The following is a 68846-nucleotide window of genomic DNA, read 5'->3' as shown; positions in this document are numbered from 1 at the left end:
TGATTCTGACAATTTTTGCTGGGTTCTTTACTGCTCTTATGTAGGAGTGAATTTTCATAGGTCCTTTCTCTGTCATTTTTCTGACATCACCAAAATAAGCATTTAATTAATATTAACATTCAAACTACTACAGACCCACCAAATTCCTGGACTCATGACCACGTTCCTTTATATGATCTGCAAGGATGTCCTGAAAGACTGTGCTTCTTCCTTGAAATCAAGGTAGAAAGTAAATAAAATCCTAAGGGTTCCCCTGTCTCATCGTGGGGTAACCCTATCGTTAACACTATGAAAAAGGGAAATGAGGTTTATTTAACATTAGTTCTCACTGTCCCCACTACTTAGTGCTCACAGATAGCGCTCACAAATTATCTGAAGAATATAGAATCTAGAACCTTGTCAGGGAGACTAATACCAAAGTCATTGGTGAATAGTTTTAAAAATCACTTTTTAAAACTTGAAAGTAAGAATGGTGTTTGCCTATCTCCGGTACTTTTCCTATTTTCTAAAATTTCTCAGAGTTTGTCTACCATGGCTCCCAAACCATATCTCCAGTTTCCTTCAGCATCCTGTGGATGGACTGCATGCAAATCTGGGGTCTTGAACATTTTAATTGAGTTAGTGTTCTCATATCATTATTCTTCACTTTTGGGGCTTCAATTTCCTCTGAACCACAACCTTAAACCATTTTAAAATCTTGAGCATCATTTTCTTTATAGAAGACAAACCAAATGAAAGTTGAGAGGTTCTGCTTTCTCTTGGTCATCTGTTAATATTACACCATCTACCCTAAGCAATGGGCCCATTTCTTCCTTTTTCTTCTTCTTGCTCCAAATATAGCTTTAAAAGCCCTTTTTGTTGTCTATAGCATGTTTCACAGTCTCAGCCATCCTGATAATATTCTTATAGGTTTATACCAGTCTTGTGCATTTAACCCTGAGTAGGTAGGTCTTCCATCTTCTCTTGTAGAATTTCCTGTGCAGTCAATTTAGTTCCTTTAAATGTTCTCCCATTGCATCATCATCAGGATCTAAAAGGGATGAAGGAATGACTTTTTTTTCTTTGTTTATTTTTGGTTGGATGTTCTTGAAGTGACAATTAAAATTACACATATTAGTTTAGTATTGGAAAATAAAGAGAAAATTATTTAGTACATGCAATGAAATAATTGTTCATTAATTTAGGACCCAAGCACCCAATGATTAATTTATGCATCAATTTAGCACCCAATGATTAATTCAGCATTGTAATGGTTGTAGACATTGTCTTCTTCATGCTGAGTACATTAATACATAATTACTTGCCGCTATTGCCCTTAGCTTTTGTTTCATTTATTACTCTGTAACACACCATTCCAATATTTAGTGGTATAAAACATTTTTTTTAAATGCTCACTGGCTCTGTGGGTCAGTAATTTGGAAAAGGCATATACTATACTCAGTTTCATGATGTCTGAGACTCAGCTTGGATGACCTGAACAGCTGGGAGTGACTCTGACGGCTGGGGTTGGAACAGCTGGGACTGGGGGATCCACTTCCAAGATGGTTTCTTCACTCACATGACTGTGGCCTGGGCTGGGATGGCTGAAGGACAGGCTCAACCATAGTGCCTATGGGTGTCCTTACCAGCATGACTGTGGCAGGGTAACTGGACTTCTTACCTGGGAGTTCCAGACTCCAGCAACAAGTGTTCCAGTGAGCAAGGTGAAAACTGCATGACCCATCCTTGGAAGTCACCCAGCATCATTTCCACCACACTTTTTTATTGAAGCAGTCAGAGACAGGCTTAATTAAGGGAAGGGGACATAGATCCCACCTCTTTTTTTTTGGCCGCGCCGCACAACCTGCGGGATCTCAGATCCCTGACCAGGTATTGAACCCGGGCCACGGCAGTGAAAGCCTGGAATTCTAACCACTAGGCCACCAGGGAACTCCCCCAGACCCCACCTTTTGATGGGAGGAGTGTCAAAGAGTTTATGGCTCAGGAGGACTGTTCAACCACAACTACTGAGCCTGCCCTCTAGAACCGGCGAGCCACAACTACTGAGCCCGCATGCCATAACTACTGAAGCCCATGTGCCTAGAGCCCATGCTCTACAACAAGAGAAGCCATCCAATGAGAAGCCCGCGCACCGCAACTGAAGAGTAGCCCCCACTCACCGCAACTAGAGAAAAGCCCACGTGCAGCAACAAAGACCCAACGCAGCCAAAAGTAAAAAAAAATAGGATCCCGCATGCCACAACAAAGATCCCATGTGCCACAACTAAGACCTGACGCAGCCAAATAAATAGATAAATAATATTTTTAAAAATCACCTTTAAAAATATGTATATATGTATAACTGAATCACTTTGCTGTACACCAGAAACTAACACAACATTGTAAATCAACTATATTTCAAAAAAAAAACAATAAAATTTGTGTTTCTATGGTCTTCTCTCATTCTCATTGTTCTTGTGATTTTGTGGCATTAGAAAAATCTTCTTACTGTCATTTTATTATAGTTCTGGCAGGAAGAGGGGTAAATACATGTGTTTAATCTACCATCTTTAACCTGAAGTGCTCCAATTTTTTTTTTTTTTTTTTGGCTGTGTTGGGTCTTTGTTGCCATGCATGGGCTTTCTCTAGTTGTGGCGAGTGGGGGCTACTCTTTGTTGCGATGCATGGGCTTCTCACTGTGGGGGCTTCTCGTTGCAGAGCACGGGCTCTAGGCATGCGGGTTTCAGTAGTTGTGGCGTGTGGGCTCAGTAGTTGTGGTGTGTGGGCTCAGTAGCTGTGGTGCGTGGGCTCAGTAGTTGTGGTGCATGGGCTTGGTTGCTCCACAGCATGTGGGATCTTCCTGGACCAGGGCTCGAACATGTGTCCCCTGCATTGGCAGATGGATTCTCAACCACTGTGCCACCAGGGAAGCCCCGAAGTGCTCCAATTTTTTTTTTAATTAATTAATTTATTTATTGGCTGTGTTGGGTCTTCGTTTCTGTGCGAGGGCTTCCTCTAGTTGCGGCAAGCGGGGGCCACTCTTCATTGCGGTGCACGGGCCTCTTCACTATCGTGGCCTCTCTTGTTGCAGAGCACAGGCTCCAGACGTGCAGGCTCAGTAGTTGTGGCTCACGGGCCTAGTTGCTCCGTGGCGTGTGGGATCTTCCCAGGCCAGGGCTCGAACCCGTGTCCCCTGCATTGGCAGGCAGATTCTCAACCACTGCGCCACCAGGGAAGCCCTCCAATTTTTAAAAGTAAACCCTTTCGAGGGAAGACTGCCTCCATGTCATGCCCGCTATCTGCCGTACATGGTGGGGTGTCACTCCACCTTGTTTCAGACATGTAAGATTACCCCATCCATTAAACCACTGATGTCTCTGAAAGAAAAAAAAGTAAGGGAATTCCCTGGCAGTCCAGTGGTTAGGACTCCGCGCTTTCACTGCTGTGGCCTGGGTTCAATCCCTGGTCAGGGAACTAAGATCCCACAAGCTGTGCAGTGTAGCCAAAAAAAAAGTAAACCTTTTCTTGAAGTTTAAGATGCAGACATCCAGTTTGTTTATGACTGAATTGTTTTGATTCCTAATAAATTATTTAGAAATTCAGAAAAAAAATAACTTCATGGAAAAAAATGGAACTTCAGGGAAATGGGCTGGGTTTGGGTAGGTAAAAGGGAGTGATGATGAATACCAGATGAATTTGCATGAAGTGAAGAGGTCAAGAATAAGAGTTGTGTGGAGAGGAATATGAGGGGCAGGTTACAAAGAAACTCTGAGGCCTAGGATCAGAAGGTTGGATTTTCTGCTAGAAGAGAGCATTTTATCATGTTACTCAGCTTCAGAGGGTTGCAAAAAAAACATTTACACATCTCAGTGTTGATGAAGACATTTACAAATATAGATAAAATGTGATAATTTGTACTGTTTCCCAGGTTGGTGTTAGTGATGTCATTTGATTATACCAGTTGCAGCATGGGTGAAAAAGTAGAGGTTCAGGATGTCAGGATTATACCTGATGTTTGAGCATCCTAAGTGGATTTTAAGGAAAAGGAAGATGTTTCAAGGCCTCAGCAATGCTGGAGACATGAATATGAAACTCATTTACCAACACATGCAGCCACTTTTAGGTTATGTGATAGATTTGAGGCAGAACGTATCAGGTACTCATTTATGAAAGGAGGGGACCAGTGAGAGAAAGTATAGAAAACTAAATACTTGTCAGTTCAGGGGTCACCATTCTCAACAATCTTTGGAAATTAATGGTGAACATTTTGAGCATTTGCCTCTAAATATGTGTGCTATAATATTACAACATAATTTTAATTTCAAGTCCAAAGACACAATTTTCTCTACTTATTCAACTCGTACACCTTTATAGGAAAAGCCAAGCTGTACCCAAGAAAAAGCATGTGCCAACTCTGCTTGAACCAACAGATGGAATTAGTGGTTGTGTGCAATCGTTTTAGCATTACTAAGCATCAGCATTAGCCCTTAATCTTTGGTGTGTTTCCTGGGTTTGTGCTTGGTTTTGAGGTGTTTTACAAACATTGTTAACCCTGCTATGCCTCATCAGTGTTTAATATCCTAGTTAGAGGGCTGCCCTGGTGGCGCAGTGGTTAAGAATCCACCTGCCAATGCAGGGGACACGGGTTCCAGCCCTAGTCCGGGAAGATCCCACATGCCGCGGAGCAACTAAGCCCATGTGCCTAAATTACTAAGCCTGCGCTCTAGAGCCCGTGAGCCACAACTACTGAGCCTGTGTGCCACAACTACTGAAGCCCGCATGCCTAGAGCCCGTGCTCCGCAACAAGAGAAGCCACCGCAATGAGAAGCCCGCACACAGCAACGAAGAGTAGCCCCCGCTCGCCACAACTAGAGAAAGCCCGTGCGCAGCAACAAAGACCCAATGCAGCCAAAATAAATAAGTTAATTAATTTAAAAAAAAGACAAAATGGCAGTGACATTAAAAAAAAATCCTAGTTAGAAAATGTGGTAGTAGCAATAAATAGGTCACAAAAAAATGGTGAACGGTCTTGCATACATGGAATGAATTTTTCCCCAAGAGAAACCCATTCTGAAGAACAAAGATCCCGACACGCAAAGTGCAAAAATGTGTCATTGACATTTATCATCAAGAGAAGAGGAAAAGTGATTGGCAAATGCCTCTAAGATCTATTCACTAGGATATTCACTAGGAAATCCTAGTGAATATAATCCTGATATTCACTAGGAAAACTTACAGGCAAAGGTTAGTGAAGGTACTGTTCGGAAACTTTAGTCACCTGACTCTGGTAGTTTCATACGTCAAGGCCCTTCTGACATAGCCAACATCCAAGTGAGTAACCAGGTGGCAAATGTGGACACGTGTAGCTGCGAGGATTTCCCACTAACACCGAAATATCAAGGAAGGAGGTTTCCTTCTGCCACGGATGTCAACAATAGTATCTATAAAACATTAGCTGCGAGGAGGATCAAGGAGCTTGTTCGAAAGTTTGAGGACTGATACACAGTCCTGTTTCATGGAAATAAACTAGGGAACACAGCTGAACTCCCACTTACTTCCTTACAAATGAATGAACATGGGAACAGCCCTCATGATCTAACCTCCTTGTAGATTAATGAACTTCTTTATTAGTTACCAAACTTTTTTCTCGGTGGTCCAGTGGTTAAGACTCTGTGCTCCCAAAGCAGGGGGCCCAGGTTCAATCCCTGGTCGGGAAACTAGATCCCGCATGCCACAACTGAAGATCCCGCATGCGGCAACGAAGATCCCACGTGCCGCAAGTAAGACCCAGCACAGCCAAATAAATATTGTAAAAAAATGGGACATGTAAATAATATTTATGGAGCATCCACCGTAGAGGGCACCCGGGAAGCAAAGATGAATAAGATTTGATCCTGCCCTGGATGAAGTTACAGCCTAAGCGGGGATCCATGCACATAAATGGTTCATTGTAATGCTTTGTAAGTATGTCATTATTATTATTATTATATTGTATTATAATGAAGGAACCATTCAGCAAGTGCTATGGAACACAGATCAGAGAGTCTTCCTGGAATAGGTGATGCCTAGGTTTAGTCCAAGGGAATGAGAACGTCATACTACGGAGAGGAAGGGAGGTGAGAGGTAGCAGGGTGTGTGCAGGTGGGAGAATAGCCTCCAGCTAACGAGTGAGTCAGGGTGGGGTGAAGGTCAGGTCATGGAGGGCCACATGTTCTGCATTAAGGAGTCTAGACTATTTGGTTTTAGGCAACAAAAAGTCATTAAAAGGTTTGAAGTGGGGTCTGACATCTGATTTATAATTTCGGTATTGTATTAGTTTTCTATTGCTACCCTAACAAATGACCACAAACTTAGAGACTTAAGACAACACACATCTCCAGCCTCACAGTTCTGTAGTGCAGAAGTCCAGGTCGGCCCAACTGGTTTCTCTGCTCTGGGATCAATGGGCTGAAGTCAAGGTGCTGGCTGGCTGCATGCCGGCGAGGAGGCGCTGGGAAGAATCCACTTAATTCAGGCTGTTGCGGAATCTAGTTGCTTGTGGTTGTAGGTGGGACTGGGGTCCCCACTTCCTTGCTGCTTCACCTGGGGGCCGCCCTGGCCTCCTAGGGGCCTCACTAGTGCGTGCGCAGAGCCTGGTCATCCCAGAGCCAGCAGTGGCTGGCGAATCTCCGCCTTCTTCTGCAGCATCTCTATTGCCTCCAGCTGGAGAAAGTTCACCACTTTTAAGGAATCAGGTGATTCGATTGGGTTCACCTGAATAATCCAGGTTACTCCCCCTATTTTAAGGTCTGTAAACTTAATCACACCTGCAAAGTCCTTTTATCTACGTCAGGGAACGTATCACAGGTTCCAGGGATTAGGTGTGGACATCCTTGCAGGGGCGTTATTCTGCCTGCCATGGGTGTCTAGGTAGGTTCTAAAGGGCACAGACCTCTGCTCACAGAGAAAACCAGCCCCTGGTTTTCTTCCTATCTTCCTGGCTATTTAAAAAACAAGACGACAACAAAATGGCAGCCAAAACAAAAACAAAAAACAAAAAAAAAATCCCAGCTTTATTGAGGTATAATTTACGTTCACCCATTTTATGTGCACAATTTAATGACTTTTAGTAAATTTATGAAGTTGTGCAGTTTCATTACCACAAACTGGCGTTAGACCGTTTTCATCACCCCCAAAAGATTTCTCAGGCCCGTTTGCAGTCCACTGACTGTTCCTTTTTATTCTCTTTTCTAGGCTCCTTTGCATGCTTATGTTATCCAAGACTTTCCTTGGCTCTCTGGGAAATAGCCACACTTAGCATATTCTTTGCCAGGTGTGCAGGAAAACACATCAAATTGTTGACATAGTTTACCTGAGGGCAATGGGAATGGAGGGTTAGTGTTGAAATGACTTTTTCTTTATGTATCTTTTGGAATTTAATATACAATTAGCATGTATTACTACTGAGATTAAAATGCTTAATTATGAAAACATTAAATATGTAATTCTTTACTATTCTGTGGCTGAATATTAAAAGAGGTGCTTCAAATGCCAAGGAGCAGGGGTATCATCTGAGTGTTTTGTGGTAGACCCTTCAGACTCAGACGCCAAGGCCCCACTTCTCAGACTCCTTGTCACCGTCCTGACCCTGAGGGGGAGGTGAGCTGGTGTTAGTCCACATCCAGGCCCTCAGATGGTAGAGGCCAGACCCAGGGAACACACTCTGTTTTCTTAGTTGAGTCTTTGAGATAGAAACTTCAGGAGAAAACCAGTTTTAGGAATGTTGGCAAGGCCCATACAAAATAGTGCCATGCAGTAGTTGTGAAATATTAACAAAGTTCTAAGATATGTTTAGGTCTAGAAAATGTCATAGGTACTGTTTTTTTTTTTTTAAAGAGTTACACATTTTCTCTACCCCATTATTTTTTTATCTGTTTAAAATTTATTTATTTATTTATTTATTTATTTTTGGCTGTGTTGGGTCTTCGTTTCTGTGCGAGGGCTTTCTCTAGTTGTGGCAAGTGGGGGCCACTCTTCATCGCGGTGCGCGGGCCTCTCACTGTCGCGGCCTCTCTTGTTGCGGAGCACAGGCTCCAGACACACAGGCTCAGCAATTGTGGCTCACGGGCCCAGTTGCTCCGCGGCATGTGGGATCCTCCCAGACCAGAGCTCGAACCCGTGTCTCCTGCATTGGCAGGCAGATTCTCAACCACTGCGCCACCAGGGAAGCCCCTTTTGTTGTTTTAATTAAACTTGTTTTTTTAACTTCTGCAGAAGGAAGATAGAAAATTGTGTTGACTATCTCAAAAACTAAAAGCTGTATCAGCTTTTTACAGTTTGAAGGAACAAAAGAAGTTTTGAATGGGAAATCTCACAAATGTCATGGTAAATCAGGATCATCTGACATGATGGAGTAAAATTAATGAAATATCATTAAACTCCTACACTAACTGTGATTAATAATTTCTCATAATTATTAAAATATATTTCACAATTCTTGTTTAAAAAAAGGTTTATATTTTAGAAGGGCAATAAAATAAGTTATTTTTTTGCCCAGCAAAAAGCCCTTATCTCTTTTCATTGAATGGTAGAAAAATACACCATTTAATTCCTTAACGTTAGGAAAATTAGAGTAAGGTATAATCTTTTTTAAAAAACAGCATTATTGAAATATACTATATATTATATAAAGTTTACCTTTTTAAAGTATGCAATTCAGTGGTTTTAGTCCTTAGTATATTCACAAAGTTGTGCATCAATCACCACTAATTCCAGAACATTTTCATCTCCAAGAAAAAAAAAAAATCTATACTCATTAGGAGTTACTCTCCATCCGCTGCCCAGACCCCATGTCCCTGGCAACCATTAATCCAATTTTTGTTCTATGGATTTGCCTTTTCTGGACAGGCCACATGTAAAGTTTTGCTTAACCCGATTAGTTAATTTCTGGATTCCACTTTTGCAGGTAGCTTTTCTTGTCAGCAAAATGAAAGAGACTGAAAACATAGTATCTGACCCCCTCAAAAGTTATTTTAGGTTCAAATGATTTATTTCAGCCTCCATTTAATTGAAGCCAATTTCTCATTAGATACCTTGGGGGACATTACTACCAACTACATAAATAAAAAGGATTATAAAGGAATACTATGAACAATTACATGCCAATAAATTAGATAGCTTAGATGGAATGGACAAAGTCCTAGAAAGACAAAAACTACCATCAAGAAAGTGAAAAACAGGGCTTCCCTGGTGGCGCAGTGGTTGAGAGTCTGCCTGCCAATGCAGGGGACGCGGGTTCACGCCCTGGTTTGGGAAGATCCCATATACTGCGGAGCAACTGGGTCCATGAGCCACAACTACTGAGCCTGCGTGTCTGGAGCCTGTGCTCCGCAACAAGGGAGGCCGTGACAGTGAGAGGCCCGCGCACCGCGATGAAGAGTGGCCCCCACTCGCTGCAACTGGAGAAAGCCCTCGTACAGAAACGAAGACCCAACACAGCCATAAATAAATAAATAAATAAATTAAAATCTTAAAAAAAAAAAAAAGTGAGAAACAACTCACAGAATAAAATATTTGCAAATTGTACATCTTATATAGGAATTATATCCAAAATATATAAAGAACTATATATATAATACAATTCAGTATTATTTATTTATTTATTTTATTTATTTATTTTTGGTTGTGTTAGATCTTCATTGCTGCACGCAGGCTTTCTCTAGTTGCGGAGAGCAGGGGCTACTCTTCATTGTAGTGCACGGGCTTCTCATTGTGGTGGCTTCACCCTTTGTGGAGCACAGGCTCTAGGCGCGTGGGCTTCAGTAGTTGCAGCACGCGGGCTCAGTAGTTGTGGCTCGCGGGCTGTAGAGCACAGGCTCAGTAGTTGTGGCGCATGGGCTTAGCTGCTCTACAGCATGTGGGATCTTCCCGGACCAGGGATCGAACCCATGTGCCCTGCATTGGCAGGCGGATTCTCAACCACTGCGCCACCAGGGAAGCCCTATAATTCAGTATTAAAAAGACAACCCAACTGAAAGTAGACAAAGGATCTGAATAGACATTCCTCCAAAGAAAATATACAAATGGCCAATGAGCATGTGGAAAGATAAAATCATTAGTCACTAGGGAAATGCAAATAAAAAGAACAAAGAGATTCCATTTTGCATCCAGGAGGGTGCCTATAATAAAAGAGTTAGATAATCACAAGTTTTGGAAGGAAGTGATCACCGGTGTATCTTTTTTTATGAGCAAGGAAATCTTTACATGAAGCACCTGCTAATGACTTCTGGTCTCATTGGCCAGTTTGAGGCAAATGTCCATCTCTGAACCAGTTACTGGCACAGGAATAGGATTTCCCTGATTGAGTTAGACTAGTCATTGGAATGAAATGGAGGTTAGGTAGACAACGATCATATCATCACCACGGACTTCCAAAGGAAATTCTAGTTCTTATTATAGAATAGAGAATAGATGACAATCAGGCAAAAACAACAGATATCTCCTTCACCATCAGAAACAGCTGGAATGTGGTGAGAAAAACCATTAACTTGGATACTGGACTCTGCCGCTACATTACTGGGTGCCACTTCGTGCCACTTGCGGTCTTATTTCCCTGACCAGGGATCAAACTGTGCCCCCTGCAGTGGCAGCGTGGAGTCTTAACCACTGGACCACTAGGGAATTCCCCAGGCCCTTAGTTTCTTCCAATAAAACGGTTCCTTCCAGCTTTGAAATACGGCAATTAGAATATATATTGCCTTCTAGCAATGGAAAACAGCTCACATGTTTTTCTGCAACTCAGAGAAGAACATAAAAACAACCTTGGTAACTATCATTCAAAATCTTATTACCCTGATATATATGTACTATAAGACTCCTATATCATCAGAAACATAGGTGATTCAGTAATAAAAGCTGCCTAAGTCATGCAGTTTAGTCTGTATTTTTGCCTGCTAAGTGCTAGTCTTTCTTCTGCCCTGATTTTACTTGGGGAACTGTAGTGGTCATACTTGCCTCCCAATATTCATTCTATTTTAAATGACTGGTCTAAGCCCTTATTCTCAGTCCCAGTGCTTTGAACATTGTTGACTCCACTGTCCCAACTTGAGAAGTAGGCACTGAGACTGAGACTTGGCCACTCAGTCTATTTCATCCCTCTGGCCACAGGGGTTGGTTCAAGGATGGGTAAGTGACCCAGGTTGGTCCCATGAGAGTCTGTTCATGACTTTTGCTGGGAAAGAGAATCTCTCTTTTTCCAGGGTTGCCCATCTGTTAAGTTATAAACCTGGAGCTCTGGTGGTCGTCTTTGCTATCAATGGAGAGAACCTGCCCAAGAATTAAACACATAAGAAAGAAGAAAGAGAATCCTGATGATCTCGATAGCATCATTTGAGCAACTGGATTCAGTCTCTGGACTTATCAGTTGTGTGAACCCCTAAATTCCTTCTTTTTTTTTTTTTTGGCTTATATTGATTTAAGCTGGGTTTCTGTAACTTGTAACCCAAAGAGACCTGGCTAATAAAGACAAATTCCTTGCTTACAGTTTGAAATAGATGCTCTGATGCTGTATAAATATGAGAGTAAAATCTGGACATAGACAAAAGGAAATGGGTTCAGAAATAGCCACATATGAAGTGAAAAAAATAGTTTACTCAATAGCTAGTGCGCCCCCTTTTCTTTCCCTGTTTGTTTTTATTTACCATAAGCAAGGAAGCAGGACACCTTATGGGTCTTTGAAAAAGCCTGAAGACTGGGTGTCTGTTTTGTGTCTAAGCTGCAGCTGGGTGTGAAAAAGAGAGGAGGATCTTGTCTCAAACTTGGTAACATTGTACCAAGTGTGGGAATCCACACCCACAGCTCAGACTCTGTGACTGTCTAATTAACTGTGGTCTCTGGGTCTTGGTTTCATTACCCGTAAAAAGAGGCAGCTGGACTAAGATCCCTTCTAGTATTAATGTCCCAAGATTCTATTGCAGAGCTCCCAAGGGAGGCTATAGGAGAAATTTGTGTCACGTGGAGAGACCCTACCTAGGGTTGATGAGGCTTTGGGATAAAATTCTCCTTAGAGGTCACCTGTGATGAGCTTGGTTTGTCAATTCCAAAATGGAAGTGGATCAGTGGTGGGTGTGGTTCTCTGAAAATGCAGCATGGTTGAAATGAATCAATGTGGGCCTTCTTTGATGAATGTCCTTGTTTTATGTGTGTATGAATTCTGCTTTTCAGATCAGTCAAACCAGGCCCCCAAGTCTAGCCAGCGGGCTGTTGATCTCACCTTGACTCTGAGAACTGGGAAAGCCTGGGATGAACCTGGCATCATGCGAAACTAGATCGAGGGGCTCAACAAGGTCGTCAAATCAACCTCTCCTCTTCTCTCTCCCCCTCTGTGTCTCTCTCTGTCTCTGTCTCTCTCTCCCCAACTCCTCATTCCCACTTGGTTTTTGCCTGTCAGCTTCATTCTCAGGAAGGCTTTCCCCACATGGAGACAGAAATGGCAACCAGCAGTTCCAGAAAAAGACCCAAGGCAGACATTAAATGGCCCTGCTTCTGCCCCTGAACCAGCTGGGCTGAAGAGGCACAAAACCTCCACCCACTAACCCTGTCCACAGAGTTTGAATTTTATTCGGAGGAACAAAGGAAGAATCTTAAAACATTTGAGTAGGGGGTTGCAATGGTCAGATCTGTGCATTAGGGAGAAGGAGTCTGGCTGAGGGGCAGGGATTGGGGCAACAGAGGAGATGGAGTTGGAGAGACTTGTTAGAGGCTCTTGGAATCATTCTGGGCAGAAGTGAGGAGGGGTTGAACTAGAGTACAGTAAGTCCCCTACATAGGAACGAGTTCTGTTCCGAGAGTGTGTTCGTAAGTCCAACAAAGTTAGCCTTATGTACCCAACTAACACAATCGGCTATATGGTACTGTACTGTAATAGTTTTATAATACTTTTAACACAAACAATACACAAAAAACAAACAAAAAAAATAAAACATTTTTAATATTACAATACAGTACCTTGAAAAGTAGAGTAGTACAGTATAACAGCTGGTATACAGGGGCTGGCATCAAGTGAACAGGCAAGAAGAGTTACTGACTAGAGGAGGGAGAGGAGGTGGGAGATAGAGCTGAAAGAGCTGAAGGAGCTGAAGGATTGTCAGCAATAGGAGACAGAGGGCAAGCTGCAACTTCACGTGAACTAACTTATGTGATTGGACATGCAAACACATGTTTGAATCTTTGAAAATTCACAACTTGAAGGTTCATATGTAGGGGACTTACTGTAATAGCAGTTGGGACAGAGGATGGATCAGTCAGGAAAGAAATTGGTGTCAGCAGAGTGGAAAAGAGTTGCTGGTTGGGCTTCGCTGGTGGCACAGTGGTTGAGAATCTGCCTGTCAATGCAGGGGACACGGGTTCGAGGCCCGGTCTGGGAGGATCCCACATGCCACGGAGCAACTAGGCCTGTTAGCCACGACTACTGAGCCTGCGCATCTGGAGCCTGTGCTCCGCAACAAGGGAGGCCGCGACAGTGAGGGGCCCGTGCACCGCGATGAAGAGTGGCCCCCGCTCTCCACAACTGGAGAAAGCCCTTGCACAGAAACGAGGACCCAACACAGCCAAAAATAAATAAATAAATAAATAAATAAAAAAGAATTAACTAAGTGTAGATCAAAACATAAATCTCTAAAACTTGGACAAAATCTTTAAAAAAAGAAAAAGAGTTGCTGGTTGAGGGAGGGTGGGAGGGAGACGCAAGAGGGAGGAGATATGGGGATATATGTATATGTATAGCTGATTCACTTTGTTGTAAAGCAGAAACTAACACACCATTGTAAAGCAATTATACTCCAATAAAGATGTTAAAAAAAAAAAAAAAGAGTTGCTGGTTGATTAGCAGCATTGGGAAAGAAAGAAGTGTTGTTTATCGAATGCCAACTATGTGTTGGGCCCTGTGCCTGGCAGTCTGGTGGAAGAGCTGGACCTGTAAACAATTACTATCCAATGAACTAATTACTGTGAGAGAGGGATGCATCAGGAGCCAGTAGTACAGGGGAGAAAAGAAACCATTTGAGAAGTGGCTGTGTGGGGGAGGGGGGTATGAGGGAAGGCTTCACAGAGGAGGAAATTCTGACCTGAGTCTTAAAGGATAAGTAGGGTACATAAGAATTTGGTAGCAAACAAGGACTAAGACATTGCAGGCCTGCGCCAAAGGCAAAGAATAGAGTCCAGAAATATTGTTGGCCAGAAAAACCACATCCAAATGAAAGATATGTATATATATATGTATATATATATATATATTTTTTTTGGCTGCGTTGGGTCTTGGTTGCTGCACAGGGGCCTCCTCTAGTTGTGGCGAGCTGGGGCTACTCTCTGTTGCAGTGCGCGGGCTTCTCATTGCGGTGGCTTCTCTTGTTGTGGAGCATGGGCTCTAGGTGCACAGGCTCAGTAGTTGTGGCTCACGGGCTTAGCTGCTCCACGGCATGTGGGATCTTCCCAAACCAGGGCTTGAACCCGTGTCCCCTGCATTGGCAGGCAGATTCTTAACCACTGCGCCACCAGGGAAGCCCCAAAGATATATTTAATTTTGCTCATCTAACATTTTTAGAAATTTTTGAATTGGTTGCCGATATATAAAGATCTGGAGCTTTCATTCAAAAATCCGTATTTCTAACTTGTCTTGAAAAACCAGAAGCGCCAGAAGGTTTAGCTACACAGTGCCCTCATTCTTGCCCACTGACAAAGGGCTAGAGCAGCTGCAGTCCCTCCGGTCCCTATTAGAACTCACCTGGCCTGCATCAGCGATTTGTGTTACCCGTGGTGGCTTAAAGATGGCTGCAAATTCTTTGTAACTCTCTGCATCAAAAGGAGGAGTAAATTTTCCCTCTCCTGGGATCTGGGCTGGTCCTGTAACTGCTTAACTAGTAGAATGTGGTGGAAGTAACCCTATGCAAATCACAGGCCTATCCTCTTGGAGCATTCTCTCGGGACACTCCCTTTCCAAACCCTAGAATAATGAGAGCTAATAAAGCAGTTGTCATTTTAAGTCACAAAGTTTTGGAATGGTTTACTCCATACAGGTAACTGGAACACCCACGTCCTCTCCTTCCCTTGTAGACATCTGAGGGCTCAGCCTCTGGACCAGAGGAATGAGGCAGCATGTTGAGCTTGGGTGATGATGAACAGCAAGGCCAGAAGGGTGGATGGGGGAAGATCATGAAGGGCTTTTGATGCCATGCTGAGGGAGTTTCAGTGTTTTCCCAGAAATGTTCAGGAGCTGGTAGAGTTTTGTAAGGTAGGTATAGTATGACTGGGGAGGTGACTCTAGAGATGCTGTAGAACAGGGGTCCCCAACCCCTGGGCCACGGACTGGTACCGGTCCATGGCCTGTTAGGAACCGGGCCGCACAGCAGGAGGTGAGCGGAGGGTGAGAGAGTGAAGCTTCATCTGTATTTACAGCCGCTCCCCATCGCTCGCATTACCGCCTAAGCTCCGCCTCCTGTCAGCATTATGGTGAGTTGTATAATTATTTTATTATGTATTACAATAATTAAAATAATAGAAATAAAGTGCACAATAAATGTAATGTGCTTGAATCATCCCCAAACCATCTCCTCCCGCCCCGGTCCGTGGAAAAATTGTCTTCCATGAAACCAGTCCCTGGTAGATGAATCAGAAGAAGGCGATCGGTCAGGGAGCTAGCACAATGGTCCAAGCAACACAGCCCAGGCGGTGGTGGTGGGCATGGAGAGAAAGGGAGAGATTCAAGGTCAAGACTTTCTCCTCTTGTGAGGCTCTCCCTGAGGTCCTAATGGGACATGCCGGTCGAGCCATGGAGTTGGTAGTCAGAACTAGGGAGCACAGGCAGTAGGACTGAGCCACAGAGACAGACTGGGGACTGTCAAAGTTTGAACTTGCGGATGTGGAAGAGATGGTGTGGGGAGATTGGGTGCATTGGAAGAGGTGGTGTCCTGGAGAGCATCCTACAGACAGTGTATTAAGCAAAGGGAGAGACATCCTGCAAGGGACTGAGAGAAAACTGCAAAGCAAAGAAGGGAACCAGGAGATGGTGGGGCCCAGACACAAAAGAACGGAAAGATTCTAGAGGGAGGGAGTGGTAGGTAGCATCAGATGATCACCAGAATGTGCTCATTTGATGTAATGATCAGGAGATCACTGGTGGCTGAGGCAAGGGCATGTCTGTGCGGAAAGGTGGGAACAGAAGCCAGACTCATGAGACTAAGTAGGAAATGAGGAAGTGAAGACAATAAGTGTAAACAACTCTTTCAAGAAACTTGATTGTGAACGGTAAGACAGAGATAGGGAAGTGGTTTGAGGTTGCCAAGTTGAGAGAGGCTCCCCCAAAGACACAGGGGACCTCAGCTTGTTTTTAGATACTGAAGAGAGAGGGTCTGTGGAGAGGAGAACTTGGCAGTGCAGGAGAAAGGGGTTAAACGACGCAGTGAGGTCACTGAGGAAGTGGGAAGGAATGTGTCCCAAGACGGAGGCATCAGCCTTGGGCCCCACGAGGACACCTCCTCTGTAACGACAGTCTATGGTTGTTTCTAGGAGCTGGAGATATTGTTGCTGTTGGGAGTAAAGGGGTTGAAAGAATTCTTGCCTTTTTTCTCCATAAAATAGGAGCAGTGATCATCTCATAAAGGTGAGGAAGGCAGCCTGAGTAGGTGGCTGGCGAGAAGTGGCCGGCAAGGTTGGCTTAGACCTGAGCCTGTGGACAAGGCATGCTTATGTGCCTCCCACTTAAGGCCGGGATGGTTCCTGAATGTGGGTCAGGGCGGAGCCTGAAGGTGGATGGAGGACCACACTGTGAGAAGGCCTGGGGGCCACAGGGGCAGGGTCCAGGCTGTCCGAGTAACTTCTTGCAAATGACACCCTGTCACTTCTTTACTTAGAGACTTGCATAAGGAGCAAACTCCTTGAGAAGACACAGCTTGAGGTCCCTCATGAGCTGCCTCCTGGGGATTTTCCCAGCTTCACCACTTTCCCCTTCATCCCAAGCACCTGAGCTCCAGCCATGGTGAAGAGCTCACCATCCCCTTAAAATGTCATTGTCCCTTCCTTGGTTTTCTTCCTCTCTCTTATCTTCTCTGCTTGGCAGACTCTTATTCAAGACACAGTATAAGTGTAATTTCATTCACCCATTCCACCACCATCTACGGACCATGCTTCAATCCTCGTTCGCCCTCCAGATCCCACTGCTCTTGGCTTTTGTGCCCCCCTCTGCTTCGAGAGGTCGACTGGTGTTGGGAAAATTAATAAAGTAGTCTTGTTCAGGCTTCAGAGGCAGAAGCAGGCCTCTGACCGACCTGTGACCCTGCCTGGACTGAGGGCCTGCTTGCACACTCAACAATTGCTGCGAGCAAGTCAAGCAGCGCTTACAATAAGAAAGGGAGTGGGTCTTGGAATTTCTTGAGCTCTGGGGACCTGGCCAGTCCCCCAGGGTCTGGAAAATCTTGTGACCCACATGGTGAAACCAACAGCATTATTAAAGTAAACTCAGAGCTGCATTTTTGCATGCAAACTGATCATATCAGTTTGCGGCCTGGAATTGTAAACGGAAGCCCCCAGAACTCCAATTTGAAGTCTCACCCGTTGGGTGTACGAACCACCCAGGACCCTTCCCAACTAGGGCTCCAGATTGCTGTCACTTGGGACTTCCCAGCTGTTATTTGGATCTGGAAGTAGGTGTCGGCCCAATTCGGTGATGTATATACCCTGTTATGTTTTTCTAATATTCTTGTTCCTTTCCTTCTAAAGATTGTATATTAAAATTAAGTTAAATCACCTTTCATTAAAGAATTGATTAAAGCTGTTTATTTGTGTGAAACGAGTGGTTATTTTGTCAACAAACCCACGAACCTTAAAACTGAAAGCAGGCTTTCGGCAAAACAACTGGACACCTTGAATGGACTCATGGGTTTCAAGGGTCAGGTAGACTTGTGTTTGGATCCCAGTTTGTGTGACTGTGGGTAGGTTATTTGCTGCCTGTGAGCCTCGTTTTGGTCATCTGTAAAAGAGGGACAATAAAACACCTCACAGAACTCTTGAGACTCTTCAGTGATGGAATGTTGGTGCAGCACCAAGGACCTAGTGCTGCTTGGAGCAGTCAGGACTCTTGGTTGTAAGTGACAGAACCTAATTTTTAAAAATCTACTTTTAGGGACTTCCCTGGTGGCGCAGTGGTTAAGAATCCTCCTGCCAATGCAGGGGACATGGGTTTGAGCCCTGGTCCGGGAAGATCCCCCGTGCCACAGAGCAACTAAGCCCATGTGCCACAACTACTGAACCTGAGCTCTAGAGCTGGCAAGCCACAACTACTGAGCCCACGTGCCACAACTACTGAAGCCTGTGCACCTAGAGCCCGTGCTCTGCAACAAGAGAAGCCACCACAATGAGAAGCCTGAGCACTGCGACAAAGAGTAGCCCCCGCTCGCTGCAACTAGAGAAAGCCCACGCGCAGCAACGAAGACCCAATGCAGACAAAAACAAACAAACAAACAAACAAACAAACAAACAAACCAGGGTCTCCCTGCTTTAAAACTTATGCTTAAAAAACAAAAAAATCTCCTTTTACAGTTGATTTGTTTGAATCAGGATCCAAAGAAAGTTCACATGTTACAGTTGGTTGATATGTTTCTTAAGACTCTTTTAATATATTTCCCCTCCTTTTAATGCCATTTATTTGTTGAAACCAGATCATTTATCCTATAAAATTTTCTACATTATAGATTTAGGTAATTGCTTCCTCCTGGTGTTATTTAACCTGTTCTTCTATCCTTTTTATTTCCTATAAACTAATAGCTAGATCTAGAGGCTCCATTAGATTCTGGCTGGTGATGATGATGATGATGATGGTGATGATTTTGGCAAGAATACTGCAAAGGTGATGCTACGTACTTATTATATCATTTTATGGGAGGCACGTAATATCTGGGTGTCCTACTTTTGGTGATGTTAAGAGTCACTTCTGGGTTCTTTTTTTCTTTCTTTTCTTTTTTAAGGTAATCATGGAGATTTGAACATAAATTGGGAATTAGATGATGTTAAGAAATTATTGCTAGGGACTTCCCTGGTGGTCCAGTGGTTAAGAATCCGCCTTCCAGTGCAGGGGACGCGGGTTCGTTACCTAGTTGGGGAACTAGATCCCACATGCCGCAGGGTAACTAAGTCCACACACCGCAAATACTGAGCATGCACACCACAACTAGAGAGAAGCCCGCGCACCGCAACGAAAGATCCCGCATGCCGCAAGGAAGATCCCGCGTGCCGCAACTAAGACCCGATGCAGCCAAAAATAAAATAAATAAATAAATATTTTTTAAAAAATAAGAGAGCTTCCCTGGTGGCGCAGTGGTTAGGAATCCGCCTGCCAATGCAGGGCACACGGGTTTGAGCCCTGGTCGGGGAAGATCCCACATACTGCGGAGCAACTGGGCCCGTGCGCCACAACTACTGAAGCCCGCACGCCTGGAGCCCGTGCTCCGCAGCAAGAGAAGCCACCGCTGTGAAAAGCCTGCGCACCGCAATGAAGAGTAGCCCCAGCTCGCTGCAACTAGAGGAGGCCCACGTGCAACAACAAAGACACAACGCAGCCAAAAAAATAAATAAATAAATTTAAAAAGTTAAAAAAAAAAAATTATTGCTAAACATTTTAGGTATAATTATGTATTACATATTGGTATTGTGCTCTGGTAAAATAAAAATCCTTATCTGACATACAATAACATGGATTAATTTCAAAACATTATGCTGAATGAAAAAAGCCAGACCCATACTGTATGATTTCATTTGTATGGAACATTCTAGAACAGGCAAAACTAATCTATACTGACAGAAAGCAGATCAGTGGTTGCCGGGGTCTGAGGGTGGAAATTGATTGTAGAAGGGTGTTAACTTTTAAGAGTGATGGAAATATTTTATATCTTGATTATGGTGGTAATTACATGGGTATATACATTTGTCAAAACTAATTGAACCATGCACTTAAACTGAGTGTGTTATATTGTATGGGAATAAAGATGTATTTTATTGTATGTAAATAAAGTTGATTTTTGAAAGGAAAGAAAATAAAGTAAGGTTACAACTAGAATGAGAAGAATCCATTCAAAATAGCCACAAAACTATAATACACCTATTGGGGGGAGAAATTTAATGATATACTAGACCTTTATAGAGAAAATTATAAAATTATATTAAGGGACATAAAAGAAGACATAAATATATGGAGAAATACACTATATTCATGGATTGAAGTCTTAATATCCTTCTCAAATTAATCTATAAAGTTAATGCAATTTTATTAAAAACTCTAAGAGTTTAAAACTCTTTATCTGTTGGAAATAAATGCAGAAGTACTTAAGTTGAAATGCTATGATGTCTTGGATTTCTTTTAATAGATGCCAAGAAAATAATGTGGAAGAAGGAATGAATGAGTATTGGCCACGTGTTGGTACTTGTTGAAGCTGGGTGACGGGTACACACTCTAATGTAAGTGAGCAGTGCTGTGCACCTTTACAGGTGAGGAAACATCACTGTGCTGGGGCAGCAGGAGAACCATGAAGGAAAGGTTCTCTGGGGCTGACTCCATCATGCTCTACAGACCTTTAGGGCAGGACAGACCAGAGGAGGTCTTGTGGGCCTTGCTAAGGAGTTTGAACTTTATCCCGTGCTCAGCATTTCAGTCCCTCTTTACTGTGTGTATCTGGCACCTTGGAAGGGCCTCCGGTCCTGTCTCCCTCCATGGTGGGTGTACCAGTCAGAACCCTTTCAACTGTAAATGCCAGAAATCCAACTCAAACGTACTGACTTATGTGGAAAAAGGAACTTATGATAGGTTAAGGGACTCAGGCACAGCTTGATCCAGATACTCAAATGATGTCAAGAATATGTCTGTCTTCATATCTTGTGTCTGCAATCCTCTGTGTGGGCTCATTCTGGCTGGCTTTTCCTACATGGTGTCAAGATGGTCACTAGTAGTCCTGGGCTTACAGCCTTTTAGCTTACTAACCCCCAGTGGAAAGAGGGCTCTTTTTCCTAGCAGCTCCAGTGAATCTGCTTCTGCATGCATAGACTTGATTTAAGTGTCCACCCCTGAACCAATCAAAAAAGGTAGCTTTGACTGGGGAAATGTGGACCGTGTGCCTACCCTGGGCACCCTCTCAAACCTCAAGGATTGCCAGTGCATAAAGGTTGGTTTCTTCAAGGAAAACCCAGATGCAGCCTCCAGTAAAGAGGGAATGGTAAGATGCTGGTCCAGTGGCACCTGGCAGGAACACCCTTCCAACACCCCTCACAGGAAGGATCAGCCTCATCTTAATCACATGAAGAGCCGCATGGCAGGGCCCTTCAGCACCCACTACTGAACTAACGCTCACTCTTGTTTTGCTGGGACAGCTGCTGCCTCACAACCTCCACTACCAGCCTCGCGTCTGTGCCCCCCGCCCCACAGCAGACCAGCTGGAATGAGAAAGTAGCCTCTGCGCATCCCCACCTTTCCCTCTCCATGCCTGTCAGGCTCTGCCTCAAAGGGCATGGTTTTCAGGCCCCTCACAACATGCTTGTCCTCTGCCTGGAAATGAGGTGCCCCAGGACTGAAGGTCATGGGTGCCTCAGTTTCCTCTCTTTACATTGGAGGTGGTACCTGCCCCCTGGGTGTGTTGTGAGGATTAAGTGAGTGCAGCGTATTTATAGTGTTAGAGCAGCGCCCGGTGCACAGTAGGTGCTCAGTAAATCCCAGCCGTTATTCTCATCACTTCTGCTGCAGACTATACAACACAATCCCTGCCCATCCCCGTCCAGTCCAGGCCAGTAGCAGGCTCTTAGGTGAAATACAACACAGGGGTTCTTACAATTGAATGCTTGAGTGGAATAAAAGTGTGTAGGACACTTTTATAACCACTCGAGCCTCATAACCGTGAGCTGGACAGGACAAATCATACTTAGCCTCCATTTACAGATGAAGAAACTGAGGTTTAGACCTCTTGCCCAAGATCACGCAGCCAAGCTGTGGTGGAGGCAGGATTTGAACCAGGGGCTGAAGGATCACATCGTTGGGACTTTGCTCAGGCTGCCCCTCTGCTGACAAGACCTCCTCTGGTCACGCCTGTTGTCTCCTTCTCAACCTTTCAGGTTCAGTCCCAATACTCTAAACAGTAACGGTGGTGAGAGGTAACATTTATTAAGCGCTTGCTACACTTTGGATGAGGTGCAGAAGGCTTTCCGTTCCAATAAAGTCAGGAGGTAGGTATGACGCTGTTACAGAAAGAGAAACTGAGGCTGATAGAGGTTAAGGAACCTGCCCAACGTCACTCCGTAGGTGTGACGGCCGGGAGTCAAACTCATAAAGCAGTCTGATTCTAGAGCGGGCCTTTCCGCGTTGCTGCCTCCGAGACTCTGACCCCAAGGATGGGAACGAACTCCTTCCTCTTGAGTCTGAAGTCTGGGCTTCGGCCTCTACTTAGCTCTTGGAGCTGTTATTTGTGCCTCTCCTTTCAGTAGGCTGAGAGCTCTTTGGGGCAGGAACTCGACTCTGACTTTTTCACTTCCGTAGCCCCTGCACAAAGAGGCTCTCCATAACACCAAATTATTTCATTCGCCCCTGTGAGGCAGGCAGAGGTGCTCCTAGGTGAGGACAGACCCAGAGAGGTTAAGTGACTCTCCCAAGGCCACCTGCTTGCAAATGTAGGAGCCTGGAGAGGCCCCAGGCTTCCTCGGTGCAGGTGGGTGCAGGGTTCTCCCTCTTCCTTGTCCCCCCCCCCCGCCTTCCTGTTCCCTGAGCGTCGTCGGTGGGGGAAGAGATGGCAGCATAGCCTTAGCTGGGGGCGGGGGCTGGGGGAGGCTGTACCAAGGACCGCTGGGGGGACTGATGGGCCCTTTTATGAATGCCAGGCGAAGGATGGCGAGTAGGCTGGGGGTGGGCTGAAGGAGGGAAGAAGGAACGGGTATTTTTTGCATTTTGACATTAAAAAGTTCAGATCAGATTGTCAGCGACTGGCCAGCAGCATCTGTTTTGGTTTGGAATTGGCAGCTAAGGCGCTGAGCTTCTCCGCGGAAGGAGGGGAGGGGAGGGGAGGGGAGGCTGCGGGCTGGTGGGGCGAGGCGGCGCCTCTGCGGAGGGAAGGGCTCTCCCCTTTAAGAGCTCCGCCCAAAGGGGCGCTGCCACCCCTAAGGAGGCGGGCGCCGCCGCTTCTCATTCATTGTCTTGACAAGAGCATCCTCAGCCGGCAGTCGCAGGCTCCTCCAGCTCCTTCCTCCTCCTCCTCCTCCTCTCCCTCCTCCGTTTGGGGGGTCACTCATCTCTCAGCAGCAGGTAAGGCTGGAGTCCGCGGACGGGACTCGGCGTCGCTGCCCTGGGCCACCTGTGGGGCAGGCGGGAGCCTGGCAGAAGCCCTCCGCGGCGGCCGACAGACTGGCAGAGCGAGCTGGCTCTGAGGCGGGGACAGAGCCCGTTCACGCCCCGCGTGGCGGGACTCGCCTGGGGTGTGGGTGCGCGGAGGAGGGTCCGTCTGCGTGTCTGAGAGCTCCGGGAGCGGGCGAGGGTGAAGGACCACCGCAGCCAAGATGGAGGTGGGGGAGCCCGGGGGTCAGGACACGCGCCGACCGGACTCTCCCCAGAATGGGAGTCTTTGGGGTGGCAGTGGGGGGCAGGGTGGGGTGAGCCCAGCAGCTGCCCTGAGCTTGGAGACAGGAAGGGGTTGAGAGCAAAACAAGAAAAGACCAAGTTCCCCTTTCCGTGGTTTCCGGGCCTGGTACCTGCGGTGGGGAAGGAGGTGGGGTGGGACGATGGCTTCCTGTCTCCCAACCTCCGATTTGCGGCTCCCTTCTCCCCAGACCCAGGCTCCCCACCTGGGATGGGTCCCCTGCCCCCAGACTGCTTCTCCTCACGCAAGCTCCTCACCTGCTTTCCAGGCGGGTGGACCCTGGAGCCTCCCGGAGAGTCACGGGATGGGCGAGGCTGGCTGGAGCCCCCAGTGAGAAGGGCTAGGCCTGAAGGGGGGGCAAAAGGGCGAAGTTGGGGCCGTGGAGGAGAGGCCCTGGGGGGCCCCCCACGGTGAGCTGGAAGGTGATGCTGCTGGGCGCCAGGATGGGGGCCTGGAGCCTGGGGAGCCAGAGGCAGGCCCCTTGGCTTCGCTGTCACCCAGCCCTGGGGGAAAACCATCCTAGCTGGACCTCCGAGAAGTGAGCGCCGGCCTCTCCCTTCGTGTGGATAGTCCCACTGGGGGTGGAGAAGGCACTAAAGGGCACCTGCTTAAGCAGAGGCGAGAAGCAGAGGTGCATGGAGGAGGAGATGCTGGGACCCGAGCCATCCGCTTGTTTCTGGTGCCCAGAGACCTGCTGGGGTAGCCCTCCTGCCACTGAGGACGTGCCTCCCAAGCAAACCCACACGCCTCTTCCCTCAGCATGTCCAACCCTGGGCCTGGAGGCGGGGAGGGCCCCTGCCTTTAGGCAGCTTCTCCTGTGGGTGTGAGGGTGTGAGGTCTGGACACTGAGGCTGAGAGAACCCTCCCTCCAAGCTGTTGCACTGAGGCCCCGGAGTGTGACCCGTCAGAGAGGAAGGGCTCTGTGCCCGTCAGCCATTCTGTGGTCAAATCGGCACTAGGTGCTACCCCACATCAGGCTCTGCTGGGGAGGCTGAGGGTACAGAAGCCAGGCCTGGGGCGGGTTGAGAAGGTGGGCCTTGCAGGTTAGCCAGGGGTGAGGCGGTGTGAGCAAGGCGAGTGTGAGCGTAGCAGGATGTCAGTTACAGAGGAGAGCGGCAAGGGGCCGGGGAGACATGCTGGGGAAGTTAGCTGAGACCATGACTGCCAGGCTGAGGGCTGTCCTGGGGGAGATGGGGGCCACTGTAAGGTCAGAGTTGATCTGAAGGGAGAAAAGTCCTCCACCTGTGTGCCTTCCAGGATGAGCCGGCAGGTGGTCCGTTCCAGCAAGTTCCGCCACGTGTTTGGACAGCCGGCCAAGGCTGACCAGTGCTATGAGGACGTGCGCGTCTCACAGAACACCTGGGACAGTGGCTTCTGCTCTGTCAACCCCAAGTTCGTGGCCCTGATCTGTGAGGCCAGCGGGGGAGGGGCCTTCCTGGTGCTGCCCCTGGGCAAGGTGAGCCCCTGGAGCCCTGGGGGGGGCCTCTGGTCATCTAGTGGCCCCCTGGGGGTCCTGATGAGGTGATTGACTATCCCCAAGCCTTCCCGGGCCACAGTGTGGTCGTCTGTAAAATTGAGCTGGGCCAGATGAACCTTATGCTTCCTTCAGCTCCTACATGCAGTGGTTGGATGGAAGCTAAAGCTCAGGCAGGAGATGACACGGGAAGGGACATACAGTGAGTCCTGCAGACCCAGGGCCAGGCCTCCCAGTTCTCAGCCTGGACCTTTCTCTCCTCGGGAGCACGAAGAGGGCTGGGATGGAGTCTGGGCAGGCCCAGCAGTGCTCTTAGGGTTTGGAGGGACCTTTCTGAGCCCTTGGGAACCCAGCAAGCTCTGGCTCCCAGCTCACAGGCAGGGGTGATGTAAGAGACCCTCTCCGCTCCCCCAACCCGGCCTCCGTCAGATCTCGCCTCCCCGGCCCTGTTGTCTGCTGACCCCACCCCCAGCACACTCCTGTGCTCTTGGGTGGTGAGACAGGAAGGGGAGACAGGCCCTCAGTTGTTACCTTAAAAGGGCCGATGGAAACAAGAGAAGAGGAAGTGGTTGTCGGGGTGAGAGCTGGGCCCGCTTTTCACACAGGAAGCCCTGCTGCTGCAGCTGTCCCCGGAAGAGCCCATTTCCAAACCTCTGCTCCTGCCAGGGGGCCGGTTATGACAGACTTCCCCATCCCTGTCCTTTTGGAAGGACCCATCCCTACAGCCCCATCATTCACACTTCCCTGGGGAACTCCAGCCCCAGTATAACTACCCCCCGCCAGCCTGTCCCATGCCCAGGGCCCTGGCCTGTCTTCCCATGGGAGCCTCACCTGGGGAAGCTGGGGTGGGAGTACCGGGCCGCGGGGCATGGATGAGAAACTGAGCTAGAGATGGCAGGAACTTGGCAAGGCTCTGACAGCAAGGCAGGACCAGCCCCGTGCGCCCATCCTGCGCTACTGAGTTGCCCAGACAACTCTGGGGCTGGGGCAGAGGCCCAAACCCTCCCACCCCAGGCCCTGCTCTGCCTCCCAGGGACCTCACAGCTTTTCTCTCTGTGCCTCGTGGAGGGGAGTGGGGAGGTTGGATTGGGTTTGGAGGGCAAAAGCACCTCCCTCAGAGGCCCTGCTGTGTCCTCTAGACTGGACGTGTGGACAAGAACGCGCCTACGGTCTGTGGCCACACGGCCCCGGTGCTGGACATAGCCTGGTGCCCGCACAATGATAATGTCATTGCCAGTGGCTCCGAGGACTGCACAGTCATGGTGAGTGTGGGGACACACGGGCCAGGAGGGGGCTCCAGCACTGGAGCTGACGTTTGGAGCCCCCAAGACTCACTCGCCGCTTCTCTGCAGGTGTGGGAGATCCCCGATGGGGGCCTGATGCTGCCCCTGCGGGAGCCTGTCGTCACCCTGGAGGGCCACACCAAGCGCGTGGGCATTGTGGCCTGGCACCCCACGGCCCAGAATGTGCTGCTCAGTGCAGGTGCCCGGGGGAGAAGCAGGGAGGGCTGGTCCCCTGACAGCGAGGGTGGGAGGCTCATGGCTTCTGACACTGGGGGCATCGCCCAGGTTGCGACAACGTGATCCTGGTGTGGGACGTGGGCACGGGGGCGGCGGTGCTGACGCTGGGCTCGGATGTGCACCCGGACACAATCTACAGCGTGGACTGGAGCCGAGATGGCGCCCTCATCTGTACCTCCTGCCGCGACAAGCGATTCCGCATCATTGAGCCCCGCAAAGGCACCATTGTAGCTGTGAGTTGCCTTGACCCTTGACCCTGAGAGCTTTGCCCCTCCTACCCACCACCAACCAGGCCCCTAGATGCTACCCTCTCCCAGCTGGGGCCTGGCCCTTAGGGGGTGCGTGCGGATGCCTGACCAGTCCCCTCCCTTTCCTTCCAGGAGAAGGACCGTCCCCACGAGGGGACCCGGCCTGTGCGCGCCGTGTTTGTGTCAGATGGAAAGATCCTGACCACAGGTTTCAGCCGCATGAGTGAGCGGCAGGTGGCGCTGTGGGACACGGTGAGTGCCCGGCGGGGAGCAGGCTTAGTCCCAGCCCTGCCAAGTGTCTGGCTGGAAGGCCATGGCCTCAGTTTACCCACCGCGAGATGGGGTTTTCCACTGGCTGGTCTTTGAGCCCCCCACCCCACTCCTGCATCACTGGACCACACCTGGGCCTGACAGGGCCCAGCTCATTATAACCCCCTGCCCGTTTCTACAGAAGCACCTGGAGGAGCCGCTGTCCCTGCAGGAACTGGACACGAGCAGCGGTGTCCTGCTGCCCTTCTTTGACCCCGACACCAACATTGTCTACCTCTGTGGCAAGGTGGCCCCGTTGGGCAGGGGGTCGGGGGAGCGAGGTGGGCAGGGGGACTGGGAAGGGACCACGGCTGGAGGCATCTGCCGGTGTTGATCCTCCCTTGCATCCACCACCTGCAGGGTGACAGCTCTATCCGGTACTTCGAGATCACTTCCGAGGCCCCATTCCTGCACTATCTCTCCATGTTCAGTTCCAAGGAGTCCCAGCGTGGCATGGGCTACATGCCCAAACGTGGTCTGGAGGTGAACAAGTGTGAGATTGCCAGGTAACTGCCCCTGACCCTGACCTGAGTATGCTCCTTGGGCAGCGCCGACCGCATGCCGAGCTTCAGTCCCAGCCCAGCCATGCTGTGGGTGCTGATCGCCTTCCTGTTTCCACAGATTCTACAAGCTGCATGAGCGGAGGTGTGAGCCCATCGCCATGACGGTGCCTAGAAAGGTGATGCTCCAGTGTCCCTCCCCGGGCTCTCGGAGTGGTGGGTGGTGGTGTGGCCCAAGCACTTTCTTAACCAGCCTTGGCCTTGCCCCACAGTCGGACCTGTTCCAGGAGGACCTGTACCCGCCCACTGCAGGGCCTGACGCTGCCCTCACAGCTGAGGAGTGGCTAGGGGGTCGGGATGCCGGGCCCCTCCTCATTTCCCTCAAGGATGGCTACGTGCCCTCAAAGAGCCGGGAGCTGAGGATCAACCGGGGCCTGGACACTGGGCGCAAGAGGATGGCACCTGAGGCCAGTGGCGCTCCCAGTTCGGTGAGAGGCAGATGGGAGCCCGGGAATCAGGACAGGAAGATGGGGTAGGGCAGGGGCTGCTACTGATGTGGTCATTGACCCAGTGGAAAGAGGCTGGCATTTGGGGCAGCCCAAACTCACAATGTTGGGGATCCTTTGGGGGCTGGGAGTGGATAATCCTGAGGCCTCAGAAAACAGGTTTCAGGCTTATAGGCCTGCAGCTCTCTGGCTGAGAGACAGAAGGGTCCAAGCGCTGGGGCTCTTGGGAGGAGGCCTAGTGGCCAGGGAGGAGCTGGGCCTGATGTAGCCCTGGATCCCCCAGGATGCTGTATCCCGGTTGGAGGAAGAGATGAGGAAGCTCCAGGCCACGGTGCAGGAGCTACAGAAGCGCCTGGATAGGCTGGAGGAGACAGTCCAGACCAAGTAGAGGACCACCGGCTGAGGCCAACGGCATCGCCTCCCTCCCTTCCACTCCCACTCCTCAGGCCACAATGGCAGATAAGAAAATACTAATAAAATGGCTTTATTTTCTGGTAACTCTCAGACTCCAGTGACTGGTCACCAGATGCTGGGTCTCCTGAACTGACCTGCGCTTGAGCTTCCCCCTCCATAGCCTTGATGAGCTTGACCCATAGCAGGGGCGGGCTGGGGAGATGCCTCAGAATGCCCTAGACCACAGCCAGGAACAGCCCTTTGCAGGTGGGAGCCATCCTGTGCTGCTGTGGGTTGGAAGCCTGCTCTGTTTTCCAGCTGGTAGGTCAGAGCTGCTCAGGGCTCTAGCCTGGAGCCTCGTTCATTCCCACGTTTACCCCAAATCTGCCTTTGCTGGTCAACCCCAACATCAACTTGCATGCAGCTGTCCTGACACTGCTGCTTGCTTGTGGGGAAAATGAAGCAACCAGCACTTGCATGACATCTTTCAAACTGTAAGCCCAAGGGATCAAAATAAGGGGTGCTTTTGTAAGAAGAAAGCTTAGAATCAAAGCAATAGGCCCTGACCCTAGATTACAAGTGAGGAAACTGAGGCTGAGAGCAGGAGCGGGGCTTGCTGAAGGACAGATCCCGAGTCAAGATGCAAGTCTCCCCTTCTAGTTCAGAGCCTTCCCTGCACGGCGTGGCTGCCTCTTGAGCCCTGTCTGTGGCTTCCACCTGGGTCTGGCCTCAATCTGTCAAGCCCTATCAAGGGGGGACTTGGAAATGGGTTTCCGATGGCCAACTTAGCAGGTGATCCCCCCTGAGCTGGGACACAGGACTATTGGGGATGGGTGTCCCGGCCACAGCAGGGCTTTGTTCATCCACATAGGGACCACAGCAAGGACTAAATGTCCCCTTTGAACCCCCATTCCCCTTTGGCATGCCGTACAAACGTCCCTGTCTGCCCATTTGGGTCTCAATCTCTATGCAAGCCATGTGACCCTGGGCAAGTCACTTCTCTCCAGGCCTCAGTTGCTCATCTATAGAATGGGGAGGGATTCCACCACAGCTCTGTGAACCCAGGGGGTGGATCCAATCAGGGGTGTGGTACAGAGAGAAGGAGACCATCTGGAGCCTGGGCCTCAGCCTCCCACACAAAGGGATGATGGGCCCTCCTAGTGAAGCAGACTTGTGGGTAGTCACTAGTTCTCCTGGCCCAGGGAAACGGACAAAAGTTCAGGGAAGGATCCCTGGAACTCAGAAGGGTTAGCCCCTACTCACCATGATTTCCAGCTTCCTCTGAGAGAAACAAGAGAGGGAGATGGGGGTGGGGGTTGGCAGTAATTTAGGGGCCAAGAAACTGGCCTTGAAAACAGGAGAGCAGGGTGGGTGGGATGGTTGAAATCTGCAATTTCTCACCCCCAAAGAGCTCTGGCCCCAATTAGCACACTTTCTATTCCTCCTGGGTCTCAGGGCCCTCATCTATGCAAGGCCTAACCAACCCTGGCAACTGTGTCGACTCTAGGGCATCACATGCCCCAATTTTGTGGCTCTGGTTGGCCTTACTTTCCTGCTGTAACCCCATCCCTATGCCCATCCCATTCCTCCATTCCTGAAAAACCTCACCAGCTCTCCAGGGGCAGCTGTGGCCACATCAAGCCCAGGGCCAAAGGGTCACTGGACCTTCTCCAGGGGCCAGAAAACACCAGCATTCCAGATGTTGGGAAGCCCCTGCTGGGGTACCAGGTCCCTGAGGCTGTGAAGGGCTTGGGGAACCAACAGAGGAAGTGTGGAATCTTCTATAATGCCTCTGACATTGGGATGATATTAGGGAGAGGGAGAGGTTTGTTAAATTGCCCAGGGCCCTGAAACCCTGAGCACTTCTCATCTATGCATCTTGAAGGAGAACAGAGCAGGAACCCCCAGCAATGGTCAATGAATGCGTGGGTCGGGTGGGTAGTGGCCGTACCCCTAGGGGGTCCACCAAGGATTACAAAGAAGACCTGTGAGGCCCACCCTGGAAGGGACTTTAAGAACTGAACTTTCGGGCTTCCCTGGTGGCACAGTGGTTGAGAGTCTGCCTGCCAATGCAGGGGACGCGGGTTTGAGCCCTGGTCTGGGAAGATCCCATGTGCCGCGGAGCAACTAGGCCCGTGAGCCACAACTACTGAGCCTGTGCGTCTGGAGCTTGTGCTCCACAACAAGAGAGGCCGCGACAGTGAGAGGCCCGTGCACCGCGATGAAGAGTGGCCCCCACTCGCCGCAACTAGAGAAAGCCCTCGCACAGAAACGAAGACCCAACACAGCCAAAGAAAAAAAAAAAGTACTGAACTTTCACTTTATAAGTGGGGACACAAAGGCCTCTGTGTGGAGAGGGACTTGCCCAAAGTAAAACAATGGAGAGTGGAGGGCAGGGAGAAGCCAGGCCCTAGACCCGGCCTCTGCACACCTCCCACCCTCCTACACACAACACACACTGACACTGAAGCTGGGCCTGACTCATAATTTAATAGATGTGCAAGTCCGGGTCCCTTATTTCTGCTGCTCACGGGTCCACTGCTCTGGAGTCAGGGTTTTCTGCTCAAAGGCATGGATGTGCAGGAGCTCTTCTGCTAGGCAAGTGTTCACAAGCCTGAGAGAGAGATGGGGTTAGAAAACGACAGGCTGGGGCCTGGGTCGCAGACCCCGAAGCTAGGGTGAGCCGGGAGACTGGAGGTGTCCCCCAGGTCGTAGTCCCCGGAACCTAGCAACAAGTGAGGTAGAGGGTTAAAGTCTCAACATTTGAAGCAGAGGCCATGAAGGCGGGATCGCTGGGGTCGTGGTCTGCGGTGCTGGGCCGCGTTGGTGGGTGTGAGTTAGGTTTCGGGGAGCGGCCGGGGATGTGGTCCTGGAGCTGGGGCCGCGCTGAGTGAGGCGTTCCTGGGGTCTCACCGGTGTCTCTGAAGCAGCGGCTTCCCCTCGAACTTGGCCGACACCACGAGGACTCGGAAGCTGGACGCGCAACGGTTGGGAGTCGTGTCCTCCACTTCCTATGGGGCAGAATGGGGTGCATGGTACCAAGCCCGCCCCTCAGGAGCCCTGTTCCCCTCGCTGGGCGAGTGTCCAGGCCGCTCAACTCACCACGTGTTCCGCCTCCAGGTCCCGCTGCAGCTTCTCCCGGAGGTACTCCGCGCTGAGTTCCATTGTGGCAGCCCAACGGGGGCGACAGCTCAGCTGGGACAGAACCCCGGCTCGGACCCCTGCCACACTGCTTCCGCCCTTACTAGCGCCACTTCCGTTGAGGCCTCTACTTCCGCCCTTACTAAGGCGTCAGTAAACACAGTACTTCCGCCCTCTTGCAAGCCCAGTTTTCCAACAGTCTCCGGTTTCTGCACCTACCATCAGTCAGCCAATCAGAGTCTGCATAAGGCCCCTGCGGACGCTAATTGGTACCCGCCGCCTGCACAGCAGCCCGGGTTCTGTGCCCCGGTTTGGACACCCTAGCTCCAGCTAGGAGAGGGTGCGCGAGCCTGCATTGCTGTGGCCTCTAGGGTACCTCGGGATTGCCCCCAAGCGCTTTTTCCGAGACAAGCATCTTGCGGCCCTGGCAACCCAGCTCTCCCCGGGGTCACAGGCCAGAGCAATCAACCCCCAAGTTCCGATGGGCCCCACAGGGGGCGCGGCGAGGCCCGGGCGCTTCTTCGGCGTCTACCTGCTCTACTGCCTGAACCCTCGGCACCGGGGCCGCGTCTACGTGGGGTTCACGGTCAACCCTGCTCGTCGGGTGCAGCAGCACAACGGGGGCCGCAAAAAAGGCGGGGCCTGGCGGACCAGTGGACGCGGGCCCTGGTAAGAGACGGCGGGTCACTGTCAGGAGGAGGGCTTCTAGGAGAAGGCCGGAGCCGGCGGAGGGGAGGCCCGCTGAGAGGGGCGGGGCCGGCGTGGGGGCTGAAAAACAGGGCTGCGGGCGGGGTCCTAGTGACGAGGGCGGGACTATCGCGGGGGAGAAGGGGTAGTGGGGAGGCGGAGCCCTGTGAGTCTGGGCTGTGGGTCTCAGAGGAGGGGGTTGGGTGGGAAGGGGACTGATGATCTAGGTTTGGTCCACCGACCAGGGGCTTGGTGAACAAGGCTGGGTTGGAATAGAGAAAGCCTGGAAGGGAGAGGAACTGAGGAGGGCTGTTAAATACCTGTGACTGGAGGCGGGGCCTGAGGTTAGCAGGTGCGAGGGGACATACCCCCATGAAGGGGGCAGAGCCTCGTGGGCTAGGCTTGAAGCCGGGTGTGACTCCCCTCTCAGGTAGGACCGGAGGCGCATCATGGCGAGGGCATTCGGTTTGACACGGGGAGGGGCGAGGGGCTCACAGGCCGCGCCCTTCATTCTCTTCCCCAGGGAGATGGTGCTCATCGTACACGGCTTCCCCTCCGCAGTGGCCGCCCTTCGGGTAAGAAAAGAGATGGGGGTGCCGGGAGGACGGGGGATAGGGCTTAGGGCTTTCCCCGGGCAACCCTGAAGCTCAGTACTCCCCGCCTGCAGTTCGAGTGGGCCTGGCAGCACCCGCAGGCCTCGCGCCGCTTGGCGCACGTGGGTCCGCGCCTGCGCGGTGAGGCCGCCTTCGCCTTCCACCTGCGCGTGCTGGCGCACATGCTGAGCGCGCCGCCCTGGGCGCGCCTCCCGCTCACCTTGCGCTGGCTGCGCGCCGACTTCCGCCAGGATCTCTGCCCGCCGCCGCCGCCTCACGTGCCGCTGGCCTTCGGGCCTCCGCCGCCCCGGGCCTCGGCCCCGAGGCGCCGCGCGGCTGACACCGAGTCCGAGCTGGAGCACGACGCCGAGACCCGCTGCACTCTGTGCGCGCGCGTGCTCCAGGTAAGACTCTCCACCTGGTCTCCCGGTCAGGGCGGTCTAGGGTTCAGAGGACTCAAGATCAAGCTGTTTCTTGAGGGACTGGGCAGCCCATTGACACCCTTTGGCCAGTCTGCCCCCGTCTCTAAAACGGGGATCATAGTGCTTGCGGCCATTCCTCGACGCCAGTATCCTCTTTTCAGGGCCTTTGCCCTTTCCCTTTGACTGGAAGGTTCTTCCCTAGACCTTACGTCTTGATAAAATGCCACCTTTCCTCTGTGAGGTCTTCCTTGGCTCTCCATCTGAAATTGCCACTCTTGTACACTTCCCTGGTTTCCTTTAACACTTATCATTGTCTGACATACTGTATATTTTATTTACCTTATTATCAGTTTCTACCCTCCCCCCCCCAATTCTAAACTCTGTTGGGGCATTTAGTTCCTTTTCACTACTGTAGAACAGGGTCTAGTGCAGAGCAGGTGGCCAATAAATATTTAATAAATTAATTGAGATGATGCGTCTGGCTTCTACTGAGCCCTCAGTAAATGTAAGTTGAGCTCTTGCCATTCAGAGATTAAGTGACCTGCCTGAGATTGCTCAGCCTTTAAGGAACTCTAGGTCTGGCTGCCCTGCCATGGTGTTATATAATCGCTGCTAACACTCAGAGAAAACTGGCCAGCTTAGTCCCTGTGGGCCAGTATTTTAACGTCTCCGTGCCTCAGTTTCTTTATCTATAAAATACAAATAATAGTATCAGTAGTGCATGTCTCACAAGGTGGTTTTATGTGAAGTCTTGGAACAGTGTGTGGTCCATAGAAATTCTTCACCATCGCTAGCTACGTCATTACTCCCCATTTTCTCTCTTACCTGCCTGCCACCTCTGACAGGATGAAGAAGACCCCCTGTGTTGCCCCCACCCTGGCTGCTCCCTGAGGGCCCATGTGATCTGCCTGGCAGAGGAGTTCCTGCAGGAGGAGCCAGGGCAGCTTCTGCCCCTAGAGGGCCAATGCCCTGGGTGAGTCCAGCACCCCTACTCCAGCCTGGTTTAGCTCTGGGAAGATGGTGGCCGGTTGTCCAAGTCCAGGCCTGAGGTAGTCCTCATCCTAGCACCCAGGTCCTGGCCTGGAGGAGGCCTGTGATCCTGACTCTGTCTCCTACCAACCGCACCCCTGGTAGCTGTAAGAACTCACTGCTGTGGGGAGACCTGATCTGGCTGTGCCGGATGGGCACCGAGGAGGAAGAGGAGGACTCGGAATTAGAAGAGGTGAGAGGTGGCTTGGGCCCCAGCCTCACTACCCCACCCCATCTCCTGGGCTGCCTTTCACCAACCCTCTTGTCTCCACAGGAACACTGGACCGACATGCTGGAGATCTGATCCTCAGCGTCCCCAACCTCTGCCCACTCCTTTTCTGTGCCACGCCCTGTGGGTCTGGGCAGTTTTTACTTGAGTACAATAAAAAGTCTGAGTTAAGGTACCTTCTGGTGTTTGCTGGGCGGTGGGAGAGTGGGGTAGGAGGCAGAGGCCCTGCCAGTCACTGGGGCCTGAGGAGGACAGAGTGGGGAACGGCCACAGGCCCCAGCACGGACCAGCCTCTGAAGTCACATGGTCCTTTGAGGGCTTGGGAGACTCACACCCTGCACACAGAGCCCACCCACCTCCGGTGCCCAGCTTGACGCTGGACTTTAATCCAGATAGTAAGGACAAAGGCCAAGGAGGAGAGGGGGGATGCTGTCCCCCCATGGGGTCCTGTGGCTCTCTAAGCCCCAACTCCTTCTCATCTCTGTCTGCAGAGCCTTGTTCAAACCCACAGAAAGAAAAACACCTTCTGGGGGCTGTTGTTTTACCAACCATGAGTGAGGCGCCGTGCTGTCCCACGGGAGCCGCCTTCCCACGGGAGCCATGGAGCTGGGGCTCACTCCCAGGGTTATTCGACTTAAGCATTCTGGCTCTTTCCTATCCTTTGCTGCCTCAAAAAGAGCCGGCCCTGCTCGGCTCTGCCCCAAACCCCATGACCCGGCCCACGCACATCCCTCTGGACTGGCCTGGTGGTCAGAGCCAGAAGTTCCTGGAACAATGTTTGGGCTGCTGGGGGCCTGTGGGCTGCCTTCCACCTGAACCCTTGGCCTCTTCAAGACTGGTCGGGAGCCAGCAGGAGGGTGAGTATCCCACGTTTCCCCTCCACTTCTCTGCCCTTTCTAGACTGGGTCCATTAGGTAAAGCTGTCTTTTGGCCCCCTTTTCAGGGGTGGAGTTTAGAGGGCAGGTCAGGAGCCAGGATTACAGCTCGAAACACCAAAAAACAAAAAAGAAAACTATTGCACCCTTGTGTCTAGTTTCAGTCTTCTATTTTCTACACACTAAACCCACATCTTAGGTTTTCAGGCCGGTCTAAGCTTGATTCCAGCTGGGCACTGAGCAGGGTAGCACAGAGGGGCCCTCCCATCCTGAACTTCACCCTTTCCTTCCTGGACGACAGCCAAGTCCCAGTGCTGGCTCCAGATCCCTCCCACTTTGGACCTACAAGACCTTCAGCTCAGAGAGCAGTTCTGCACTCACCATACCACACCCGTTCTAAGCCACAGCACGCAGACGTCACAAGGCCAAGATCCAGAGAAGTCAGGTGAGAGCGAGGTTGTGGGCTGGCTGGGCTGGATCTCCCTCAGCTTGCGCTGCTGGCTCTTATCCTGTCGCTTGATCTTTCTGGTCCAGCTTCTCACATCCTGCCCTTTCCCCATGGATTGCCCATCTCAATCTACAGCCTGGCCTGAATAATCCCCCTCCTCCTCCTCCCCCTCCCACTTCACTGCTCCCTCTCCTCCCCCTCCTCCAGTGAGTCATCAGTTTTGCCCATTCACATACCAGACTCTGGCTCCCCAAACAGTTGCTCAATTGGCTGTGTTTTTCTCCAAGCTGGGGAGGGTAGTTGGGCAAGCGGGGTCTCAGGCCCAACTGGCCTTTGGGAGTTTTCCATATGTGAGGGGAGCTCAAGGAGGGGACGTCAGGGAGGAGCCCACCAGGATTAGGCCTGGAGGCAAAGCAGGAAGAGAAAGCAAGCCGGGGGCTGGCAGGAAGTTCAGACAGGCAGGAGCTAGAGTAGGTTTTCTCAAGTGCACAATGGAATCCCCTGGAGAGCTTCCAAAAAACTGCTATCTGGGTCCCATCCCCAGAGAGTGTTTTAATTGGTTTGGGATTTTAAAAGCTCTGCAGGCAAATAAAAATGAGCCTGGGTGTGACCCACTGCGTGAGCACTGGATCTGGCTTTGAATCCCAGCCCCACCGCTCACTAGTTCTGTGAGCGTGGGCAAGTGGCTCCCTCAGCCTCAGTTTCCTTACCTTAAAGCAAGAATTCAACAGCTGGCACCATTGTGATATTGTTAAGGGAAGGAAGCTACACTCTCGCCCCTGACGTGGCAGCATGGAGCTGGTCCAGGACACCTCCCGCCTGCCACTGGAGTACATGAAGGGGATCCCTCTCATCAAGTACTTTGCAGAGGGACTGGGGCCGCTGCAGAGCTTCCAAGCCTGGCCCAATGACCTGCTCATCAGCACCTACCCCAAATCTGGTAGGTGATGAGGGCACCAATGCCTCTCCTGGGCTGCAGTCCCCACCTTGGGCCGGGAGGGGCGTGCCCTCAGCCCTGCTCATCTCCCGTTTCCCTTTCTCTCCAGGCACCACCTGGGTAAGCGAGATCCTGGACCTGATCTACCAGGGTGGCGACCTGGAGAAGTGTCAAAGAGCCCCCATCTTCGTCCGGGTGCCCTTCCTTGAGTTCAGGGTCCCTGGGGTTCCCACAGGTGTGTGGCGGGGTGCTGGGGGCAAGCAGAGCGGAGGGAGGTAGGACTCGGGCTCCAGCTCAGCCGACTTTTCCCTACCTACGGCTTAGGTGCTGAGCTTCTGGAAGATACACCAGCCCCACGGCTGATCAAGACACACTTGCCCCTGGCTCTGCTTCCCCCAACCCTGCTGGATCAGAAGGTCAAGGTGAATGGCAGAGGAAGCCAGGGAAGGAGGCTGCTGGGGCCATCCCAACTTTGGCCCTACCTTCTGGGAAGGTCTTAACTTCCTCCAGCCTGGTCTCATTTTAAGGGAGGTGGGGGGCATCTGCCTGATGCTCTAGTGGGGTCAGATAATCTGGTGAAAAGGAGACTCCTCTGTGCAGGCTGGGGCTCACAGGCCCATGGAAGAGGGGCTGGTGGGAATCCAGCGTGCCTTGTTCCAAATCCAGGCAGAGTGGCATTGAGGGGATTAGATTAGTATAAAATACGGTTTCAGGGACCAGCCCAGAGTTCGGCATCAGAGCAGGGTTCAAGCCCTAACTCAGTCTCGCCCACACCATGGGACTGCAAGCGAGTCAGCCTCTAGACCTGTTTCTCCCTCGGCCAAACTGAGAGAACCTCCCTGGCAAGGATGCTGTGAAGGGTGGGACACCTAGTGCCCGGTGTGCTGTGTGGTCATGGTGCTGGGGTGGGGGTGTCATCTGCCCCTCCAGGTGGTCTACGTTGCCCGCAATGCAAAGGATGTGGCCGTCTCCTATTACCACTTCTACCGCATGGCCAAGGTGCACCCTGACCCTGGCACCTGGGACAGCTTCCTGGAGAAGTTCATGGCTGGGGAAGGTGGGGCTGACTCTGGAGGAAGGAAAGGGGTGGGGTGGAGCTGAGGGGCACCAGCTATAACTTACGCCAACCTCTGTGTCCATGCCCCCTGCCCTTTTCCCCAGTGTCCTACGGGTCCTGGTACCAGCACGTGCAGGAGTGGTGGGAGCTGAGTCACACCCACCCTGTTCTCTACCTTTTCTATGAGGACATAAAGCAGGTGAGACCACCTGCTTCTGCCTCCCTCCATGTCACACGCAGAGAGGCAGGAACCTCACAGCGACCTGCCAAGGCCCTCTCAGCCCCCCTCCCGTATGACAGCCCACAGCCCAGTCCCCCTGGATCCCCTCCGCAGGACTGAGCAGCAGTGCCCCCTTGCAGCAGCGCCCTGTATAGCTCTCATCTCCTAGCACTCGAGTCATGCAACACGTGCACTCATCCATCAGCTAGTTACTGCTGTTGCTTCTCCTGGGGCCACGGTTATGAAAGAGGACTGTCCCTCCTCTCATCCAGCAGGAACCAGACATCTGTAATAAAGGATCACAGGGCAGAAGGCAATCAAACCTGCCCTAGGGAAAGATGACCAGAGAGTCAAGGAACAGGGTCTGAGGTCTCTAAGCAGAAGTGGCCAGATCCCCTCAGGGTTAGAAAGGGGCCTCCCTTCTGTTTGCTCAGCAAGCAATCCAAACCTCCACTGAGGAGCCCTCTGCTGCTCCAGAACCCCAAAAGGGAGATTCAGAAGATCCTGGAGTTTGTGGGGCGCTCTCTGCCAGAGGAGACCGTGGATCACATCGTCCAGCACACGTCTTTCAAGGAGATGAGGAAGAACCCCATGACCAACTACAGCACCATACCCATCAAAGTCATGGACCACAGCATCTCTGCCTTCATGAGGAAAGGTGAGAGCCGCCCCAGGGAGCGGGCGCGGGCGCGGGCATCTGGGGAGAGAGTGGGGGAGCAGCAGCTAGAGCCGCCCTTCAGCCACTCAGGGCCTCCCCTGTGGCGGGGACCTCCCTCCTTTCGTCTCTCCCAGGCATCACTGGGGACTGGAAATCCACCTTCACTGTGGCCCAGAATGAGCGCTTTGAAGCCGACTATGCCGCGAAGATGGCAGGCTGCAACCTCCACTTCCGCTGGGAGCTGAGTGGTGCTCATCAGGATGAGCGTGAAACAAGCCTCAACAATAAAATCTGATGTGTGTTAAACAGAGCCTCTGCTGGAAGCAAAGAGCAAACCTGAGCTAAAAGGGTAAATGCCCATTGGGACCAAATGAGGCCATCTTCCCTGGTGGCCTCCAGCTCGCCCTAGTGGGGAGGGAAAGAAGGGTCTGGAAAAGTAAAACCCACGAGACATGGACAAGGAGGGGGAATATTTATTTGATCACAAAATCTTGTGTTGCATCCCCCTTCGAGGGTGTCAGGAGACTGCGAGTCTGCTAGGCCGCTTCACTTTTTCTTGGGCTCCTTACAAGCCACCACGTACCGCTGGGCCACGTTGAGGGGAGGGGAGTAACCATCTGCATACGAGGTGTCTTCAAACAGGACCGAATAGTCATCCTGGGGCTGCAGTAGGGGGCAGACAGGAGTAACTGGTCAGAGACCTCCAGGCGAGGCCCCCCCCAAACCTAGATAGACAGGAACCTCTGGCTCATGGGCCCCCAGCCTCTCCTGTCCTCGTAGTCACTCAGGAAGTCTAGATGTTTGAACCTAGTCCCTGTTACAACAGAGCTCTTTCCTCAGCAACAAAGGCCCAAGGGTAAGGGATGAAGAGCAGGGAGAAGGGAGACTTGCCACCTATGTGGATGGGCCATAACTGGAGGGTCTGGTACCAGGGAGCCTGTGTTAAAGGGATCAAGGACAACCTAGAGGGGGACTTCCCTGGTGGCAGAGTGGTTAGGAATCCGCCTGCCGGTGCAGGGGACATGGGTTCGATCCCTGGTTCCAGAAGATCCCACACGCCTCAGAGCAAGCAAGCCCGTGCGCCACAACTACCGAAGCCTGAGTGCCTAGAGCCCATGCTCCGCAACAAGAGAAGCCACCGCAATGAGAAGCCCACGCACTGCAACGAAGAGTAGCCCCCGCTCGCTGCAAACAGAGAAAGCCCACGCGCAGCGACGAAGACTCAACGCAGCCAAAAAAAAAAAAAAGACAGCCTAGAGGGCAGCAGGCAGGTATCCTGGAGGAAGAGGGGAGAACAGCCTTTAAACTACCATCAGGTGATGGGTGACCAGGGTGTCAGCAATGTCAGGAGCTTGAGTGAAAGCAGCTCAGCCAAGGAAAGGGCAGTGGTGCAGGAGTCAAGGGTTCCAAAACAGGCCCTGGGCATTGAACTTCCCATCTCAGTGCAAAAGCGAGGTTAGACTAAAGTATGCTTCGGGTCCATTCCGCTCAGGGCTTGCTAAGGCTCTGAAGCTTGGAAAGAGGAGGGTTGGCTGGTGCTGCCCTAGAGGGCAGGGCTGTAGGGCAGACTAAGCAGAAGACAAAGGCCAACTTACAGGACCCTCCTAGCTCAGAGAGGCTGTAAGATGAGGAAAAGGGGACGGAAAGTGGGAAGATGTTCCATGACCCAGCTGGTCCTTGTATCGGGCCAGTGTCTCTCCCGTGGAGGCTGGCTTACCCGTTGCGGGGGTGTGTGGATCAGAGCACGGTAGAAGCAGGTGGTCTGGGGATACAGGGCCAGCACGAGCTGCTCCTTCTGGAATAAGGCTTCGGGGTCCGTCTCCGGGTTGGCCTTCCACTGGGGCAGTGGGATGATCCGCCGGCGGCTCAGGGTGTGTCTCCTGGCGGGGGCGAGGGGGAGCTGAGGTCAACCCATGGCCAGGTGGGGGCCCCATCCCAGCAGCTTAGCTGCCCCCAGGCTTCCATGCCCCCCCCCCCCATGAGCACACTCACTCTTTGCCTTCTTCGTCAATGTCATCTACCTCATACCTGCGGGTAAACAAAAGGAAAGCGGTGGATGCAGGGAGGTGCGTAGTCCAAGTCAGGGAGCCCCGAGGAAGCGGGGGAGGAGGGCGGGGAAGGGAAGTAGCCCCAGGAGCCCACTGCTTCACACACCGTCCCCACCGGCACCCAGGGGAAGCTGCTTTTCTCCCATCTTGCAGACGGGTGGGAGTCGCAGCCCAAGTGGGTGTGGTGACGGGAGAACAGCCCGCAGGGCTGGGCGTCCACTCACTTGTTGGTGGCATGGCTATAACTGACCACCTCGGCCAGGATCCACTGCTCATCCCCATCCACGGCCTTCACCCGGGCGGCCACCTTGTCTCCAGGTTTGGCCACGTAGTCCCCAGAAGCTGGAATGGCCCCACAGAGGGGCGGGGGCCTGAGGGTGGAGTACAATGTCACTTCCAGTCCCCTCCTTGCCAGCGCCCCCAGCCCTGGGCCCGCCCTCACTTGTCACCGGGCTTCCCGATCCACAGGGGCAGGGTCATGGCTGACTGTTGCAGTAGGGTCATCAGCACGCCCCTGCGCATGGTCTTCCGAGGGGGCTCCGAGTCATTGTACAGGCCCGCGATCTTGGCCGCTGTGGGAAGGAAGTGAGCCCTTGAGACACCAGGGACAGGGTGCCCGCCCCCAGGCCCATCCTAGCCTGCCTGCATCGGGCTGTCAGAGCTCAGCCTGCAGCCCCACCGCCCAAGTTAGCACCAAGGGCCCAGGTGCCATCCTGCCCCTTCCACCAGATGCCCACAGTCAGACCGCCCTGACCGCCCAGATGGTGAGACACCAGGAGGGTGGATACCCTAGGGAGAGGGAACTAGAAAGGGCAAAAGCTGGGATTCTGGGGTTCTGGTCACGTTCTATTTCTTGATCTGGGTGCTGGTTACATCGGTTTTGTTCCGTTAGTGAAAGTTTCGGTGAGCTGTATGTTCACTTACGTGTACTCTTCTATGAACATATGTTGTAATTCAACAAAAAGTTTAAAAAACAAACTAACTCTCAAATGTGGACAGACCCCTGACCTCCTCAGGCATGGTTCAACACACCCAGCCACTTCATACAAACCCAGCTGGCAGTGTGACAGCATTTTTGATGGGTGAGGAGTTGCACACGGGGGGTTCACTGGGGCAAGAGAGGTGGGAAAGCCACAGCAGCCTGAGGGATCTGGAAGCCAGCGCCTCATGTAGGTAAACTCCATGTGGAAGGCTGGCTTCAAGACACTCAGGGTGCAGCTCTGGTTCTCCCCACAGCAAGAAATGGGAGTGGGTGGCAGTAGGAAGGAGGGAGGTGACTGACCCAGGCAGTAGAGGGAGCAGGGGAATCAGCGTGGTGTGCAGGGAGCTCTGGGGATGATCCCCATTCCCTTCCCAACCCCAGGCTGCCCAGGCGTTTCTCTGTCAGAAGCCCCCGGAACAATCCCACCGGACTGAGGTCACAGGCTCCCCTACAGGGAGACCTGACTGCTGCTCTCAGGAACCCTCACTCCGCCTGGTCCAGGAATGCCGGCCTGGTCGTCTCTAACTCACCAATCCGCCTCTCTTCCAACAGAGACTTGATTTCCGCAATCTTATCTAGGGCTTTCCGGAGGATGCTGAGGGCAGGGAGAAGGGAAAGAAGAGGTCTGGATGAAGCACAAAGCGCAGACTTCCTTTTCTCGTTACGGCAGGCTGGCTAGCTCAGACCAACCCTGATGCTGGAAACTATAAACCCTAGGCATGTGTTTTTTAATCTTAAAAGCATAAAAGAACTGATGAGACAAGAGGAAGTGGCAGGCCAAAAAACCTAAGAGGGTCCTGGAGAGGTAAGCAAAGCAGAGAGCTGCCTTGGCCGGAGTGCATCCGACAGATCCTGAAGAAGTGTTGCTGGGTGCCAGCAGACTCTAACAACCTCTTGCGATTCAGAGGACAGAAGTTAAAACTTGGGGTCTGCCCTAGTGGCACCTGTAAAAGAGACATTCCAGAGGACTGTGGGGAGTTGTCTCGGCTCAGAGCAGGGCTGGGGGTGGAGGGAACTCATCCCTGAAAGACTGCAGCCCCAGGAAACCTCTGGAGTTCGATTACAGGGGTTCCAGGGTGGCTGGGACCCAAGCAACCTGGCAGAAGTGCACACAAATCCTTGCGGGAAGAAGGCTTCTTTATCCTAGACCTTCAGGAACCTCCCCCAAAGAATATCTCAACAGCAATAAGCAGCATAGAAGCCACTTCAGGTCATTTATTCTCCAGCACATTCCTCTAGCAAACCTTTAGTAAATGCCCACATGTTTCTGAAGGCCTTGGTTCAGACCCATGGGAACACAGCACAATAGTGTCACAGGAGGTGTCCCAGAGGGTATGACTCTTGTGGACCCATCAGGCAAAGAAAGGCCAGAAGATCGGGCAAGGGGCAGCCTTGGCAGAGGGAATTGGGCAAACCAAAGCAGGGAGGGATGAACACCATGCCCACAGGCTTGGAGCACTGAAGCTCAGCGTGGCTGGTGTCGGACGCCAGGACGGCTCAGCGGGAGCCACCTCGGGCTTGTGAGTGAGCAGTGGGACACGGGGCAATCAGGCTTCCAGGAAAGCAGAGGAGGAGTAAAAGCCAGCAGGCCAAAGGGAACTTGCAAAGTCTGATCATTGCTGCCGGGCCTGTTTGGAGGACATCCTTTTACGTAGTATGTCCTAAGCTGTATTCTGTGAGATATTAATGGAGTGGTTCTCAACCCTAGCTGGACATCAGAACGCCCTGGGGAGCTTTTTAAAAAGAATCCCAATTGCTTTAAGTAAGAATCATCAACAGATGCCAAAACTAGTGGGTCTGACGTGAAACGGGATATGTACATAGTCTCCAAGTATCTCTCATAAGATACTTATTAATCACACAGTGGAAAACAGCAATAACTTGACACAGGAGAAACCTGGAAGAGCCCACCTTAACCAGTGGGAGTCTTTTGCCTTCTAATATGATGACGGAGGACAACATCACTTCCATGCTATTACTTCCAAAAGCGTAAAACCTGAATCTAATCATGAGGAAACATCAGACAAACCCAACTGAGGGACATTCTGCACTGGCCTATAATCTTCAAAATGTCAAGGTCAGGAAAAGCAAAGACAGCCTGGGAACTGTTCCAGATTGAAAGAGCAGAGAGACAGGAAAACTAAACACAGTGCTGATCTGCACTATAAAAATGTTCTTTTGCTGTAAAGGTCATCACTGGACAGTGATGAGATCTGAATAAGATCTGTAGATCAGTTAATAGTTTTATATCTGTTATTTCCTGATTTTGAGAAATGTACCGTGGTTGTTTAAGAATGTCCTTGTTTTTAGGCAATGCTGACTGATGTATTTAGAGGTCAAGAGGCATCATGCATCATGTCTGCAACATAAATGATTCAGAAAAAAAAGATTCTAAATACATATATAGAGAGACAGTGATAAAGCAAATGTGGTAAAAATACATTTCTATAAGTCTGAAATTACGTAGAAAGTTAACACCAATGCATGAACTCCACCCCAGTTAAAGCAGAACCTCTGGGCGCAGCCAGACTTGAGAACCAGTGTGTAAATGTATTCCACTGTCAAGTAAGTTTGTGAAATACTGAGTTAAAGAAATTGCTGTTGCAGAACTTGGCAGAGCCTTCAATACTCTAATACTTCAATACTTTAATACTGCAGTACTTTAATACTTCAGTACTTTAATTTGCATTGTGAATCTCTAAGGAGAGGAATGTAATATTCCGTTTCCTAAAGTTACTGAAGTTCCACTGCAGAGATCTGAGGAAACAATGTTTTAAGATCATTTACTATTTAAAGAGCAGTTTTCTGGAGCTGAAACTTCTCCATCTCGGAACCATAGAGGCTTCAGGTCACCCAGGATGACCACCCAGCAAAGCGTGGGTCCCTACCTTCTGGCAGGCAGCCTGCCAGCCCATCAGCAACCGTCAGGGATGGTGCCATCCCAAGAGCCCCACTTCACCTGGGACAGCAGAGGAAACGCCTCTTGCTGGCTGACCTTCCTCGGCAGGGTCCTCAGCCAAGAACCCTGAGCCCTAACCTCCCTCCCCCGACAAACCCGGCACCCCTCCCCAACCATTCGTAAGGGGCTAAATGGTGTGGGCTCTTTAAAGTAATCCAATGCTGCTGCATACCAATACACAGTAATTATTTGATTAGGGTGAAAAATAATTCCTTGTGGGCCTTCTCTCCTGTGCCCTCACAGAGCCGCACCTGGAGAAGTGCCTTCTGAACCAATGTTGGAAAATATCTTGTTCCCACCCAGAATGGCTACCCGTCTCCACTGGAACACGGAAAGTGACATCTTTGATCTGTTTCCCTTTGACTCCTGCTGCTAAAAGAGATGATTGTTAAATGAAGACACGGGTTCCTTTCTGTTTTCTGCAAAAGCAGGAGGAGGAAAACCAGCCAGGACTGGATAGAAGGAACAGCAAAGCATCACAGGCTTGGGCTAGCTCATGAAGCAGGCTCTTGGCGCCTCTTCAGTTTCCCAAGAGGTTTAATGCAAATATTTAGAAGATGAGCTGATAGGTGCTGCAGCACCTGGGTCAGTGCCACAGGCACACACAGTACCATGTTTTCCCCACCCAGACACGGAGCTCCCTGCGGGTAGGGGTGGCATCTTATCTGTCTCACCCACTCTCCTGTTCCCAGCATGGTATCTGGAGGTGAGGACACCTTATTTGTTGTTTAGTGAATGAACGTATGAAGGTCTAAGAGTCTGAAAAAGTGAAATGACAGCAGGACTGCAAGGGACCTGCACTTATGAAACAAGCTTTAAGTGTTAAACTCTGGTTAAGTCCATGCCAGAGAAGAGCTCACACCAGCTGGTTGCAGAAGCAGCCGCCTCACTCTGCCGGCAGTTAAGCTGGGAAGGGAAAGTATGCCTTTTACTTCCAAATGAGCGTTGAGTCACTCTGACTTATACAAGCCAAACTCCAGGCCCACTAATGGGAAAGGGCCCAACTATGGCTACCTGATGAATCTGCAAATCAGGGAGAAGATGGGGGTGGGGAAGGCTGGGCTGGAAAGCCAAGCAAGCAACACCTCCAACCAGAATTCACCGTGTCCCCTCCCCGCCAGTCGGCCCCACCCTTTTGTTCTCTTCCCACCCTGGCAAAGGGAGCCCCATCAGACCCCTCTGTTCAAGCTAAAAACCTTGGAAATCTTCTCTCCCAACTCGTCCTCCAGTTTGATCTCAGAACCCACCCTTGTTTCTCTATCCCCACTGCCATTGTCTCATCTCAACTCCGTCACTATCTCTTGCCTGGTCTCCAAACTAGCCTTGAATCTCACCTAGTCTACTCTCCGTGCGGCAGCCAGGGGTTTCTCTCCTGCTCTTACATCGTCTTTGGCTCGCTATGGCCTCCAAGATAACGTCCAGGTATTGGAGGTCTTCCACATCCTGCCCTCCCCTCCCCCAGCCATGCAAGGACTAGTTCTCATTCCCCAAATGCGCTCCTCCATGGCCCTGGCACACTCTGTCCTCCACTTGGGCTCTCTGACTTGTCTGCCTACCCATCCCCAGCTCAAGTTTCTCCTCCTCCCTGAGAGGGTCTCAGATCCCCAGGCACAGTGAACACCATCTCGGCCAGCCCACCAACTACACTGTCCTGTAACTTTTTTAGGGTGTCTCTCCTTTCTGGACGGCTTGCCCTTGAAGGCAGGATCCTCACTATCCTTGTGTCTCTCTATGGAGACTGCCCAACACCAGGCATAACCATGGGTTATGGTCAAAAGAGTTTGAAAAATACTGGTATTAGGCACTTTGTGTGCATTCTCCCATTTTACGCTGACAAATTCTACAGGTAGTTATTATCCCTACTTTAATGACGGAGCAACTGAGTCTCAGCTGAAATGACTGCCCAAGGTCAAGTGACTAGAAAAAGGCATCACTGGGATTTGATCCACACCTTTCTGCCGTCTATAAAACAGCAGGGCCAGGGAAGAGACGCCAGAGTGGGCTCTAGGGAAAGTGGGCCCTAAAGGAGAAGCTGGGGAGTCAGAATCTGCTTATCCGTGGGAGGAGAGGCAGGCTGGGGCTACGGTCCACACGCTCCTACAGCCCAGCACCCGGATGAGGAGGGGAGGCGATGGCAGGGCAGTGGGACGGTACTCACTTGCACTCAGCCTCTGCGTCGGCCTTGGCGGTTGTATAGAGGCCACGCAGCTTTGTCCGGTAATAGGGAGAGACTGCAGAATAAACAAAGGGAGGAAGATGCATGGGTGAGGGGCAGTCCGCCGGAATCAGACTCTGGGAGGCACCGAGGGGCCGTGGGCTGAGGTATGAGCTTTACTGGCTCAGAAGTGCCCCCCAAGGCCCATACCTCCATGTTCACATTTTCATATGGTACAGATGCCATCACAACATCTAGGAGAGGACTCTCTAACCTCTGCCAGAGTGTGACGCACGCAAACAGAAAACAATTCTCCAAGCTCCTCAGAGTTGGAAAGCACCAGCCCGGGAGCCTGACCTCAGGGCATGTGCAGGGCACACGAGTAGGGAAGCTCTAGAAAATGCCGGCTAACTGGGGGGTCCTGTGCACTGTAAGGGGGTTCCCGAGACGCAGCGTCATTTCCTGACTTCCCAGTCCTCAGAGTTGGGGGATTTTAAGGTTCCTTAGTGGCTAGGCAGTCTGTCATCTGTCTCCTGGGTCATCTTAGGTCACCCAGCCTAAGGGAAAACTGTTCCTCAGGCCTAGGGAGCAAGCAGTTCATTTTGGATTAGGCAGATACATGCAAAAGTCCCTTTCAAAAACGATGACCGCCATGTTCACAGTCTTGGCCCACTCCTTTCTCTCCCGAGCCCAGCCACTCACTCTTGTTCTCTGTCTGCATCCGCTCGTGGGTCTTCTGGATGTTCACTAAGTTGTGTTCGCTCCTCGAACGCTCTTCCTGCAAGGAAGAGGTCAACAGGACATGAGGGGAGGCCCTTTATCCTGCTGTGGCAACTACCCTGCAGCCCAGGCCAGAGGCCCCATAAATATGACCCTCATTTTGTAAATCCAACTTCCAAATCCGTAAGTTTAAAAGGATTTTTCCCCCGACTAATGCAAAAGCAATACAAAAGGCATTAAAGTTAACTTACAAGTTATACATTTAATGACTCTCCTTTATCAAAAAGACAAACTGATCCACAGATTCAATGCAACCCCCATCAAAATTCCAGCTGACTTCCCTGCAGAAATTGACAAGCTGATCCTCAAGTTTATATGGAAATTCAAGTGACCCAGAATAGCCAAAACAATCTTAAAAAAAAACCAAACAAAACATTGGAGGACTCACGTTTCCCAATTTCAAAATTTCCTACAAAGCTGCAGTAGTCAAATGGTGTGATACTGCCATATAGGTCAATGGAACAGAATTGAGAGTCTAGAAATTAACACATGTATCTATGATCAATTCATCTGGGGAGCGGGGTGGGTAAGGATGCTGATACAATTCTTCCCCACATCAGCGGTCCTGGGACCAGAGCTGCAAATGAAGATGCCGGAAGCAGGGATGATTCCTAAGGAGAAATTGTAACTATACCTTTTAACCTTTATGTCAGAATTTCTAAGTGCCTGAGGGGGTAGGTACTTTCACCCCATCTGGCAAAATGGAGTTAACAGTGAACGCAGCTATAATGCCTAGTGGTAAAAACAGCCCACTAGTTCCACACCTAAGTAACCCTACCTTACATGAATGGGAATGGACGGGGGCCGGGGTGGGGATAGGGGGAGAGTCGGGGGAAGGTGAGGCACTTGCTAGACTAGCGTTGTTGCTGGCAATCAGGACCAGCACGGTAGCTGAGCCTAACGTCCTTCAAAGAGTAGAAAAATCTGGACAAAAATCAATGACAAATGGAGAGAAGGAGAAAGAGTAGCCAAGGGTAAAAGAATGAATAAATGGGTTATGCAATGATGGAAATTCAGTATTACATTAATACCTGAGAGAGGCTCAGAGCAAGAGAATAACATTGACTCTTAACTCAAGTCATACCAGATGCCCTGAAGGGTGACGCCGTGTGTTTGCCAAGACCACCTCTGCTTTTAGAACCCGACAAAGTCAAATGGAAGCCTGAAAACCCTCTGAGAGACATTTTGGCTATACAGTATGATGATAAACTGGACAAACTGTTGATGACTGACTGGAATTCTAGTAATGTGCCAGTATCTTTTTTTCTTTATCTTCAAAATTTTATTAATAAACTATTTTTAGAGCAGTTTTAGGTTTACAGAAAAATCACGCAGGTGGAAGACAGAGTTCCCATATACCTGCTTTCCCCTGCACGGCTTCATCTATTATTAACATCTTGCATTAGTGTGGAACATTTCTTACAATTACTGAACCAATATTGATAATTATTATTAACTAAAGTCCATAGATTACATTAAGATTCACTTTTTGTGTTTTACATTCTATGGGTTTTGACAAATGCAAAATGTAATGTATCCACCATTATGGTATCATACAGAAGAGTTCCACCTCCCTTAAAAATCCCCTGTGCTCCCCCTATTCATCCCTCCCTCCCTCTAAGCCCTGCGCAATCACTGACCTTTTTATTCTCTCTATAGATTTGCCTTTTCCATACTGTCATATAGTTGGAATCATACAGTATAGAAAACCTTTCAGACTGGGTTTTCACTTAGCAATATGTGTGCCAGGATCTTCTGACTCTTATTTTTCAGGTCACATTCCACTACAAAGGATACCATTTGGAAAGGAATCTCTGGGAACTGCTCCCATTGGGTTGTATGGCGGCTCCCAGCAGACCGATCATTGTGTAACTACAAGCCTGGATGATGGGATGCTCAGAAAGGTCCCTGGTTATAATGGACACGATATGCCACAGCATGCTCGCACAAATACATATCACCCTTCTCTTTGTGAATGAAAAGCAAGTAAAAACAATAGGGAAAAGTGGGTTTCTGACAGGATTAGAGCAGTAGGCACATGGTAGGTCCAAATTCCCCTGGGGAACAGCCCCATCCCCCGCTCCCCTAGACGAGGAAGGTTTTGAGAGGCCTAAGAGGCCATATGATATACTTAGGCTAAATTACATCTAGGTGCAACTACCACTCATCTAACCCTAGTATGGGGCACCCAACATTTTTGGGTACAAAGTATGTACCCTAACTGCAGTACCCAGGCCATTAGTACACAATGGCAACAAAATGCATGGTGGAGTAAGCAACATTGGCCCATAGACAGAAAAAGGCTTTAGGGGACATAGGTACTGTCGTGTTCATTGTGGGGCAAGCTGAACTCATTTTCAATGAGAAGCAGCAATCAGGGGGAAAAGATTGTTGATTAGAATAAACAAACAGAAATGAGTTCCCTCCTAGGAGGAAGGCAAGGGATGGGAGTCAGCCTGGAAAGATGATGAGGCTTTAGTGAAGTGGTTCAGGCCAACCCAACAGGTAATGTGGATAGCTCTAGGACCCACCTGTTGTTGGGAAAGGGCTTGCACCTTGACCCACCAGGGTTTCTTGACTATTTTAAAATGGATAATACTTTAATAAGTAGCCATGAGCAGCGGCCCTCCATCGAGTTGCTGAGCCCCAAGGGGCACACTTATGGGAATTTTGTGGACCTCTAAACCTATGGAAGCCCTCAAGCGGCATGTGCAATTTACATCAATGCACCATGACTACCCTTGACCCAAGAATAGATCAAAATAAGACATATCCTGAAGTCCAGTTAGCAGAGGTAGGACTTGTACTCTGAACACCACCTGTGTCCTCCCCATAGGAGGGAGGTGGACTCTGCTGTACAACAGTATGCAGTGGAAACCAGTCTCAGTATGAGCCTGAGCTGAGACAGAGTGACTGGCTTCATCCCCAGCTGACTTGGAACCCAGAAATAACTGAATCATGGCCAACTGTAATAAAGCCTGTCTGTAATAAAATCTGGTAAATGGGCAGGGCCAATTCTGTTGTAAAGGCCTAACAAATAGCTCTGTAATTCTTACTGATTTGTTCCATAATGAAACCGAATTTTACCATGACCATATTTCAATATGGTGTAACACACTGGCACTGTTGGTAAGATTCAACTACCTTATGTAAGTCAGTCATAGGATAATACTGATATTGATGACCAAATGTATTGGGAGATTGATTCAAAGTCTTCTGGGAATGTAATGCTGATGGGAAGTGACTGACCTGAGGAAGAACTGGATTTAACTCACCATCAGCTAATTTCTATGCTAAACAGTTTCACACAAATTTATCATAAGGTACAGATGGTGGTAGATGAAGGAGGAAAACAGGTAATCAAATTAGTACAAAAATATGAAAGTGTATGTAATGGCTCCATAGGACAGATTAGTTGTTTCTTTAAGTCTATCCCTACCCTATAAGGATTCCTGCAAATGTTAGGCGTATTTATCCTGATACTATTGCTGTATCTTTTATGTAAATGCTATACTAAAGGTAAATGCTCAAATGACTGTTTTGCTGTAACAGAGCCTAGGCCAAGGGCCAGGGGGGTGGCAGGTGCAGTTAAAGATCAATTCAGCAGGCCTGGGTTTTCAAACACTACACATTCCAAAAAAGGGTTGGCCCTTGACCAGCTCTTAGTAGATAACCTCTAAACACGCTTGGACTATCTTGCCCGATAAGAGTGTCTCTGTTTACCTGAGGTGGAGGCACAAGGAGAATGACTGCTATTGGGTACAGGGTATTTTTGTCAGGTGATGAAAATGTTCTGAAATTGATCATGGTGATGGTTGCACAACTCTGAATATTGATTCAAATTGGATTGTACACCTTAAATGGGTGAATTGTATGGTATGTGAATTATACCTCTCAATATAGCTGTTACTAAACAAAACGAATCATGAAACCCTGCACATGACAGAAAATCCAACAGGAATGGGAGTCATACCCTACATTCTCTTTCTCCTCCCACCTTCATTACATCACCGTGGTTCATGCATGTCCAATCTCTTTGAACACAACCACCCCCGCCCCCTCCACAGCTCAGCATCACAGCCCACGTTCCCCTCTAGGAGTGGAGGGCTGTGGATTTTTACCTGGGTTTGCTTGATCAGCTGATGGAGCTCTGTGAGCAGTTCTGCAATGCGGGAATCAGCAGACACGAGGGCCATGGTGTGGTATACAGGGGCGCCTGGGGTGGAGGGGGAGCAGAAGAGAGCCTTGTTAGTGGCTGTTGTGGGTTAAACCATTCTCCTGAAAGACATGCTGAAGTCCTAACCTCTGGTACCTCTTACTTGGAAACAGGGTCTTTGCAGATGTAATTAAGATATATGTTAAGATGAAGTCACACTGGAGTAGGGTGGGCCTTAATCCAACATGACTGGTGTCCTCATAAGAGAAGAAACAGAGACACACATACAGAGAATGACAGGTGGAGAGAGAGACACACACAGAGGGAAGACAGCCATGTGACAGACGCAGAGAGAGAGTGCAGTTATGCAGCTGCAAGCCAAGGAATAGCAAGGATTGCTGGCAACCACTAGAAGCTGGAAGAGAGGCACGGAACATACTCTCCTTCTGGGCACTCAAGAAGGAACCCACCCTTGATTCTGGAACTAATACAACCCCTTGATTTTGGAATTCTAGCCTTCAGAACTGTGAGAATACATTTCTTTTAAGTCACCCAGTTTATGGTCGTTTGTTATGGCAGCCCTAGGAAACTGATACAGTGGCAAGTTGTCTTGGATTTCCTCCCTAATCCAATGATGCTCATATTCGATATGTTCAACCAAGTCAGGTGTACTTATTAAGTATCTTCAAAAGCAGTATGCCCTAGCCCCAGCTCTGCTCCTAGTATCCTGACAAATGATTCAAGCATTCTGGTTTTCCTTTTTTTTTTATGTGTAAAATGAGGATTCAAATAAGATTTTATATGAAGACACTTTCTAAGTCATAAAGCATTGTTACTTTTTTTACTGTAGAGGGAAGAGAAATTAACTACTAAAAATGTCTGACTTAAGGTAAGATGAACATATTCTGATGAAAATAAAATGCAAGAGTAGGTAATTAGAAAAAGAATAAGAGACAATAAAAGGTAATTTTAAAAGTAAGCTATTGTATAGCCAACACATGGAAACAACCTAAATGTCCACTGACAGATGAATGGATAAACAAGATGTGGTACATACATACAATGGAATACTACTCAGCCATAAAAAAGAACGAAATAATACCATTTGCAGTAACATGAATGCAACTGGAGATTATCCTACTAAGTGAAGCAAGTCAGAAAGAGAAAGACAAATATATGATATCATTTATATGTGGAATTTAAAATATGACACAAATGAACCTATCTATGAAACAGAAACAGACTCATGGACCTAGAGAACAGACTGGTGGTTGCCAAGGGAACCTATCTATGAAACAGAAACAGACTCATGGGCATAGAGAACAGACTGGTGGTTACCAAGGAAACCTATCTATGAAACAGAAACAGACTCATGGACATAGAGAAAAGACTGGTGGTTGCCAAGGGGGAGGGAGTTGGGGGAGGGATGGAGTAGGAGGTTGGGGTTAGCAGATGTAAGCTTTTATATACAGGATGGATAAACAAGGTCCTGCTGTATAGCACAGGGAACTATATTCAATATCCTATGATAAACCATAATGGAAAAGAATATTAAAAAAAAGAATGTATATATATGTGTAACCGAATCACTTTGCTGTACAGCAGTAATTAACACAACATTGTAAATCAACTATACTTCAATAAAAATTTTTTTTAAAAAAGTGAACTACTGTAACTAGGTAAAACTGGACATATGCCTAAAGATAAAAGTAGACTGGAAAAAAAGAACTTTTTTTTAGGATGCTGAAATTTTTACTTTATACCCTACCTTCTTATAAAGATCATTCAATTAGTACATCTCCATATCCACAAAGATCAGATTCACACTGCATGTCTCCCACCCCCCGGTAATGAACTGTGAACTCTATGTATTTAAATATGCATATCTTCTTAAAATCTCTGCTTTTGTTTATTAAAAGAGTAATATACAAACCAGGAATAGAGGGGAATTTCCTCAATCTGATCAAGGGCATCTATGAAAACCCACAGATAACATCATACTTATTGGTGAAAGACTGAAAGCTTTCCCCACTAAGATCAGCAACAAGTCAACATTGTTCTGGAGGTTCAAACTAGGGCAATAAAATGAAATAAAAGAATCAAGATTGGAAAGAAAGAAGTAAAACTATCTTCATCTGCAGATGACATGACCTTGTATACACAAAATCCTGAGAAACCCACTAAACAACTATTAGAACTAATAAAGAAGGTTAAAGGACAGAAGATCAACAGGCAAAAATCAACTGCATTCCTATACAGTTGCAATGAACAACCCAAAAATGAAATTAAGAAAACAATTCAATTTACAATAGCATCGAAAAGAATAAAATACTTAGGAATAAATTTAATAAGAGAAGTATACAATTCTTATACTGAAAACTACAAAATATTGTTTAAAAAAATTAAGAAGAGCTACATAAATAGACATCCCATGTTCATGGATCAGCAGACCTAATATTGTTAAAATAGCACTACTCCCCAAATTGATCTACAGTTTCAATGAAAGCCCTATCAAAATCCCAGGTGGCTTCTTTGCAGAAATTAACAAGCTCATCCTAAAATTAATATGAAAATTCAAGGGATCCAGAATAGCCAAAATAATCTTGAAAAAGTTTTGCCAATTACAAAACGTACTATAAAGCTGTAATCAAGATGTTGTGGTACTGGCATAAGGGTAGACATAAACATGAATGGAACAGAATCAGACCATAAATAAACCCTTATATCCATGGTCAACTGATTTTCCCCAAGGTTGCCAAGACAACTTAATGGGGAAAGAATAGTCTTTTTTGATAAATGGTGCAAGGACAACTGGATGTCCACATGTAAAAGAGTGAATTTGGGGCCCTACCTCAGACCATATATAAAAATGATCTGAATAGACAGTTCTCCAAAGAAGATATACAAACTGCCAACAAGCACATGAAAAGATGCTTGATATCATTAGCCATCAAGGAAATGCAAATCAAAACCACAGGAGATACCATTTCACACCCACTAGGATGGCTATAATGAAAATGAGACATAATAACAAGTGTTGGTGAGGATGTGGAGAAACTATATGGATGGGTAAAGTGTGGTATTATCCATACAATAGACTATATTATTACGCTAAAAAGGAATGAAGTACTGACATGCTACACATGGATGAACCTTGAAAACATTATGCTAAGTGAAAGAAGCCAGACAAAACAAACCTCATATTGTATGATTCCATTTATATGAAATATCCAGAATAGGCAAGTCCATAGAAAGCTGTTGGGGGGGGGGGGCGGGGGGGTTTGAGGGAGGAAGGGGAGTGACTGTTAATGAGAATCGGGCTTTTTGGCCAGGCGGTGAAAATGTTCTAAAATTGATTGTGGTGATGGCTGTGTAACTCTGAATATACTAAAAACTACTCAATTGTATGCTTTAAATACATGTACATCTCATCCCTTCCAGCCCCAGGCAAACACTAATCTACTTTCTGTCTCTATAGATTTGCCTATTCTGCACTTCATTTCTTTTTATTGTTGAATAATATTTCATGTTTGCATATACCACATTTTGTATATCCATTCATCAACTGATAGACATTTGGGTTGTGTTCACTTTTTGGCTGTTATGAACATTGCTGCTATGAATACTTGTGGACATGTTTTCATTTCCTGGGTATACACCTAGGAGTGCAACTGCTGGATCATATGGTAACTCTATGTTTAACCTTTTGAGAACAGCTAGACTGTTTCCAAAGTGGGTGTACCATTTTATATTCCCATCAGCAACGTATGAGGGTTCCGATATCTCTGCACGTGCACCAACATGTGATATTGTTTGTCTTTTTTTTTTTTAAAGTTTAATTTTTATTTATCTATTTTTTTATTTATGGCTGTGTTGGGTCTTCGTTTCTGTGCGAGGGCTTTCTCTAGTTGCGGCGAGCGGGGACCACTCTTCATCGCGGTGCGCGGGCCTCATTATCGAGGCCTCTCCTGTTGCGGAGCACAGGCTCCAGACGCGCAGGCTCAGTAATTGTGGCTCACGGGCCTAGTTGCTCCGCGGCATGTGGGATCTCCCCAGACCAGGGCTCGAACCCGTGTCCCCTGCATTGGCAGGCAGATTCTCAACCACTGCGCCACCAGGGAAGCCCTGCTTGTCTTTTTGATTATAGCCATCCTAGTGGGTGTGAAATGGTAACCAGTGGTTTTGATTTGCATTTCCTTGATGGCTAATGATGTTGAACATCTCTTCATGTGTTTACTGGCCTTTGTGTATCTTCTCTGGAGAACTGCCCTTTGCCATTTTTAGTTGGCTTTTTAAAAAATGATTACTGAATTGTATCCTCTGAAGCACATGTTTTTAATTTTTATGAAGTCCAACTTATTTTCATTTGACTGCTTGTGACATATCTTTTTTTCCTCACACGTGCAGCACTATTTTTACCACCATAAGCTTTATATAATGCATTCTAATATAGAGAAGAACATGTCCCTTAAGAAAAAAAAGTCTGGTTGCATTAATTAGAACCACACAAAATCAGGGATCTAGAGTTTAAGAGATTCAAAGTGGATAAATTTGAGAATGATCAGCATAAAGGTCGTTGCTAAAGTGTTGGGAATTGATGACGCTAGGGATGATCTGCTAAGTGAGCAAAGAGGAAGGGGGAAAGAGCCCCACTGAACCACAACCAAGCTGAAGGTGTGCACCAAAGGAGAGTCCAGTGGGAAGATCCCTGGAAGGAACGGATCAGCAGGGAAAAGGGTTGTTCTCTCCTGCCACATAAAGCAGAATCCTGGTCAGAACCGCCTGCCTTTTACATGCCTACACCTGTGCATATTAAAACTGGGGGAATGGGGCTTCTGTGGTGGCGCAGTGGTTAAGAATCCGCCTGCCGGGCTTCCCTGGTGGCGCAGTGGTTGAGAATCTGCCTGCCAATGCAGGGGACACGGGTTCAAGCCCTGGTCTGGGAAGATCCCACATGCCACAGAGCAACTGGGCCCGTGAGCCATAATTACTGAGCCTGCGCGTCTGGAGCCTGTGCTCCGCAACAAGAGAGGCTGCGATAGTGAGAGGCCCGCGCACCGCGATGAAGAGTGGCCCCCACTTGCCACAACTAGAGAAAGCCCTTGCACAGAAACGAAAACCCAACACAGCCATAAATAAATAAAAATTAAAAAAAAAAGAATCCGCCTGCCAATGCAGGGGACACGGGTTCGAACCCTGGTCCGGGAAGATCCCACATGCCACAGAGCAACTAAGCCCGTGCGCCACAACTACTGAGCCTGTGCTCTAGAGCCCGCGAGCCACAACTACTGAGCCCGTGTGCCACCAACTACTGAAGCCCACGCGCCTAGAGCCCGTGCCCCACAACAAGAGAAGGCACAGCAATAAGCCGGCGCACCACAATGAAGAGTAGCCCCCACTCGCTGCAACTAGAGAAAAGCCCGCGTGCATCAACGAAGACCCAATGCAGCCAAAAATAAATAAAAGTAAATTAAAAAAAAAAATAGAACTGGGGGAAGCCCCCCCCAACCGGACAGCGGGTTTTACTTTATACAAGCATTGATAGCAAGCACTCCCACTCTGCTGCCAGGTAAATCAGTTACCTTCCCTGATAATTCTGACACTTCAAACCTTCTCCCTCCTCAATATCTTTGCTCCTGCCCTCAGACCCACCACCATGCAGGAGGGGTGTGGTAGCAAATAAAGATAACAATTTCCTGCTAGCAGGGCTGTGACCAGAGACAGGGGTGGTGGCTTGAAGGGGAGGCCAAGCAGACGGAGGAGGGTTTACAGGTGGAGGAAATGTAAGCATGTTGGCTGAGGGGTGGGAGCACACTGAGAACAAGTCCAAGGACGAGAGAATGGGGCTGCATCTGAAGAGGCCGGAGGGTGAGGGGTGGGATCCAGCCCTGAGACATATCCAGTGTCATCTGTCATTATCTGCTGACATTTCTTCTGGTCTGTCTTACCTACACACACTCAAATGCAGATGTCCTGTCCCATTCCACACTACCCTCCAAAGAGGCTGAAAGGGTGTGCCATCTACACCCTCTCCCTCTCTGCCAAGGACACAAACATTACACTTTTTTCAACAACCAGATCAAAACTGGTCTTGTCTGACCATCCCTAAATAAGCCTAACTTTTCTCTTGACTTTTCCTGGAACCTACCTAGACCTATAAACTGGCTTTCCAGCCAGTGGATGTAGGTAGATCTTTTCTTCCCCAACCAGCCTGGAAGCTCCTCAGGCAAGAACAGTCATCTCTGCTGTCATCAACAACCCCCTTTCACCAATAACCCCACTGGAAATAGTGTCGGGAAATCGACAGGAACTTCATAGTTTTACTCCTTCACACACCACCTCTCTCCTGCCCTGACCCCCCTCCCCGAAGTTAGGTCCATTTTGAAATTCCCGTAACAACTATTCGTGTTGGCTGGACATCTCCACCAGAGGAGACCCCAAATCACTCTGCCCAGCACAGACACTCCTTATGTGATTCTACTTCTGTATGTTAGAAATGTTCCATAATAAAAAAAATTTTCTTAAATCAATGTACCCAGAAAATATTCTAAAATTAGATGATGATAATGGTTGCACAGCTCTGAATATACTTTAAAAAATGCAATAAATTATACATTTTAAATGGGTGAGTTCTATGGTAGGTGAATTATATCTCAGTAAAACTGTTAAAAAAAAAAATCAGTATGTGCAAAAGCAAGCTCATCCCCTACCTACTCACCCCACCCCCAAACCCCTCCGTGGTAGCATGCTTCTCCTAACCCATTCAGCCACTTCTGCTGGAACCTGAGTTATTTTCAAGTCCCCCTTCTCCCTCAATCCTCATGTTCAACCAATCACCACTCTGGCTGATTTACTGCCCCAGTATTTCAGGACTCCATCCACTCCTTTTTAGTCCTTCACTCGTTGGTTCAGGCTGTATCAGGTCGGTCTCACCGTAACTTATACAGCAGCCTCCTAGCTGGGCTTCCTCCCTGCTTTCTCATCTCCCTCAAATCCACCCTCTGCAGAGCTCCAGGACTATCCATCTAAAAGACAAGTGTGGCCATATCGTTTCCCTACCAAAAACTTTCAACCCCCTCCCACGTCCCCCCCCCCCCAGGAGAAGTCAAGCCCTTAATACAGGACACAAGGTCTCCACAAAGAGGTTTCCATCCTCATGTCTCCCCCCACTCCAACATCTCTCAGCCCTGTCTGCCTCACATTTTACATTCCAGCGATACTGAACTGTTCCGCTTTTGACTGGGCGCCATGGAACTTCCTATGCCTGTGCCCTATGTTTGTGCTGCTCCGTCTATCTGGGATGTTCTTCCTGCAGGCAGATTACCCCTAATCCTCTGCCTGATTTAACTGTTCTCTAAGACCTGCATTACTACCAAGTCACCCCCTCCTCTAATCACAGAAACCCCCAGTCTCCTCAGCTGGGTGAAGTTACCTTTCTCTGTGTCCCCATTATACCCTGTGCATCTCTCTACCACTGTGCCCATCAAATCGTATTACAATTCTCTGTGTGTGTGTATTTGTCCCCTCCCCTAGCGTGTCCAGTCTCTGAGAGCGGGGATCACTTTACTCTCCGTACCTAGCACAGGGCTGGCACGGTACCCACCACCCTCACTTCTACTCCCATTTAATCTTTAACCATTGCAGTCCGGCTCTCCCTCAGTGCCTATGATCTCCTGCCAGCTCCTGGAACTTTCTGCTGCACTGAATACCTGACCACACGCTGCTCCTCAAAGCTCTGTTCTCTGGGTTTCTAGGCCTCCAGTCTCCCCTATTTTTCTGTTGCCCTCCTCCTCCACCTCAGCGGAAGGTCATCCTGGATCCTCTTCTCATTCTCTAAGCGCTCCCTGAGCACTGTCACCAGCTTCAAGCACCCATATTCTGAAACTTCCACATCAGTATCATCAGCCCTGACTTCTCTCCAAGGCTCCCAGCTCAGACCTGCAGCTGCCGCCTGAACGTCCCAACCATGATGCCCCTCAGACACTTCACACTTCCTGCCCTGCACGGCTCTGCCTTCCAGACGTGGGTTAGTGGTGCCCATCAGTGTCCAGCCAGCTTCCCAAGCTGGAAATCCTGGGGTCTTCTCCTTGCTCATCTCCAAACCCCATGCCCTTGATCAATCCCCCTTCAAATTCTATTGATTTTGCCTCAGAAATTTCTCTTAAATCCAGACCCTTCTCTTCCATCACACCTGTCACTGCCTTAGTTTAGGCTCTCATCACATTACTGCGATATCACCTGTCTCTTTGTCTCACTGTGGTTAGACACAAAGTCTGTTCCGCTTAAGGGGAAAAAAAAAAAAAAAAAGAAAACCTTTAACTACTAGATAATATATGCACACAGTAAAAAAAATTCAAACGATTGAAAGAAACACAATGAAATCTCCCACCCCTTGAGGCAGCCCCTGCTGTTTTTTGGGTATTTCTCCAGAGATCCCATGCATATACAAGAAGAAAAAGTATGTTATCTCATAAAACCTTTTGCAATTAGTAGATGCAGAGTCAGACAAAGAAATTGATGTTGAAACTTTCAGCCAACCAAAGTGAAAAAGTTGACCCACTTGGTCTGGAGGGGAAGGAGTAGGTCAAATACCGAGCCAGGCAGGGCCTAATTCTGCAATCAGAAGGCAGAGGTGGGAAAGGAGGGCCCTGTTTTGGACAAGAGACCTGTCGGGATGCCCTCACATAAAAACACTGACTTGTGACTTTTAAAATGCTCTCTTCTCACCTCATTTCTGTTCAGTGTGAAGTACTGGGTTGACCAAAAAGATCTTATGGAAAAACCCTAACGAACTTTGTGGCCAACCCAATAATTCTGAAGTATTAAGATGAGTGCCAGGATTCTGGAGGCTCACTTTGTCCACTGGGTAGTGCCCTGCCTAGGAGAAACTCATTTTATGATTTTATCATACAGTGAACTACTGCTCTCTCTGTAAGCAGTCGGTATTGAGCTCTCTGAAAGGACCATCAAGCTGTTTCCACTACCTTGATGCCCCTCCCCCGGGACTTGACTGACAAATGGCAGCGAGTTCTTCCTACTCCAGTGCCCTCTCTTCTCTGGGGTACTCCTTAACCAGCGAGGCAGTCAGAAACTCCCCTGGCTCTCCAAAGTACTCTGGTCACACCTCTATTTCCATTTTTTCCTAATTTAGGTGATAAAAAAAAAAAGTCAACAACATCAAAGAATATCTTAAAGCAAATCCCAGCAACCTACAATGATTTTCATTTTGTATGATACCTTCTGTATATGTAATATACAGATCCTTGACTTACCATGGAGTTATGTTCCGATCAACCCACTATAAGTTGAAAATATCATAAGTTGAGAATGCACTTAATACACCTAACCTATTGAACGTCATAGCTTAGCTTCGCCTACCTTAGACGTGCCCAGAACACTTACAGTATTAGCCTACAGTTGGGCAAAACTGTCTAACCCAAAGTCTATTTACAATAAAGTGACTATCTCATGTAATTTATTTATTTAAAAAAAATTTTTTTTATTTTTAATTTAATTTAATTTTTTTTTTGGCAACACTGCACGGCATGTGGGATCTTAGTTCTCCAATCAGGGATTGAACCCGCATCCCCTGCATTGGAAGCATGGAGTCTTAACTACTGGACCGCCAGGGAAGTCCCCTCGTGTAATTTATTGAATACTGCACTGAAAGTGAAAAACAGAATGGCTGCCTAGGTACAGAATGGTTGTAAGTGTGTTGGTTGTTTCCCCTCGTGATTGCCTGCAATACGCCATCAGGGTAATGAACTGACAGGCACATTTTAGAAGTGTTCCAAGGAGAATAATGGGGACAGAACAGCTATAAAGTTCTCACCCTGGGAGAGTTCTCTAACCTTTCTGAGTCTCTATAAAAACCAGAGCACCCACTTGAGGACTAATCACACAAGTAAGGTGATAGACAGTGTCTGGCACAGAGCGTGCACTTAGTAGATACGAGCTGCCTCCTCCTTGTCTGTAGATGTGGGTCAGGGGACTGCCAGGAAAAAAGACAGGGACTGTGTTAAGTTGAGCAAAGCAGTCAAAGGCACAAGGAACAGAAAACACTGACGCATCCCAAGTCTGGGGAAGCAATCAGTGCCCCCACCATTTAAGGGCCCTCTCTTGCTTAAGCTTTGCCTACTGGGTGCGCCCTGCCTGGGAAAACCAACTCATTTTATGATTTTCCAATAAACTACTGCTATCTCTGGATCCAGTCAGCTGTGAACTTGAACTTCCCCAGAAAACACATTCTCAGTAGAGGCAAAGGTTTCTGTGGCTCTCCACTCTGAGGACATTAAGCCTGGTGGTGCAAAGCCGGAATGCAGACTCAGGACCACATCTAACTGAAAGTTCAGGCAGCTCCCAGCTGGGAGGAAACTGAATGTTCAGCCCAAGCTGCCCATTATCTGAGTCCAAGGGTTCCAGTTGATCTCAGCATTAGTCTCAAACCAAGAAGAGGTTACGCTATTCCTATAAATTTCAGAATTCTTATGAATTCTGAAGCAAGGCCCAGTACCCTAAACCTTCTGGGTGCTAGAACCCTCTTTTTTCCACTTAGATGGCCACACTTTCTATTTCTACCCACAAGGGGAACCACTGTTCTGATATTTTCCACTACAGACTAGTTATGCCTATTCCAGAATTTCATAGAAATATAATCATGCCATCCATATTCTTTAGTGTCTGGATTCTTTCACTTAATGTGTTTTGAGATTCATCTGTGTTGCTGTGTGTATCAGGAGTTTGTTTCTTTCTATTGCTGAGTTGCATCTATTGTATGAATAAACTGGTTTGTTTAACCTGTTCTCTCTGAACAGCATCTATTTCCACTTTTGGCCATTATGAATAAAACTGCTATGAGCAGTCATATGTGATTCTTTTTAAAGACACATATTCATTTTTCTTAAGTAAATATTTAGGTCTGGTAATAGCACTCTGAATTTCCCTTTGGGAAACCACCCCTCACTTTGGCTCCAAGGCTGGGTATACCACCTGGGCCCATGAAAATATTATATTCTCCCTGACCACCATGACTGCTTCAGGAAGAGATATGTGACCCAAATCTAGCCAAAATCAATTTCAGATCTTTTGCTAGAGCTATCTGCAAAAAGATAACCTCTTTCTGTTGGTTAAGAGTAGCATGGAATATGACCCAGCAATCCCACTACTGGGCATATACCCTGAGAAAAACCATAATTCAAAAAGAGTCATGTACCACAATGTTCATTGCAGCTCTATTTACAATAGCCAGGACATGGAAGCAACCTAAGTGTCCATCGACAGATGAATGGATAAAGAAGATGTGGCACATATATACAATGGAATATTACCCAGCCATAAAAAGAAACGAAATTGAGTTATTTGTAGTGAGGTGGATGGACCTAGAGCCTGTCATACAGAGTGAAGTCAGAAGAGAAAAACAAACACCGTATGCTAACACATATATATGGAATCTAAAAAAAAAATGGTTCTGAAGAACCTAGGGGCAGGACAGGAATAAAGACGCAGACGCAGAGAATGGACCTGAGGACATGGGGAGGGGGAAGGGGAAGCTGGGATGAAGTGAGAGAGTGGCATGGACAGATATACACTACCAAATGTAAAACAGATAGCTAGCTAGTGGGAAGCAGCTGCACAGCACAAGTAGATCAGCTCGGTGCTTTGTGACCGCCTAGAGGGGTGGGATAGGGAGGGTGGGGGGGGAGACGCAAGAGGAAGGAGATATGGGGATATATGTACACATATAGCTGATTCACTTTGTTATACAGCAGAAACTAACACACCATTGTAAAGCAATTATACTCCAATAAAGATGTTTAAAAAAAAAAAAGCAATTATACTCCAATAAAGATGTTTAAAAAAAGAGTAGCATGGAAGCCTGGAACTGATGGAGGCTTTTACCTGCCTGAGGGAGAAATCAACATGGACGAAAGCAGAGCTGAGAAGACACAGAAAATACTGGTGACATAATTTAGGCTTCTGGATACAGCCATGCCTGAAGCTGATGCACCCAGGACTCCAGATACAGTCAATAGATACTCCTTTTCTGCTTAGACTAGTTTGGGTTACCTTTTTGTTACCTGCAACTGGGAAGTTTGACTAAAAAGAGGTAATTCTTGGGGACAAAGGCTTCAGGTGGAAAGCACATATCAGCTGCTAAACACCCAGCTTAAAACTATTCTCTGACCCTCTACTAGCAGCCAAGGCCTCATACAAACAAATGCAAACATCCTATACTTAAACCACTCTAAAAAGAATCCCACAGGACTCAAGACAATAAAAGCTTTGTTATGAGTCAAAGGGAAGCAAAGCATCTAAGGCCCTACACTCAGATCCCATACCCTCAATTTAGCCACCATCAGTAAGAAGCTACATTAATCAATTAGTTTTTTTTTAAAAATTAAGACGATGATTTCCACTTACCCCCCCAGTACCTACCATGCTTCTGTACTGAAGCTTACACAGGTGATTCTCCTTTAAACCTACATCAATGCTACAAGCCCACCTTCTTTACAGCTGGGGAAACTGAAGTTCAGACAGGTTAAGTTATGCTGGTAACTCAGGAAATACAGGTAGTTGAGCTGGGATTGCAAGACTGCAAACTATAAAATCTATGCTCTTCCTCCCAATTCTAAGTTTTGTCACAACTTCAGCATATTCAATAGCAAAAGAGATCATGGAAGTAGAAGCAATTTGTCTACTGTAAACTGCCAATCAACTGTTATATTATGATTACACTGAAAGTATCACCAGAAAGACAGTGATTCATTGTGCCATCTGAAAAAAAAAGAGGTAGGAAAATAAAGGTAACAATGACAGCTATTCCTGATTACCTACCATGTGCTAAGCACTCTTGCGTGGATTATCCTATTTAACAATCCTGCAAAGTACTGCTCATAGCACTGAGGAAACTTGAGTCTTGGAGAAATAAATGACTTTACCAAGAAAACGCAAAAAATAAGTGGCAGAGGTGGGATTCAAATTCATATTTGTCTGACTCTGCAACCTAAGCCTTAAGGGCTCAAACAACTTAGTATCAACATCCAACTCCCACTGGTTCAGTGTTCACAATTCTACCTTCCTCTCCACAGATACAGTGATCACAAATCCTGAAGTGACATAAATTGGGTATTTTTTCCAAGGCAGATGACTCATCAAAATTCCAAGTGAGATTCATTTTTAAAACCTTTGTAAGAATCTTTGTATATAAATTTAGAAATCAGAAAAAAAGGACTTTGACTTAACATCCCTGCTTCTAGCTCCAGAAAATTGGTCTCTAAAACTATGGACTCTAATTGGACCTACCCACTGAGAGAAGGGTGCCTTGTGGTGGGCCAGGTATTTATAAAATGGACACTCTGGTTTACCAAACACCTCCATGGCATTGCTTCAGATCCTGGAGGGCACCTCTCAACTGACCTACAATACCCACGCCGAAAAATCCCAGGGCCCCAGCCTCAAACAAGCACAGACTTTTATGCTTCTGTTATGCCTGCCTGAAATGCCTTTGATCCTTCCCCCTCTTCCCCTCTGGATCTCTCAAATTTACTCGTTTTTCAGGGTCCAAATCAAATGGCAGCAAAATTAACACTTTTACAGCAGTATTTGCCAACCTTTTTCACACCATGGCACTAGAACACAATATTTGTATGGCATACTAGGATAGAAGGGCAAAGCTGCTTATAGCCAGAAACAACTGGCAGGGAGATCTGGCTGTCCCAGGCCCCTCTCATCTGCCCTGATGCCAAGGGCAACCAAAACTTCCAGAAACTTCCAAAACACGGTACACCAACTTCCGTTCTGGCACCTGTCACACATACACCCGGAGACAAATTGTTTCACTTGTCTCTCCTGCCACACCTCTTAGAAGAGAGGGATGCAATTTTATTTATCTTTATATTCCCAGCAACTAGCACAGGGCCTGGCACCTACCAAGTCCTCAAGATAGACTGCAGAACTGAACTGAATCCTGGAAGCCTCTTAGAAACACTGCAACAATTCTGAAGCTGGGCTGTTCAATATCTTCTCCTCCCTGACCCCAGAAAACAAATTAGTTGTAACCAATACCCTCTTAAGAGGGATTGTCTACCTACCACCTATGGAGAAAAGGTACTTTCCCTTTGTAAATTCATTCATTAACATTTATCAAGCACCTACTCTGTGCCAGGCATGAGGGGTATACAGCAGTGAATGAGACAAACGGTCCCTGCCTTGACCTTAGGAAACTTACAGTCCAGAAAGGAACACAGATATTAAACAGTTTGGTATACTTACTTGTAGGTGAAATAAACACTCTAAAAGGGATGGATCAGAATACATAAATGGCTAAATCTGAATAAATAATGACAGAGAACGCCAAAAATGAAAACAGAAATTCTCAGGCAGAAAGGACTGACCAAATACCAAACATACCTACAATTGGACACCCAGGACTGAAACTTCAAAGCCTCAAGGATAAATATGTGCTGACTGATGCAGGAGGAGAGAGAGGAAGCAAAAGACACCTACAATAACTCAAGGTGCTTGGCCTAAGCAACTGGAAGAAAGAGAAAACTGAGCAAGGCGAAAGGTAAAACTCAAAATTTCAGGAAGAGCAATGACTTGAAGACAGAAATTTGAGAGTTAAGCACAGTACACGGTATTTATATTTAAAGCCCAGGAAATGAACACTGAGCAGAGATCTAGGATGACGCTTTGGGGCAGTACAACCATTAAAAGTAAGGAAGAAGAGCAAGAATCAGCAGAGAAGTCAGAGAGAGCTGAAGCTAAAGACGAGAATGTTCCACCAGGCAAACAAAAAACGCGTTTCCATTAAAGGCAGTGACTAACTGCATCAAATACTGCTAGGGGTCTCAGAACTAACTTAACACTGAATTTGGCGACCTAGAGATGACTGGTGGCTTTGACAAGGCGCTATTGCAGTGGAGGGGTGGGGGCCAAGGCCTGAATGGAGTGGGTTTGGAGGAGGAAAGGTGCTGGTGAATACAGGTTGAAATTTTGGCTGCAAACAGGGGCAAAGAGATGAGCCACCGGGAGGAATGTGAAGGAAGAATGAGGTTGTTTGGTTAAGATGGGCACATCTTGAGCAAATAATAGAAGCTGTCTAGGTTCGGGGCCCATCCTCTGCCCTCGTCTTCTCGCACCTGTGTTGGGTACCCCACCTCACCCGGCCACCACGCCAAGCACCACGTGCGGCGGCTTCCCACCCTCGCAAGGCGGGCGGGCGCAAGCGCAGACCTTACAGAAGGTCTGCGCCAGCCCTCCCTCCCTCCCTGCGCCCCGCCTCGCCCCGCCCAGGGCGCATGCGCACCGCCCCTCAAGAACCGCCTCAGCAAGGCCCGGGAATGGGGACCCTCAGCCCTCCGCTCCCGCCATTCTCCGGGCTGGGTGGGCGAAGCGGTGGGGGTGTCCCAGACCGCGACCCATACCCACCTACCGAGCCACGGGTGGAACAAGCACGTCGCGCTAGAAACTGCGACGGCGGGAGCAGGCGCGCTGTCCCTCGAATGCTTTTCAAAGTCTGCGGATAACAACGCGCTTGCGTTCGAAGATTCGCGGCAGGGCGAAAACCACACACGCTTTTTGCCTTTTATGAGCTTGGGCGCAGCGCGGAGGACCCCTCTACGCATGCGCCGCCTTCCTCTGTGACATGCCGCGCTGCCCCTTGGGAAATGTAGTTTTCACTTTACACACTGTTCCCGACTCAACTGAACCTTATTTTACCAAACCAGGGTCCTTGTGTGTTTTCAGTATCCTCTCCCATTCCCCAAAGCCTCTATAAAACAATAATACTTTTTTTAAACGAGCAGATTGTTGATTGAAGTGGGAGCAGTGGGCATATGAGAATTCTCTGTACTTTCTGCCTCAATTTTGCTGGAAACCTAAAACTGCTCCAAAAAATAAAGTTTATTTTTAAATTCTTTAAAAACAAATAGAAACAAGCAGATCTGTAGACCCAGAAATCATGCTTTTAGGGAATCTTCCCAGGAATGTACTACAGTTGGGTGAGCAAGTATTTAACTACAATGGTCTACATCCTAGCATCTTGTAATTTCTTGCATAACCCCTACCAAAGTTTATAATTATATATTTTTTCGATTATTTGATACACTTGCCAGCTCAATAAAGTCAGGATCATCTGTTTTAGTCACCTATGTATTCCAGCTACCTAGCATAGTGCCTGGTATATAATAGGCCTTCAATATTTTTTTATTCATTAGAAGAATCTCAGACATCAACACAAACTGTTTCAGCCCAAAACTTAATGCATCATTTTCTTCCTGCAAGCTTGCTTTTCTTTCTGTGGTCTCTCAATAAATGGCATGACCATCTACCCAGTCTCAGCTTTATGTCCTGCATTTTATGAGGCTTATGCTAGCAAGTATTTAACATTTTCGTGTTTGTAGGAGTCTCAGAAGCTATTTCTCCTGAATGTCAAATACCAACTTCAGAGTCTCCTCAGGGGAGATTTGGCGCTCACAACTCTTTGTTTGTTTGACTTTAATTTCTTATGTTTCCTACAATAAACATGTATCACTTGATTAATTTTTTTTTTTTTTAATTTTATTTATTTATTTATTTATGGCTGTGTTGGGTCTTCGTTTCTGTGTGAGGGCTTTCTCTAGTTGCGGCAAGCGGGGGCCACTCTTCATTGCAGTGCGCGGGCCTCTCACTATCGTGGCCTCTTTTGTTGCGGAGCACAGGCTCCAGACGCGCAGGCTCAGCAGTTGTGGCTCACGGGCCTAGTTGCTCCGCGGCATGTGGGATCTTCCCAGACCAGGGCTCGAACCCGCGTCCCCCGCATTAGTAGGCAGATTCTCAACCACTGCGCCACCAGGGAAGCCCGACTTGATTAATTTTTAAAAGTGTTTTAGAGTGTTGCCCATATTGTAAGAGGTAGCTCTGTCTTCCCCT

At 48.7% G+C, this 68846-nt stretch overlaps 5 protein-coding genes across 11 annotated transcripts; 3 read left to right on the top strand and 2 right to left on the bottom strand.

Moving 5' to 3' along the window:
* The first annotated feature begins 23104 nt into the window (after window positions 1-23104).
* Window positions 23105-28664, top strand: CORO1A (coronin 1A). Its single transcript, XM_036824116.1, has 11 exons — window positions 23105-23278; window positions 24867-25065; window positions 26223-26345; window positions 26436-26565; window positions 26652-26836; window positions 26984-27103; window positions 27303-27407; window positions 27521-27666; window positions 27782-27839; window positions 27933-28148; window positions 28450-28664. The coding sequence occupies exons 2-11, from the start codon at window positions 24868-24870 to the stop codon at window positions 28552-28554; spliced, it is 1386 nt and encodes a 461-aa protein (XP_036680011.1). The 5' UTR covers window positions 23105-23278; window position 24867; the 3' UTR covers window positions 28555-28664.
* Window positions 28665-30865: 2201 nt separating this feature from the next.
* BOLA2B (bolA family member 2B) lies at window positions 30866-32811 on the bottom strand. Its single transcript, XM_036825319.1, is given in 5 exon segments — window positions 30866-31173; window positions 31473-31570; window positions 31662-31792; window positions 31795-31915; window positions 32708-32811. Coding segments are annotated over 5 exon segments (504 nt in total). The 5' UTR covers window positions 32762-32811; the 3' UTR covers window positions 30866-31073.
* Window positions 31865-34835, top strand: SLX1A (SLX1 homolog A, structure-specific endonuclease subunit). Of its 4 annotated transcripts, none has more exons than XM_036825314.1 (6): window positions 31865-32369; window positions 32911-32962; window positions 33055-33384; window positions 34248-34375; window positions 34537-34624; window positions 34706-34835. In XM_036825314.1, exons 1-6 carry the CDS (start codon window positions 32182-32184, stop codon window positions 34733-34735), a joined length of 816 nt encoding a protein of 271 aa, XP_036681209.1. In that variant the 5' UTR covers window positions 31865-32181; the 3' UTR covers window positions 34736-34835. The 4 variants fall into 4 exon arrangements, with proteins under 4 accessions (XP_036681209.1, XP_036681207.1, XP_036681211.1 ...); XM_036825312.1 differs by having other exon boundaries at window positions 31914-32369; window positions 34468-34624; XM_036825315.1 differs by lacking the exon at window positions 31865-32369 and adding an exon at window positions 32677-32817 and having other exon boundaries at window positions 34468-34624.
* Window positions 34836-35176: 341 nt separating this feature from the next.
* Window positions 35177-39166, top strand: LOC118881022 (sulfotransferase 1A1). 3 transcript variants are annotated; one of them, XM_036825310.1, is made up of 9 exons: window positions 35177-35517; window positions 35837-35980; window positions 36740-36923; window positions 37030-37155; window positions 37245-37342; window positions 37851-37977; window positions 38082-38176; window positions 38675-38855; window positions 38990-39166. In XM_036825310.1, the coding sequence occupies exons 3-9, from the start codon at window positions 36776-36778 to the stop codon at window positions 39148-39150; spliced, it is 936 nt and encodes a 311-aa protein (XP_036681205.1). In that variant the 5' UTR covers window positions 35177-35517; window positions 35837-35980; window positions 36740-36775; the 3' UTR covers window positions 39151-39166. The 3 variants fall into 3 exon arrangements, with proteins under 3 accessions (XP_036681205.1, XP_036681204.1, XP_036681206.1); XM_036825309.1 differs by lacking the exon at window positions 35177-35517 and having other exon boundaries at window positions 35842-35980; window positions 36701-36923; XM_036825311.1 differs by lacking the exon at window positions 35177-35517 and having other exon boundaries at window positions 35842-35980; window positions 36701-36923; window positions 38632-38855; window positions 38990-39151.
* On the bottom strand, window positions 39153-67554 carry SGF29 (SAGA complex associated factor 29). Of its 2 annotated transcripts, none has more exons than XM_036825318.1 (10): window positions 67365-67554; window positions 51901-51995; window positions 47702-47777; window positions 47003-47075; window positions 42416-42480; window positions 41346-41475; window positions 41128-41274; window positions 40848-40883; window positions 40573-40735; window positions 39153-39518 (listed from the first exon to the last, which is right to left on the bottom strand). In XM_036825318.1, the coding sequence occupies exons 2-10, from the start codon at window positions 51973-51975 to the stop codon at window positions 39402-39404; spliced, it is 882 nt and encodes a 293-aa protein (XP_036681213.1). In that variant the 5' UTR covers window positions 51976-51995; window positions 67365-67554; the 3' UTR covers window positions 39153-39401. The 2 variants fall into 2 exon arrangements, with proteins under 2 accessions (XP_036681213.1, XP_036681212.1); XM_036825317.1 differs by having other exon boundaries at window positions 39313-39518; window positions 67369-67538.
* Between the last annotated feature and the right edge of the window lie 1292 nt (window positions 67555-68846).

Source organism: Balaenoptera musculus, chromosome 15 (assembly GCF_009873245.2).
Source record: "Balaenoptera musculus isolate JJ_BM4_2016_0621 chromosome 15, mBalMus1.pri.v3, whole genome shotgun sequence".
In the NCBI taxonomy this organism is placed as follows: domain Eukaryota; kingdom Metazoa; phylum Chordata; class Mammalia; order Artiodactyla; family Balaenopteridae; genus Balaenoptera; species Balaenoptera musculus.
Note: the sequence above shows the minus strand (reverse complement) of the source record. Positions and strands in the feature narration are given on the sequence as shown.

Coding starts and splice junctions, on each gene's coding strand:
- CORO1A (XM_036824116.1), top strand. CDS start 24,868: ATGAGCCGGCAGGTGGTCCGTTCCAGCAAGTTCCGCCACGTGTTTGGA. Junction 26,566..26,651: donor GAATGTGCTGCTCAGTGCAG/GTGCCCGGGGGA, acceptor GGCATCGCCCAG/GTTGCGACAACGTGATCCTG. Junction 28,149..28,449: donor CCAGTGGCGCTCCCAGTTCG/GTGAGAGGCAGA, acceptor TGGATCCCCCAG/GATGCTGTATCCCGGTTGGA.
- SLX1A (XM_036825312.1), top strand. CDS start 32,182: ATGGGCCCCACAGGGGGCGCGGCGAGGCCCGGGCGCTTCTTCGGCGTC. Junction 33,385..34,247: donor TGTGCGCGCGCGTGCTCCAG/GTAAGACTCTCC, acceptor CACCTCTGACAG/GATGAAGAAGACCCCCTGTG. Junction 34,625..34,705: donor AGGACTCGGAATTAGAAGAG/GTGAGAGGTGGC, acceptor TTGTCTCCACAG/GAACACTGGACCGACATGCT.
- LOC118881022 (XM_036825310.1), top strand. CDS start 36,776: ATGGAGCTGGTCCAGGACACCTCCCGCCTGCCACTGGAGTACATGAAG. Junction 37,156..37,244: donor GGTCCCTGGGGTTCCCACAG/GTGTGTGGCGGG, acceptor CCTACGGCTTAG/GTGCTGAGCTTCTGGAAGAT. Junction 38,856..38,989: donor CTCTGCCTTCATGAGGAAAG/GTGAGAGCCGCC, acceptor CGTCTCTCCCAG/GCATCACTGGGGACTGGAAA.
- SGF29 (XM_036825318.1), bottom strand. CDS start 51,975: ATGGCCCTCGTGTCTGCTGATTCCCGCATTGCAGAACTGCTCACAGAG. Junction 40,884..41,127: donor TATAGCCATGCCACCAACAA/GTGAGTGGACGC, acceptor GTTTACCCGCAG/GTATGAGGTAGATGACATTG. Junction 39,519..40,572: donor TCCACACACCCCCGCAACGG/GTAAGCCAGCCT, acceptor CCCCTACTGCAG/CCCCAGGATGACTATTCGGT.